Consider the following 70,734-nt stretch of genomic DNA (forward strand, 5'->3'; position numbering starts at 1 on the left):
CCTCTGAGATAAGGTATTGTTCAGTAACTCACAATCCTCTTGCCTTAGTAGCTAAAACATAATAACATATTTCTGGGTTTAGATGTACGTAGTTTGTGTTAAATACAAACTGATCAAGAAATTGGGGCATGCCCAAAATAAGGCTAAGTGACCATTTAAGGGTTAAAGCCTCCTGTAACACTAGAAATCACATAGTTAGCTTTTTTTTTAAGACAGGGTTTCTCTGTGTAGTTTTGGTGCCTGTCCTGGATCTCACTCTGTAGACTAGGCTGGTCTTGAACTCACAGAGATCCTCCTGGCTCTGTTTTCTGAGTGCTGGGATTAAAGGCGTGTGCCACCACCGCCTGGCTATTTATTTTATTTTTATCCACATGAATTATACTGATAAGAACACAGTGACACTATTATGTTTAACATTTCCCTTTGCTGTGATATTTGTGAATGTGTGCTTCTAGACCTAATTCTACTTTTAGTCCAGTCTCACATGACCTTGCTTCTCCTACAGGAGCCCAAGTCCGTTCTTTTGTAACATTAGATGAGAATTCCAAAACTTGATGTGGAGCCAGGGAAAGGAGAATATCTGAATTTAAGAAATAGGCAAATACCCGGGCTGCGGCTGCGGTGGCGCACGCCTTTAATCCCAGCACTCGGGAGGCAGAGCCAGGCAGATCTCTGTGAGTTCGAGGCCAGCCTGGGCTACAGAGCGAGATCCAGGAAAGGCACCAAAACTACACAGAGAAGCCGTGTCTTGAAAAAACAAAACAACAACAACAAAAGGCAAATAAAACAAAACAGCTATTTTGAAGTGTTTGCATTCTATACTTCTCTAGGGCATTGGGTTTTATTTTTTTAGTGTGTGTGTGTGTGTGTGTGTGTGTGAGAGAGAGAGAGAGAGAGAGAGAGAGAGAGAGAGAGAGAGAGAGAGAGAGAGAGAGAGAGAGAGAGAGGCTCATAGGCTCATATCCCTTAGGCTGGTTTGACGCTTGTTATGTAGCCTTGAATTCTGATCCTCCGTCTCTGGAGTGCTGGGATTACAAGAATGGACCACCACACCCAGCTCCCAATTTCTAACACCTTCCCTGCTATCCTATGAACAGCTGCCCGGTGCTATTCATTCAAGCCTTTCAAAGTTGTCTAGGCCAGGCACTGTCAGCAACCAGGGAGGCAAAATAAGTGTCAGTAGTCCTGACCCGAAGGACTACTATCTGGTAGTATCTATCACTATTTGGTACAAACTAATATTTATAAGAGAGCAGCTATCTGTGCTTAGGAAAGTATAGTAAGACATCAAAGAAGGCACTGAGGTGGTGTTAATCCCACCGGTTGAGAATGAAACCATTACCACAATTTTTTCTTTTTTGTTTTTGTTTTTGTTTTTTTTTCCCCCCGAGACAGGGTTTCTCTGTGTAGCTTTGCGCTTTTCCTGGAACTCGCTTTGGAGACCAGGCTGGCCTCAAACTCACAGAGATCTGCCTGCCTCTGCCTCCGAGTGCTGGGATTAAAGGCATGTGCCACCACCACCCGGCCCATTACCACAATTTAAAGCCAAATTTGAAGCAAGCTTTAATTAAATACTGACCAAAAAAATAGGCTCTGGCCAGGTCCATCTCTAGTTCCCCAGAAAAATGACCCCAGTCAGTATGTATCCATTAACATATTTCCCATCAGGTCCCATCAGGGACAAGCATACATCCTGACGAATTTCCTGCCTGTGAACCTCCCACACATGTGATCAAGCACATCCATGCAGATGGGTCAAACTAAATTGTTTAGGGGAATGAAAAACATGTGGCTTTTTAATCTCCCATAATAGCCTCTAGCATTTCAGGAACTATCTATCCTTGGGCAAGAGGCTTGCAGATCCAAGGCATTTTTGTTTCATGGATCTCTCAGGGATAATAATTATAACTTAAAATGTAAACTTTGGCTCTTACAGTGGCATAGATGGAAACTGGGCCAACAGCAACAGAGATGAGAGGAAACTTTCCAACAGAAAAAGGAAACTGCCTCCTCTCATGATTTGCTCATAACGAGGTTACCTATTCTAATACTGTGCATCTTTCCTTTATTCCACTTACACATTTATATTCGCTTTGTGATTATTCAATGAAGTTAAGCTGAAAGTTCTTTGAGAACAGAACAACATCCATTTTTCTTTTTCCTTTCTGTGTGAACCTAGGACCACCAAGATACATCAACTCCTTTTCTTCTCTTGTTTTTATTATTATTATTTTGTTTTTGTTTTTTTTCGAGACAGGGTTTCTCGGTGTAGTTTTGTGCCTTTCCTGGGACTCACTTGGTAGCCCAGGCTGGCCTCGAACTTACAGAGATCCGCCTGCCTCTGCCTCCCAAGTGCTGGGATTAAAGGCGTGCGCCACCACCGCCCGGCTGTTTTTATTATTTTTATAGAAGAATCAGAGTCAGTTTGTTAAATAAAGTATGCTAAGCTGGGTGGTGGTGGCGCACACCTTTAATCCCAGCACTCAGGAGGCATAGGCAGGTGGATATCTATGAGTTCAAGGCCAGCCTGGTCTATAGAGCAAGATCCAGGACAGGCTCCAAAGCTTCACAGAGAAACCCTGTCTCGAAGAAAAAAAAAAAAGAATAGAAAAGATTTGCTGAATGGAGCAGAGAGGAGTTAGTAACCCAGTCCCTCACTCTTTATTTTTAATTTTTTTTTTAAAGAAAGGGTCTATTATTTACATAGACCCTTTTTTCTTTTCTTTCTTTCTTCTTCTTCTTCTTCTTTTTTTTTTTTTTTGGTTTCTTGAGACAGGGTTTCTCTGTGTAGTCCTGGCTGTCCTGGAATTCACTCTGTAAACCAAACTGGTCTACAATTCAGAGATTTATCTGCCTCTGCTCCCAAATGCTGGCATTAAAGGAGGCCTGTGCCACCACCACCCAGCTGTCCTGGCTGCTGGAACCCACTATGTAGGTTCTTCCGGAACTCAGAGATCCACCTGCCTCCTCCTAATGAGTGTTGGGATTAAAGGCGCGCACTTCCATGCTGGCTCTCATCTATAACTATCTAGGTATCCTGAGGCAAATTCTCACTCAATTGTCCACACTGGTCTCAATACATTTTTCATAACTTTACTTCAGTCTCCCAAGTGGCTAGAACTACAAACATGTGCCACAGACCCTAGCATTCCATTTTTCTTTATTGCTGTATACATCACAAAAATCATACAAGAAAATTGAATAAAGTGTAAAGTTTAATTTTTTTCTTTTTCCATTGAAGTTTTGATAATTTTACTGTTAATTGATGGTAGATGGATATGCATAGGATATGGCAGCCACATACAAAAAGATAATTGTGCCTGGAGGTGGTGGCTCATGCTTTTAATTCCAGCACTTGGAGGCAGAGGTAGGCAGATCTCTTTGAATTCTAGGCCATCATGGTCTACACAGTGAGTTCCAGAACAGACAATAGAGACTGTCTCAAAAAAAAAAAAAAAAAAAGAAAAAGAAAAAGAAATGTCGGGCAGGTGGTGTGTGTTGCATACCTTTAACCTTTAATCTCAGCACTTGAGAGACAGGCAGGCCATCTCTGAATTCTAGGCCACCCTGGTGTACAGAGAGAGTTCCAGGACAGCCAGGGATACACAGAGAAGCTGTCTCAAAAAACAAAAAACCAATCAAACAGAAAACAAAAATAAGATGGCCATTGAACCTGTATAAAGTATTTCCTTTACTAGAGGATTCTTTATTATTTGAAATCTACTGACGTTTGCAGTGGCCAGATTTAACCATCACACTCTACTTCAAATGAATAATCCCTCTTACCCTGATTTCAGCCTTTTAAATATTTATTCAGACTGGCATACTACAAATATCTTCTGGTAACTGAAAAGGACAGTTAAAGTGGCTTGCAGAGTTTTTCATTTTATTAATTACACAGCCTCACTCATTACCCTTCTCCCGCTTTCATTTTCTTTTTCTGTTTTTTTTGAGACAGGGTTTCTCTGTGTAGCTCTGGCTGGCCTGGAACTCGCTCATAGACAGGCTGGCCTCGAACTCAGAGTTCCGCCTGCTGACTCCTAAGAGTTGGGATTGAAGGCGTGCGCCACCACCGGCTGGCTAGCCTTGCTCATTTTTGTCTGTGGCAAGCAATGTAGTTTCTGGAAGACAAAGGTTCAGATTTACAAATTAATTACTTTGTTAAAAACTTGTCTCTAAACCAATGAAATCCACTCTACTGTAGGAGACAGGAGACAGAACGCCCGGTGACTAAAGAAAACCTGCGGTTTAAGGACTCCTGGGTGTTTGCTGAGGAAAGTGAAATCCTTTCTTGGTGACATTCCGGGATCTGCCTTCAGAGCTGTTCCTGCTCAGGGTTTACTCAAGCCTCCCTGCCTGAAACCCTGGGGCTCGGGGAGACCAGAGACGCCTAAAGTCACTCGCCGCCCCGCCCACTGCGTCCCAGCGGAGTCAGTAAACGCCGAGATTGCTTCGGGCGGTACTCGGGAGTGAGAGTATAAAAGAGCACAGTTACCATCTTGCTTGCGGATAAACGCTGGTCACTCGTTGGCGTCACTCAACCCTGGCGCGCAAGCGTACTAAGAGCACTCTCCTCCCCCCCCCCACCCTCCCGTGCACGCGCTCGGAGCCTGCAACTCTCGCGAGAGAAGCGAGATTTATTCCTACGTACCGGGCCGTGCTGCTTATGGCGGCGCTGGAGAGGGGGCGCTGAGCTGTTGGGGTGAGTACGACCTCGGTGTCCAGTGGGGGGTAGCAAGAAGCCAGACCGCGGACAGGTGAGGAGACCCTGACTAGCGGGTGAGACTTCTGAGTCAAGGTGGGCACTCTTGGAATTCCGGGTAGGGCAGCTCGCAGTGTGAGCTCCTACTCCAGGCTTCCCCATTCGTCCCCGGCTCAACCGTCTGGGCCCCACGGCAGGCTTCGGGGGCACAGTGAGGAGTGAGGCCCGGAGACGCGCGTGGTGGCGGCGGTGGTGGTGGTGGTGGTTGTGACTGTGACTGGAGTGGGGGGAGGGAGCGAAAAATGGAGGCTCCGGCCGCAGCCAAGATGGAGGCAGAGGGTGCGGGGCTCGGGCGCAGAGGCTGCCGGGAGCTGTAGTCCGCCCTCTCCCCCCTCTGCGGCTTGGCTGGGGGAAAGGGAACTACAAGTCCCGGCGGGAGGGGCGGAGGGGGTGGTGGCGCGGTCCTTTGTGTGCAGCTGGAAGAGGCCTGGGAGAAGGGCCTACTTTTTTCAGGATCTTGTCTTTCTTGGCCGTCACTGGCTTTGGGGATATGACTACGACTACCAGAGCGCAGTGCGGCAGTGGCGCCTTCTTTGTGTGTGGGTCGAGACCCCGCTCCTCATAGAGGAAGTGCTTAGGGACACCTCTTAGGGACATATCTAACCCTAGCGCGGCAGAATTGACATTTTGACTCACAGTCACTTACGGCTGGATCTCCGCTCCTAACTTTGCACCTTGACATTTGAAAAAGGGAGCCGGGTCCCAGCCTGGGCACGTGTCTCCCACCCTTCTGTCTCGGGTAAATGGCATTCGTTAGGAGAGTTCCGTGATGCCCTCCCTACATGGTGCAAGCGCTGGCCTACGTTGTGCAATGAATGCCTTAGCTTTGTTATGTTTATATTTTTAGAGCACTAGTCGGAGACAAAATGGGAGGATTTTACCATCGAATGTTTCAGCAGTATGAAATCTTAGTGCTACGGTCCTTTTGCTTTATAGTTTCCCTTAGAAACACATGTGTGGCTGGACGCTTAACTTGACTCGCAGGTGAATGGGGAGTATTAAAACAGGCTCCACACTGCAGAAAACAATCTGAACATTATTAGGCTACTTAGTTTCCTTATTTTGCAACTACAATGAGCAAAAGGATAGTGGTATTTAAGCAGTAGAGGGGGAAACAGGCAGAAAGGGACTAGGGCTGCTCAATTGTGGTAGTTGAGTTTGGACATTTAAATTTTGTTAGGCTGCTGCTAACTGGTAGTTCAAAGAGCTGCCAAGTTTGTCGTTCTTTCTGGTTATGCACTTCAAGCTGGCCTTGAACTATGTAGCCTGCGCTAGCCTTGAACTGGCTGTCCAGTCTTCACCTCTGGACTGCTTGCTCCAGCCTACTTTTTAAAAAAGTAAGTTCCAAATTATAGGGCATTAATTCAAGCTACCAAAATGCTCGGTGTGTCTTCTTCCTTTTTTTTTTTTTTTTTGAAATAGGGTCTCTGTGTGGCCTTGGCTAGCCTTCGAGTTCAGAGTTTGTAGACCATCACCTTGAAGTTGCAGATCTGCCTGTCTGCCTCCCAGGTGCTAGGAGTAAAGGCACCGTGCCTGGTGCTCTTTTTTTCAATTTGAGGTGCTAGAAGGCAAACTCAGTACTCAATTGAGGGGCGGTGTAGTTATTAATGTGGATAAGAGGATGAAGTACATAAGTAGCCAAACACCCCTGTGTGTATGAGTTGTAAAATTCAGGTGGTGACGCACACCTTTAATCCCAGCACTTGGGAGGCAGAGGCATGGGGATCTCTTGAGTTCAAGGCCAGCCTGGTCTACAGATTGAGTTCTAGGACAGTAAGGGATACACAGACTGTGTCTTGAAAAAATATAAACCTTAGGTATAATATTTATCCTTGTTTCTTTTTAGTCTTAGTACTGAAATAAAAAAAAGATGGTAGCAGTTAGATTTTGCAGCTGCTCTGGATGTTTCCCATCAAGATGAGTATTTATAGCAGCTGAGTTGAAAAGCAAAGTATTTGAAGTACAGAAGATAGGTTTTCTTTTTGTAAATAAGTTCTGACTTAAGTGTAACCTTTAAAGGAGTGATTGAGAATTGTAGTAAATTTCCAGCCAATGAAGATTGTGAAAACTGACTTGTTTTTCTTTAACCCATTTTCCCCTCCCCTACTTTTAGGTAGCCCCTCAGTTAATCCTTTTTATCTAACATAAACCTTAGTTTTGGCCATTTCTTAAATATATAGCACAGTGGCATTAAGTATATTCATATTGCTATGAGGGCTATACTTTTTTCAATAAGGTGGATGAAATATGGAAATTCCTTTGGATGATTTTTTTTTTTTTTTTTTTTGGTTTTTCGAGACAGGGTTTCGCCTTTCCTGGAACTCGCTTTGGAGACCAGGCTGGCCTCGAACTCACAGAGATCCGCCTGCCTCTGCCTCCCGAATGCTGGGATTAAAGGCGTGCGCCACCACCGCCCAACTGGATGATTTTTTTTAAATGGTTTTCAGAGACAGCGTTTCTCTGTGTAGCTTTGCGCCTTTCCTGGATCTTGCTCTGTAGACCAGGCTGGCCTCGAACTCACAGAGATCCGCTTGGCTCTGCCTCCTGAGTGCTGGGATTAAAGGCGTGCACCACCAACGCCCGGCTTGGATGAAATTTTGAGTAGTAAAATAATTAGGACTGTATTGCAAAATCAAGTAGAAATGTTCATATTTTGTAAGACACAAAGAATTGCTGTGCCTTTGAAGCTTTCTTTTCTAAAAACAAAGGGAGAACCATTTTTGAGATCTTTTGCCCAAACTTTGTTCCAGCACCTGGGAGACTTAGGAGGATCTTGAGTTGGAAGCCATCATGGGCTATGAAGGGAGACCTGTTTTCACAAAACAAATTGAGAACTTTCCAGTGGTTACAACTATAAAAACTTAGTGGGAATGATTTATGTGGTGAAACTGCTGTGTTGGGAGGGACCTGTGTTTTTTTTCTTGTTTTTCTTGAATCTCATCATACGGGGTATGTATGTAGACAAGTCTGGCCTCAATTCAGAGAGATCCACCTGGTTGTCTTGAGTGCTGGTTTTAAAGGCATATGGCACTACTTCGAAGGCATTTGTTTTTAAGTCCCTTTTGCCCAAGCAGGATTTAGAAATTCCCTTTGTCTTGGCCTTAGATGTTTTCCACTTGAATGTGGTTAATACGTAATTAAAAAACAAAACAAAACAATACACAACTTTAGATTTATTAATATGTCCTTTTATGATGAGGTACATCATTAATAGAGCATAGAAAATAAATGTATCTGCAGTTTCCCAACATTGCACAGGTAAACTACCCATTGGTTTGAAGCTACAGAAAATATGTTGCATTTCAGTTTCTCCAACTTAGAAACTATAATGAGCAAGTCTTTGCTGGATATTACCTCCTTTTATTAGTTGAAATCTTTGCCCAATAAACTTACTTCTATATAAGGCAGGTTTTTCTTCTCTGGTTGATGGCTTATTCTGCAGCATGGTAGCCACTAAGCTACATGTGGCTATTACACATTTAAAATGTAAGTTTCGAGCTGGGCGTTGTTGTTACATGCCTTTTATCGAAGAAGTTGGGAGGCAGAGGCAGGTGGATCTCTGAGTTTGAGGCCAGCCTGGTCTACAGAAGGAATTCTGAGACTACAAAGAGAAACCTCACCTGGAAAAAAAAAAATTATTAAATTGAAGTACACTATAATTATAAAATAACAATAATTTCAAGAATGTAAGAGTCTTGATTTATTAAGTTGATTACATATGGACATTAACATTTTGAGTATAATTAAATTAGATAAGGTAAGTTTTTGTTTGTTTTGACTTTATTTCTAGAAAAAAATTTAAATTACAAATGTATCAGATGCTGGGGATATAGTTTAGTGTTTGGCTGATATGTTCAAAGTCCTGGGTTCAGTTCCTAGCACAGAGTAAAACTGAGTGTAGACGCATAAACCTATAATCCCAGCACTCACAGGAAAGGCAGGAAAAAGGAGTATTACAAGTTCAAGGTCATCTTGGGCTCTATGAGACACTGTCTCAAAAATAAGATACAGCCTAGAGTAGGTTTTTGTTGGATACTAATTTCTTCAGCTTTTCACCCTGCTGTATTTAATAACAGTTACATGCTGGATACATAATTTTAGATGTCCTAATATCTGGATCATTAACAACTCAGCACAGTTGTTACTACTAAATATATACTAAAGGATAGTTGAATCAATATCAGTTTTTTTAGTTCCCCTTAATAGATGATGACTTAGTTTTGTTTTTGTTTCTACAGTTTTTTTGGGTTTTTTGTTTGTTTGTTTGTTTTTGATTTATCCCTGGCTGTCCTGGAACTCTGTAGACCAGACTTGGTCTCAAACCCACAGAGATCCGCCTGCCTCTGCTTCCCAAGTGCTGGGTTAAAGCCGTGTACCACCACCACCACTTGACTGTTGGGTTTTTCAAAACAGGGTTTCTGTCTTGGAACCCATTCTGTAGACCAGGCTGGCCTTGAACTAAGGTCCACCTGTCTCTGTCCAGCAAGAGTCAGGTTCAAAAGCATGCAACACCACACCTAGCAATTTTGATTATATTGTGTTTATCTAAACTTTATCATTAATCTTAGTTCCAAAAGTTAAGGGAGTAGAGTTATAGTTCAATAGTAGAGCATTTGCCTAGCATGAGTAATATTTCAAGTTCAGTTCTCACCACCACAAAACACACAAAGGAAGAAGAAAACAAAAGAGGTCAAAACAAATCACAGCTTGTTTGCTTCAGTTGTGGTGCATGTGGTATATTTGAATTTAAAACCAGCTAATGCATCACAGATTTGAACTGTGGAGGTAAGAATTTTATTCATAAGCCCCCCCTCTCTGTCTCTGTCTCTGTCTCTGTCTGTCTCTCTCTCACACACACACACACACCCCTATGGAAAATTTTGTAAGTATGGTGTTCAATGAAGTGTCTGGCAGTGGAGATTCTGACCAATTTGGGTCTTTGTTTTTCCTCTTAAAAAAAAAAAAGCCGGGCGTTGGTGGTGCACGCCTTTAATCCCAGCACTCGGGAGGCAGAGCCAGGCGGATCTCTGTGAGTTCAAGGCCAGCCTGGGCTACCAAGTGAGCTCCAGGAAAGGCACAAAGCTACACAGAGAAACCCTGTCTCGAAAAACCAAAAAAAAAAAAAAAAGAGGTACTTCCTGCAGGAAGTGAGTTAGGAAGTTCTCAGCACACTGGTTTAGTCTTTCATTTTCATTCTCCCCAAGTAAATGCTGTCATATACTGAGTAATTTGTCAACATTATAAACTGAGTGAGGACAGTGGCACAGGCTTTTAATCACATCCCATCACTTGGGAGGCAGAGGGAGGCTGATCTCTGAGTTCTAGGCTAGCCTCCTTTACCTAGTGAATTCTAGGCTAGCAAAGGCTACACAGTAAAATTCTTGTTTCAAAAAACCAAATCTTTTGATATATTTTAGATGGATTTATTACCACATAGATAAATTCTTTGGTCCTATATTAACTTCTGCTGAACCTTTGATATAATGCAGCTGTGGGAAATAATAGGACAGGTGTTGATTATTTTAAGGCAGGTACCATTCAGAATAATGATTTAGTTCAAGTAAAAGGATTAGTTTTAACTCCTAAAATAACGTGACATAATATTGGTAAGTAGTGATACTGTTTCCTTGTGGAACAGTGTTGGGAGAGAGTTGAGTATTTAGCAACAAGTAGGCTCTTTGTTTCCTATTCTGAAGTGTCTAGCTTTGGGGAGATAAAGGGAGATGAATTTGTTTTCAGAGAGTTAAAGGAGTCAGCATCACTAATGAATGATAATATTATTTGGGAGAGTAAGCTAGCTAATTTTATATAAATGCTTGACCAATACCTACAAGTTCTTCAGAGTTAATTTGGTTGAAAACCATTCAGTTACCTATAGATCTCATAAATAAGATACTAAATTATCTACTCAGTTCTTGTTTGTTGTAAGTTTGTACTTAACATATACTACTAGGCCTCATTATTCAAGATGAGCTCTGCAGCACTCCCGGGGTGTAGATTTTAGGAATCTTTGGTTATTAGACAGTTATTGACATGATTTATCACCCTAGATTGAGTTAATTTAGTTCAAACTTTCCCCCCTGGAGCTGAGGACCTAACCCATGGCCTTGCACTTTCGAGGCAAGCGCTCTACCACTGAGCTAAATCCCAAACCACAATTTAGTTCAAATTTAAAGATATTTTTTGAGACAGGGTTTCTCTGTGTATCCCTGGCTGTCCTAGAACTCGATTTGTAGACCAGGCTGGCCTTGAACTCAAGAGATTCATCTGCCTCTGTCTCCCAAGTGCTGAGATTAAAGGTGTGTGCCACCACTGCCTGGATGGGATTTTTTTTTTTTCCAGTAACACATGTGATTTTGTTGTGGTTTGTTCTTTTGTTGTAAGGGTTTGGTTGCGGGCAAGCATAACTACTACTGATAGGTATTCCCAGCCCCCGATGTCATTTTTTAATTTTAAAATTATTCTGTGAGATGGGGCAGTCGTGGCATCTGTCCTTAATCTCCAGCACTTGGTAGGCAGAGGCAGGTGGATCTCCTTTGAATTCAAGGCCAGCCTGGTCTACAGAATGAGTTCTAGGACAAAGGAACCCTGTCTCAAAAAACAAAATGAAAAATTATTTTATGTATATTGATATTTTGTTTGCATGTATGTCTCTACACCATATGTGTGTCTCTTGCTCATGGAGGCTAGGAGAGAGTGTAATCCCCTGGAATTGGAGTTACAGGCCATTGTGAGCTGCTCTGTGTGTGCTAAGAATAAATAGAACCTGGGTCCTATGACTGGAAGAGTAGCCAGTGCTCTAAACTACTGGTAGCTGTCTCTCCATCCTCAACAGTAATGGTTTTTGTTTTTGTTTAGTTTTGCTTGTATTTTTTTAAGATTTATTTATTTATTATGTATACAGTGTTCTGTCTACATGTATGCCTGCAGGCCAAAAGAGGACATAAGATTTTATTACAGATGGTTGTGAGATCGTTGCTGGGAATCAAACTTAGGACCTCTGGAAGAGCAGTCAGTGCTCTTAGCCCCTGAGCCATCTCTTCAGCCCAACAGTATTGTTCTTAATCTTGAGGTTTGGGGCTCTATAAATAATCTTAAGGGGTTAAGATAAATCCCTATGCCAGATCTGCTTTTTTTTAATAGATGAGATAATTTTTGTTTGGGTAATTAAGACTTCATACTGTTTTTAGAACTGTTTATACTTGAATTTTGAGGTCATTTTGCCTGTTATGGATTAACTATCTTTTTGCTATATTGCTATTGGGTAGTTAAGCAGTAATGGATTAGGTGCCTCTCAGAAATTTGAACTATAATTAGAAGAACATGATACATAAACACAACATAAGCTTCAGAAATGATTTGGTACCAAAAAGAATGAAGCTGGCACTTGATTCTATTGTCTATCTTAGTGGGGATTAAGGCAATGAATGGAGCTGGGATATAGCTCAGTGGTAGAATGACTAGTGTCAGAGGTCCTGGATTCAATCGGTCCCCAGTACCACTGGCAGAAAAAAAGAGGAATGAAAGGCATAGGGTTGACAGGGACTGAAAAACCTAGCATGTGGGAATGAAAGCAGGAAAACCAGGGCCATCTAGTGCTGCATGGTGGCCAGCTTTCAGCCCTTCTCAGAGCAAAAAGGTGAGACTCATAAGATCATGTTTGAGTGGGTAAGGAGCACCAGCTGCTAAACCTAACCTTAGTTGATCACAGAACCCACACATCGGGAGGAGAGAATTGGCTTCTACGGGTTGTCTGTAACTTTTGTTTGTTTTTTGTGTGTGTTTGTATGAGACAGGGTCTCTATAGTCCTGACTGTCCTGGAATTGTGGGCATGCCCTACCACATCTAGGTCACCTTATAGTCATTCTTTTTTTCTTTATTTTTTTATTTTTGTTTTTTCCGGAGCTGAGGACCGAATCCAGGGCCTTGCACTTGATAGGCAAGCGCTCTACCACTGAGCTAAATCCCCAACACCTCTTTTTTTTCTTAATTAGTGTGTTTGATTATGAGTGTGCCAAATACAGGTGTGGAGATCAAAAGACAAACTTCATGGATTTTTTTTTTTCTTCATCCACTTTTTTCACTTGCCTCTGCCTTCCAGGTGCTGGGATTAAAGGCATAGGCCACCACTGCCACCACCTCCGGTTCCGTTGACCTTCATATGGGTCCCAGCGATTGAACTCAGATTATCAGATTTGTGCACCAAATAAAACACCTTGACTCAGCAAGCCATCTTACCAGTCTGGCAGGCACCATTCTTACTTGTGATGTTTTTCAAATGAAAATGTTCATATCTCAGCTTGTCTGTCTTTTTTCATATAAAACAGTTGATGTGCACCTATGTTATCAGCTACTTGGGAGGTTGAGATGGGAGAATTCCCTGGCCAAGAGTTCAAAAACCAGCCTAGGCAACATAGGAAAAAATCTCATCTAAAATAACCTGTTGTTTTTACATTTGTTTTCTTTGTATTTGATTTTTATCTGTGTGGATATCAGAGGACAGTTTGCCCAGTCACCTCTCTTCCATCACATGGGTCCTGGGGATCTTGGTGGAAAAGGGTCTTTACATGCTGAACCATTTCAATAGCATTTTATCTGTGGCACACAAATGTGCCACAATGCTTGCGTCATGGTGGTCTCTGTCAGAGGACAGATTACAGGAGCTCCTTCTCTATTTCATAATCTAGTTTCATTGCAGCTGTCACACAGTGTATCTTTCTTCTTGCTGTCACCAACCTTCTCTTCTATCCAGGCTGACCTGTTCAGTTCCTCTGAAAAATGCTACACTTGTTATTGTCCATCCATGCCAGAGAACTTGACTTGAAGCAAGATTTTTAAAAATCCCGTGTGGTGGTGGCCTACACCTTTAATCCCAGCACTCTGGAGGCCGAGGCAGGTGGATCTCCGTGAGTTTGAGGCCAGCCTGGTCTACAGATCAGAGTTCCAGAACAGCCAGGGCTCCACAGAGAAATCTTGTCTCTAAAAATAAAATAAAATGAAATAAAAAAGATAAAAATAAAAAATCCCATGATGTCCAGCAAGATGGCACAGTTTGTAAAGGTACTGAGTTAAGTCACAACTGACCACCACCACCCCCCAATTAAAAAAAAACATTCGAGGGCTGGAGAGATGGCTCAGTGGTTAAGAGCACCAACTGCTCTTCCAGAGGTCCTGAGTTCAATTCCCAACAACCACATGGTGGCTCACAACCACTTGTAATGAGATCTGGTGCCCTCTTCTGGCCTGCAGGGACGCATGCAGGCAGAATACTGTATACATAATAAATAAATAAATAAATAAATAAATAAATAAATAAATAAATAAATAAATAAATAAATAGCATTCGCTATCTGCGCGTGCATGATTGCATATTCATTCACACATTTTACATACACAATAATAAGGTTAAGAGAAATCACATAATACTACAATGTTCTATTTTCAAAGAACATAGAATCCCATAGTTATTTGGATTTGTCTTAGGTGATATTTATGCATAGGGTACTTAGTTGTTTTATTTCCTTAGTTTTTCAGGTCCTAATCAGATTCCCTATCTTAGTTGCCTCTGTTCACCATGTTGCTTTGCCACTGGTACAGTGGTGAAAGGAGTGTGATTTGTAGGATAGTATGTGACATGCAGCACCCAGCCTAGCAGCTGAATTTTGTGTACTGTATTCTAGTTTTCTCTAGTGTAAACTCCATTGGGGAGTTATTTTATGTTTCCATAAAACATAACACACTATTGGTTTCTTGACGATGCTTGTTCCAGCTGAATACTATATTGTATAACTTGCAGATGATGGGGGGGCGGGGTTGGGAGTTAGCAGGACTTTGGAATAATTTGGGGTCTTGGCAGAGGATGTAGGCAGTCCTCACTTGAACTTCCAAGTTACCTGCATCACACACAGGACAGTGATTCTAAGCCTCCAACCCTTTGTCCCTGTTCTTTACTAGCTGTAGTTTGTCTTTGTTTCTGCTTCCAGTATGAAGTGTAACGGAACAGACTTTACCACCTGAAACTGCTGCTTCAAGTTCAGATCAGGCAAGGAACAGACCCGGAACAACCAGCAACACCAAAGAAGAGTACACAAGTTGAAGACACAACACTTGATCTGAAACAAGAAGTTTGTGCCTACTCAACAGCTTTGAAAGAGCACTTCCCAACGCTGCTAGTAGTCTTTGTTTTCTTCAGTGCTGTACTGTGAGATTGCCCGGTGCAGCAGCAGTTGTATTCTTTATTAGCTTGATAGATCATTTCCTCTCGCTCCCTTTATTTTTTTTTTTTTTTAATACTAGCAACTTTCATCCTTTGGAACTTGTGCTGCAAAAGAAAAGTCAGCAAATACTACTGAAAGTGCAATATTTGATTATCACTGCGAGGTAGGTTTTGTATTTTTATTGGTTAAGAATATATAAGCTGGGCATGGTATATGGATGTATGGTTTACGTGCTTACTGTATTGTTAATGTGTTGCTAGTACTGGAGTCTGGTAGTGAATTAAGTTTTCATGAACTTAAATTTAAAGCATTTTATTACAAAATATACTGTTAAATGTAGACTAAAAGAAAAGGTACTAAGTGCTGAGAATATAAGAGACAGTTCTCAGGGGAGGTGTGTAGACAAAGCAGCACTTTGTCAAAAGGAAAAAGTTCTCTGCTAGAGTACAGAAATCACAGTTCTCAAGTTGGGAGCCTGGCTGTACTGAGCAGTCCAGTTACAAACGGACTGAGAGTACAGTTTTAAGGGGATCTGGAGTAACTGGACAGAGGAGGTTTTTGGAGCCAGGTTGTGAACAGAGTATATTGGCTCTGTTCTTATATGTATGAGAGCCATGGGATGGTTATTAGCAATTTTAATGGATTTTGTTTTTCAAAGGTAAGATGGCTTGATTGCTTTAGATTCATTTGAGAGATAATTTGAAGATGAGAAGATCTGCTGAGATCAAAGAACAGACAGTTGAGACAAAGGCTTATCTGTATAGATAGAGAAACAGGCAGACCATGGGGTTCTAATAGAGTCTTGTAACAGTTTCAATGTGAAGATAAGCCTAATGAGAACCAACTTAGTCCATCCAGTTGTCCAAACTAGAAAGAAAATTTGTCATTCACTGAAATACGGAGTTTGTGTCAGAGCTTGTTGAAATTGGGACCTACAGTTTGCTTGTAATCAGAAGTCAATGCTAAAGGCTAGGCAGTGGTGGTGCACCTTTGATCCCAGCACTTGAGAGGCAGAGGCAGGTGGATATCTGTGAGTGCAAGGCCAGCCTGGTCTACAGACCAAGTTCTAGGACAGCCAGTACTACACAGAAGAAACACTGTCTTGAAAAATCAAAACAAACAAACAAAAACAACAGAAGGCAAGGCTACTAGTATGGGATGTTAAAGAGTTACTGAGAGAATTAGGGTTATAAAGAGCTATTTGTCTTTTTAGTTTCTAGATTTTCTAAAATGTAAAGTCTTGGAATTGAAAAGGGAATCATTAGGTTTTAAGTGGTAAAGGGGAAATACTATGAAGAGAATAGCAACACAACCACCTAGGAAGGAACAAGAGGAAAATGATTTCAAAAAGTTGACAACTGTATTTTTAAATGTTGCAAATGAAATTGAATGGAAATAGTTTATCTTATTTCAAGAAGCACACAGGCCTATTGTGGATGAGCATTTGTTTCTTTTTATTTAGTGCTTGTGTGTCTGGGTGTCTAGGTGTGTCTCTGAGTGTGTTTTTGTGCTGTGTGCTTGCAAGATCCTTCAGAGGCCAGAAGAGACATTGGATCCCCTGGAACTTAAGTTCCTAGGTGCTTAGCAAGAGTAGTAAGTAAGTTCTCTTAGCCACCACCGCCAACTCCAACCCCCATGTCCCCCCCTCTCTCTCCCTAGGGTTTCTCTGTGTTGTTTTAGTGACTGTCATGATCTCACTTTGTAGACCAGGCTGGCTTCTAACTCAGAGATCTGCCTGGCTCTGCCTCCCAAGTTTGGAATTAAAGGCGTGTGCTGCCACCACCCAGCATTGTTTCTTTTCTTTACTCTCCTTCCTTCCTTCCTTCCTTCCTTCCTTCCTTCCTTCCTTCCTTCCTTCCTTCCTTCCTTCCTTCCTTCCTTCCTTCCTTCCTTCCTTCCTTCTTTTCTTCACAGGGTTTCTCTGTGTAGCCCTGGCTATCCTTTAACTTGCTCTGTAGACCAGGCTGGCCTCAAACTCAGAGATCTGCCTACCTCTGCCTCCTGAGTGCTGGGATCAAAGGTGTGTCCCAACACCCCAGCTCCTCCTGTATTGTTTAATTGATAACTATTCTAGTGATAAATTTATCTCCATAACCAATTTGAAGATATTTGTTCCAGCATGTCTTCTGTCTTTTTCTTCCTCATCTGATTTTAAGAGTAAGTATAGGCTGTTTGTTCTATTGGGCTAAATGGAGATGTGTACCACAAACTGAAGCTTCTTATAAGCTAAAGGAAGAGGTTGGGAAGTACATGTGCTTCTTTCTAGTCTCGGTTTCTTGGCAGACTGAGGCAGGACCTGATCCCACAAATGGAAGACAGCATGGGGTAACATCAAGACTGTTTCTTAAGGATGCAGGGCAGTTGTGTGAAATACTTAAGTTTTCCATTTTCCCCATTTATTTCACTGATGTGAATTACAGAGATGGATGTAAATTAAATATTTCATTTGCTACAGCTTGATCTAATCTTTATATTCTGATCTCATCTTTGTATTCTGAATATTGCTACATGAACATTATCAGTACATAGATGAATATACCCTATGTACTCCCCACTATCTGAAAATAGAGCTATATGCATACTTTAGCAAGCAAGATAAAACTGGCTGTAAAGCATTTTCTGATTGTACACTTGTAAAATGCTTAGCCAAAAAAAAGTGTGATTAAGGAAACATTTGGTATTGTGATAGAACCCTTGGGTGTTGTTAGTTTTAATTTTTAGGTTAGCATACAATGAAGCAATGGGTTTAACTATTCATTTCCAGACATATATGTGATTATACTTTGGAACCCCTAGTGAATTCTTGTGGTGTGATGTGATTTGGTTTTTCTAGACAGGCTGTCCTGGGACTCAATTTATTAATTTATAGGAATGAGTATAGATAGATAGCAAGAAACAAAGGGCTTGGGAAGAGATTTGAGGGCAAGTGAAAGTACACAAGAATTAATTTGAATTAATTTAATCGTTTGATTAAAACCCTCTAAAGATGACAAAAGAAAAATACAGGACATCCTGTTGTTTTTTTCTGAAGATAATTTTCATATTCAAGATGATAGCAATATCAAGAGAAAATTAATGCTTTTAATGGCTGAGATGATGACAGAGTAACTTGCTAACTGCTAGGGGCATAACAATAAAATAAATGGAGACTGTTACCTGAAACTAAAGGCCGTGTTTTCAAAGTCAGCACAACAGTGCCTTTTTCTCCCTTACTAGTGAAAACCTAGGAACATCAGCAAGGACATTGGAAAACTGATGCTACGCTAGTTATATGGAGAAATGTAATTCTGATAACAGTTTACCAAGAAATTTAAGGGTCTGTTTTTTTTGTTTTTTGTTTTTTTTTAAAGGGAGGTAGCTAGCCATATGTTCCAAATTCTCTTGTGCCTGTTTTTCTTAAACACCTAATAACGAGCAGTTGTGCTAACTAGACACCTAATCTAAGCTTTTTATGTGAAGCAGCGCCATGAACTATCCCAGCATCCTGAGATGGTTATGAATTTAGAACAATAAAAGAGTACAGACTTTAACAATTTAAGCTTGATCTCTGGAAATTGAAACGGGTTAACCAACCAAAGGTACTTAAGGCTTAGAGGTTAAGGCTGTTTGCAGCTACTTCTAGAGGACCCTTTGAGTCCTAGTATCCACTAGGTGCTAGGCTCATAGTGATCCAGTGCTCTCTCCTTGACTCCTCGGGTACCCAAACACACGTGTCATACCCACACATAGACACAAATAGAATTTTTACTTTTAGTGACTTAAAAAATAGGTTACAATTTATTTGGTTGTTGTTGTTTTATGACAGGGTTTCATGTAGCCTAGGCTGTTCTCCAACTAGTGATGATGACCACCTGCCTCCACCTCCCAAGTCCTTGATCTACAGGCATGCACTGGTTACAGGGTTTTTGCTGTGTATTTTGTTGTTTGTTTTGTTTTGGACTAAATCCATTCTAGAGGTACTAAAGGGAAAAAAATCTGATTTCCCTTGATGTGGTTTGAGAGATTGTATGAAGGACATGTGTTTTAAGTGACAACAGTTGCTAAAAGTTTAATGCACCTAACAGAGGCGTTCTGTATAAATTAAATTAATTGTTCTGTATTAATTAAAGTACTATAAAAATAGTGAAATATATTTTTAGTAATAGTTAATTCAAATCTATAGAGAAAACAGTAGTTAGTATGAAGAACTTGAGTTTAGGAAGTTGAAAGGAGAGCCAATATGGTGGTGCACATCTGTACTCCTAGCACTTAGGAGGCTGAGGCAGAAAGATTGAGGAGTTAGAGATCATCCTCAGTGACTTATTTCAGTCTGCCTGCGGCTGGGCTACATGAAACCCTGCCTTCAAAAAAACCAGCTGAAAGGAACAGTGGAAGTTAAACGAAGAGATGTTTACTGTAGGCATGCAGAGCTACCTTTTTCTAGAACTGGCTTTGAGGGAAATAACTTACAGAATGGAATTGTTAGTAGAGAAACAAGCAGACTAGATCACAAACATTTTCTCACAGGAGTTAATGGCATAAAATTATAATGACTAGAACTTATATTTTTATTTTTTATTTTATATACATTGGTGATTTCCATGCATGTTTATCTGTGTGAGGGTGTCAGGTCCCCTGGAACTGGAGTTGACAGAACTGTCCTGTGGATGCCAGGAATTGAACCTGGGTTCTCTGGAAGAACTGTCAGTGCTCTTACCCACTAAACACTCTCTCCAGCTCTTATTTTATTTAAGAGAATTTTGAAATCACTTAAGCTCTGACTTTACATTTGAGAAAATCTCTGGAAAATTAAATGTAACTGAGATCCTAATCTATATGAATAGAACCTAAGTCAGTGCTGATAGTGTAAGCACTTAAGTCCTGGTTAAATGAATAAGCCAGTGTGGGTTAAGAGTGTGATGCGCCATGGCATCACACAGTTAAGAGCACTTGCTGCTCTAGCGGAGGACCCAGATTCAATCCCAAACATCCATACTGTGGTTTACAACAATCACCCATAACTCCAGTTTCAGGACATCCTAAAGCTTCTTATGGCTTCCTTCGGTACTAGGCACTCAAATGGTACACATATAGATGCAGTCAAATACTCATGCAAAAAATAAAAATGTTTACAAAGTATGAGCCATTGAGTAAGAATTGGATTTTCTTTTCACTTTTGCTACTTTTTAGCTCTTTTCATTTGTGGGATCTTTTGTTTATTTTATGTGCAAGAGGTTTGTCTGCATGTATATGTGTCTGTGCACCACATGTGTGCCTGGTGTCTGAGAAGGTAAGACGAGGATTTCAGATCCCCTGGAACTAGAGATACAGATGGTTTTGAGCTGACATGTGGGGCCAGAAATTGAACATGTGTCTTCTGCAAGAGCAACAAGTGCTCTTAACCACTGGGACAACTTTCTAGTCCCCGTATAATTTTTTTTTTATTACAGCATAAACATTTTTGTACAAAGCCTCATGTAGCTCAGACTAATTACAAAGTGAATATGTAGCTCAGGATGGCCTTAAATTCCTGATCCTACTGCATGCATCTCCCAAGTGCTGAGATTGCAGTCATGTATCATCACACCTAGCTATGCTATTCCTGCCTGACCTGGAAACCTGCTGTGTAGGCCCAGCTGACCTCCAACTCATAGATCATCTGCCTTTGCCCCTTAGTGCTGAGATTAAAGGTGTTCGCCACAGTATCTGACTTATATATTCTTCCTGATTCCTGCATAACATAATTAAACTTGTGTCAGAGCTCAGCTTGGGACCTCTGTATGATAGTGTGAGAGGCTGTAACTCAACCCTGTCTCCCCGTTTTGATATATGCTACCAAAGTGGGTATCAGAGAGCTTACACTAGTGTATTACTATGAAAGTATATGAACGTGTTAGCTCTATCTGAGGGTTTTATTTTGTTTGTTGTTTTGTTTTGTTTTTGAGACAGGGTTTCTCTCTCTAATCTTGACTGTCCTGAAACTTGTGGACGAGGCTGGTCTCAAACTCAGAGATATGCCTGCCTCTGCTTCCCAGGTGCTGGGATTAAAGTCATGCGCCACCACAGCCTGCCTGTTAGAGGATTTTTAAATCATTGACAAAGCTCAAATTTTCCCAAGTCTTCAAAATTAATTCATTGATTTGTTCATTTGTTGTAGAACCTTTTAATAGTTCAAACAAGTGAGTATCTACACTCATGCTATCCACTGATTAGACTCCAGGTATTTAGCTGAGCAAAAAGTCATAGTTCTCAAAGAAAGTCATGTTCTGGTAATTCTACAGATTTACTTGAATTCTTTAATACCACTATGAAATTAACTGCATGTTTTCCTGAGTAGGAAACTTTACAGATATAAAAAAAACCAAAGGTCTTTTGGGTTTTTTAAAATTGATTTCAAATCCAGAAATTGTGATGCCCCCCCCCCCCAGGTATTTTTTTCACTTTTTCTGAGCATTTTGCATTACATAAGTAGTGACTTTTGAGGGTTTTATTGAATATTTCATTTTGTTTATTAGTGTGTCCATCATGTCTGTCTGTCGTCATCCCCCCCTCCTTTTGCAAAGTTAGCAATGTAGACCAGGTTGGCTTTGAAATTAGATCCTCCTGTCTCTTCTTTCCAGGAGCTGGGAAAAGGTTTTTGGCAATGTTGGTGAACAAATGAGTTGTAATTACATAAAAAAATATATCGTTTTTTCCAAATTACTAGGAGTTCTTTGAAAACATTAAAACATTCCCAAAGTTGAAGTCTCAGCAGTCAAAAGGTTAAGGTGGGAAGATTGCTATTTCAAGTCTAGCTTGGCCTACATAGTACAAGGCCAACAACAACTATATTATGAGACTCTGGTTTAAAACATCAAAAAAAAAAAAAAATAGGAAAGTTGAGTAGTATCTGTCTTTTTTATGAGGGATAAAACAGTACCTAAAGTGGTTAAAGGCTACAGAAAAGAGCATAGGTCATTGGAGATTTAGAGAGAAGACCAAAGAGCAGTATAGTCTGGATCCCAATATCTTGTTCCTGAGTTAAGTTTTAGAAGGAAATGCTGGTGTCTGTCTTTTCAGGTTCTGGTTTATTTTTCTTTGGTGAGAAAGTAGTGATTCTTCCTACCTACAGAGTGTTGTGTAGCAGGAATGGAAACTTGAAAATGAATGGTGGTGATGGATTAGGCTTACAGTTTTCTGGGTTTTGTGTTTCTTATCACATGGGTTTGTCTGTCTTTTCATTTAAAAATCCATGTAGTAAGACTAAGGTCTAAACATAAGGAATTAGGACTTTAAAATACATGATCGCCGGACGGTGGTGGCGCACGCCTTTAATCCCAGCACTCAGGAGGCAGAGGCAGGTGGATCTCTATGAATTTGAGGCCAGCCTGGTCTACAGAGTGAGATGCAGGACAGGCACCAAAGCTACATAGAGACACCCTGTCTCAACCCCCCCCCCAAAAAAACCAACCCACCCCAAAAAATTCATGATCTAAGTCAGCCTAGAATAATGGTCCTCAAATTTATTTGATTATATTACCTGTCAGTAAGAAGCCTGTGAAACTATTTATGGATTGCATTATACTGTAGTTGTTTTGGAAGAGTGTATATAATAAAAATGAGCAGTATTATGGAATTAGGTTACCTGTTTATACAGAAGCATGTCATCTTCATTAGATAAGGATGGTCTGTATACTTTTTGTAGGGAAGTTTTTATTTGATTCTGTTTGTTTTGTTTCTAATTTTTTTGGTCTTTGCTTCCTAGGTGCTAGATTAAAAGCATGTGCTACCATGCTTGGTTTAAGTATTTGTTTTGTGTTGGAGCAGTGGTTCTCAACCTTCCTAATGCTTCAACCATTTAATATAGTTCATGTTGTGGTGACCCCCACTATAAAATTATTTTCATTACTACTTCATAACTGCAATTTTGCTACTGTTATGAATTGTAAATATCTGTTTTCCAGTGGTCTTAGGTGACCCATGTGAAAGGATTGTTGACCCCCCACTCCTAAGGAGTTGTGACCCACAGGTTGAGAATCACTGTTTTGGAGGATTGTTTCTGTTTGTGCTATTTTACCTTCTTTTGTAAGACAGGATTTCACTGTAGTCCATACAGGCCTTGAACTCAGTAATCTTCCTGCTTTGGGCTCTCAGATGTTAGGATTGTACACATGAATCACCATGCTTGGCTCTCTCCCCCCCCCCCTTTGTTTTGTTTTAAACTTCATCCTATTATGAATTGATACCTCAGGGACATTATATATTCAGTATGTTTTATTGTGGCTAATATAAGCCTGACATACTCATTAGATCTCATTAAGTAGTGGTTTCTTTCATAATGAGGTTGAATAGCTAGTACTGGGAATAGAAGTGTCAACTCCCATGTGCTTTGCTTGTACTTAACCTCACCTTCCATATAAACGTCTGCAGAAAGTGCCTCTGCTGTGGAGTTGGCTAGATGACTAAATGTGTAGGGCCATTCAATTGGGTATGTTTAAACCCAAATGTGCTGAGAGCAAATGAGTAAGGAAATAAGGACTTGACTGTCAACCTAGTGAGTTGTAGTTTAACTCTCAGAATATTGGCATTATCTGAGAAATTTAACTATCTGATATGATAACATCAGTTTAGTGAAAGCTGAGCTGTAAATACACAGTAATACTTATACGAACTAATTTTTTTTATTTCAGCAAAAATGTAATTGTAGAGTTTTTATTCTGTTTCCCATTGGATTAGAATTGAGAAGAAAATTGGCTTAGTCTCTTTACTAGCCACTAGAGTTCTTGTTTTTGTTTTTCAACACAGCATTTTTCTATGTAGCCCTGGCTGTCCTGGAACTCACTCTGTAGCCCAGGCTGGCCTCAAACTCACAGAGATTCGCCTGGCTCTGCCTCCCGAGTGCTGGGATTAAAGGCATGCGCCACCACCGCCCGGCTGCCTCTAGAGTGTTCTTACGACATTTTAAAAAATTATAACACAGGATAATGATTGTTTAATGTATCTGAGAATACTTTTCAGTTTGACCCTCATTTACTGATTATACTCGTAAACATTATGCTATGTTGCCACAGCTATTTGATATGGAGAACGTATTTACCTTGTCATCAGATCATCAACCCACTCCTGCAGCCCCTCCTTCACTCTCTTTACCCTTGTCTTCATCTTCTACCTCATCTGGGACAAAAAAACAAAAGCGGACCCCCACATATCAGAGATCTGTAAGTCAGGAAAGGAGTGATCCAGTTTGTCTTGCATTGTGTTCAGCATGGCTTATGAGGGGTTGAAGTGCCTGAAGACTCACTTTATAACTTCCTAATCAATTCTATCACTTTGGATTTTGAAAGATAACTCCCAACTTTAGGAGTTTAGGACCTTGCTGCTCAAAGAAAGTCTAAGGACTGAAGCATCGACATTGCTTGCTTAGATCTTGTTCGAAAGGAGGGTTTCAGATCCTTATCTCCACTCAATCTGATTCTTGTGTTTTAATTAAATTGCCAAGTGGATTTAGTTGGAGAGAGCTTAAAGCCCATGGTTTGAGTCATCTAACAGTGGATTTTGGCAAGTGATTGTTTCCTCCTTGGTAAAATGTGCATAGTATATTACTTTTATGGACTTTTGTGGAAAATTAAGTTAATACAGTTCAGAACAATGGGAACAGCTTAATTACTAACAACTGTGCTTTGATTTGCATATTTTGAGCATCCCATGTATTTTAACTGTTTCTTTTTGTATTTTTGAGACAAGGTTTCTTTGTGTAGCCCTGACTGTCCTGGAACTGAAGAGATCCACCTGCTCTTGCCTCCTGAGTGCTGGGACTAAAGCTGTACACCAGCAAGACCCAGCTTAACTGTTTATCTTTCAAGAATTTTGGTCCTTGGGGCTGGAAAGATGGTTCAGTGGTAAAGAGAGCTGGCTGCTCTGCCAGAGGACCCAGGTTTGATTCCTAGTACCTCCACTGTCTGTGACTGGTTCCTGGGGATCCAGTGCTTGCTTCTGGCCTTCATGGACAGTAGGCAGTATATGGTACACAGACATACATGCAGGAAAAATGCTCATCATTCACAAAGGATTTTGCTCCTTGAAGATATATATCCTTGTAGTAATTGCCCAATGTTTCAAGTAAATGAAAATGCTTATGTCATAATTTCAGTGAAAGGGACTTTTTAAAAGATTGGAAGATGGTGCTTCTGTGGTAAATTACTTAGTCTTTACTAGATGCTTTTTCCATTTTACGATTCTTTTACATTTACAAAATAATTCACTTTTTATGATTTATGAAATACCCAAGGTATAGTATTTGATCTAAACAGGTTCCATTGCATTGTATTGTATTAGCTTCATTTTTTACTGCAGAATGTTTCTTTGCTTTATCAGATCTTAGAATTGATCATAGAAACAGATGACATTATTTAGAGATGTCATGATTGTCTGGGTACTGCTTGGTTTCTTAGCAGGGAAAAGGTCTTGAATGTTCTTAGGAATTAACTAAACATTGTTAGACAACTCGCTCCCCCCCCCCCCCCCCCCCACACACACAGGGTTTTTCTTTGTAGTTTTGGTACCTGTCCTAGATCTCACTGTGTAGACCAGGCTGGCCTGAACTCACAGAGATCAGCCTGGCTCTGCCTCCCGAATGCTGAGATTAACGGCGTGCGCCACCACCGCCGGGCTAGACAACTCTTTTTGGCTGGGAGTTTTGTGTTAAGAGTTTTTGACTCAAAATTTTTCAATTATTTTTTTCAAGGACTTGAGCATTCATTGTGTCACAGGTTTTTTTTAGTTTGAATTAAGTATTGAAAGTTTGTTGTGTTAATCTCTACTAACTATGAATTCAGCCTGCATGGCTTTCTAAAATAGTGTGAATATAAATACAAACATAGGTGTTAACAAAACTGGTAGTTCTAGGTAACCAGTTTTTTATATTGATTATTTTTGTTCTGTAATTGTTTCAGTAATGTTAAGTTAAAGTTAATATCATTGCTCTACCTTAGTATTAAGCTGCAGGAATTACTTGGTTTTGAGAATGAAAATTCTTTAAGTGACAGCAATTACTTAAAATAATAGTTTCTTCTGAGATGTTAACTAAGTATTTCAGTAGTAAATGTCTATAAATCAACTTTTTTAAAAAAAGTCTAACTTCATTTTCTTTGCCTTTCTATAACAAAGATAAAACGATCTGTTAATCAGATTTAGTATGCTCTGGAAATTATGAACAGATCTATGTATATTGAGTGGTTTTTTTTGTTTTGTTTGTTTTCTTTTTAAAACAGATGAGCTTTGATCCAAACCTTCTCCACAACAATGGACACAATGGGTACCCCAATGGTACTTCAGCAGCACTGCGTGAAACTGGGGTTATTGAAAAACTGTTGACCTCTTATGGATTTATTCAGTGTTCAGAACGGCAAGCTAGACTTTTCTTCCACTGTTCACAATATAATGGCAACCTCCAGGACTTAAAAGTAGGAGGTAATCTGTCAGCTCACCTTTTAACTCCCTATTGCATGTCTACTAGTTCCTGAGAGTGCTTGTTGGTGTGTTATAAGCCAGAGGAGATGAACATTTTAGTTATGCGAACTACTGAAATGTATTTTCTAATTTTTATTGTGGTGTGGTGTCTTTTTGAGATTTGAAAGACTCAACTGGTAAAAAGATATATTTGAGTTTTTTTACTTTAGATACTTAGAAGTTTTAAAGGAATGAAGTTATGTGGTTTCTATTTCAAAACAAACAAACAAACAAACAACAAAAAAAAAAAACAGGAGGCTGGAATGGTGCCACAGCAGTTATGAAATCTTGCTGCTCTTACATAGGACCTGCATTCATTTTCTAGCACCCACACCTCAGCTCATATTCCAGTTCCAGGAGAAGATCCGATTGTCTCTTCTGGCCTCTGTGGGTACCAGACACAAAATGTTGTCTACATGAGTACATGCAGGCAGAACTCTTATACACATAAAAAAATCTTTGAGGATGAACTAAGAACAGTGGCTAACATGAATATTTGGTGTACCAAATGTTGGAGGTTCATGCTATTTAGCATTACTTTGTTTAATCCTCTCATTAATCTTGTGTGTTTGAAATTATTCTTACCTTATAGATAAGAAAACCAAGGTATAGAGAAGTTAAAATAAGTTTCTAAATATTGTAGTCTTGTGTTATCTCATTTGTAATGTGTGTAAATGCCATGGAAACTAGGATTGGATATCTGGCTATCTCAGTCTAAGGCAGTGGCTCTGAAATGCTCCTGTGTATCAGAGTCATTCAAAAGGCTGGCTAAAATACGTATTGCTGTACTTGATCCCCAGAGTTTGTCTTTGCCTAGGTCTGAAGTAAGGCTCAAGAATTTGCATGTCTCCTAAGCTCCCAGGTAATGTTGATGCTTCTGGCCTAGGAACCCACTTTGAGAACCAATGGTCTAAGGCAACTCAAATATTACTTTAAAGTAGAATTCAGAAGCAAGATGCCATTTTTCAAGCATTAGTCCAACAAACATAACACATTCTTTATTTTAGATGATGTTGAATTTGAAGTATCATCTGACCGACGGACTGGGAAACCTATTGCTATTAAATTGGTGAAGATAAAACCTGAAATACATCCTGAGGAACGAATTAATGGACAAGTTAGTGACTTTGATATTTTGTGTTTCCTTAGGGCCCCATATTTGCATATCTTTCACATTAGAAAAGGAAGATTGTCCCCTGCCTCCTCAGTTTGCACGAAGAGAGCTCTAGTGTATAAAGATAACTTTTAAAATTAGATCAGAAGCACTGGCATTTCTTGACCTAAAATAAAAAACATGGTCAAGACTCAATTTGGGTTTTATACATAACCCTAAGTCTTTACTTACAGTCAGTTTGTATACTGTAAGTTTGAAACTTGGCAGCATGACATCCTCTTGTGGATCATATTAAAATGCATCCCTGTGTATAGTATAGAGGATATTAGAACTCAGTTTATATTGCACAGTGCTGCTCCTGAAATGATTAGCAATGGAAATTTTTTTTTTTTTGACTGGTAGGTTGTGTGCGCTGTTCCTCACAACTTAGAGAGTAAATCTCCAGCTGCCCCGGGTCAGAGTCCAACAGGGAGTGTATGCTACGAACGTAATGGGGTAAACTTGTGTATTTTTCTTAAACCTTTGCCTGATCCATCATGTGATCTATAAGCGTACTTTAAAATTCAAAGTAGAAAACGTAAGCTAGTTGCTAAAATCATTTTTAAATTTGGTTTTAAGAGGCTTCAAGTGCAGCATAATAAAATTATTTTTAAAGAAAAAATCCATAGGACTTCCAAGTGTGTTAGCTTGCCCAAGTGTGACCTTAGTTAGAACATTAAGGTAAAATGCTCCTTTAAATCACTTTTTGGTGGGTTGTGGGGAGGGGAAATTTATTTCTGGTTCCTTTTAAGCACTAACTCCAGTTTTTTATTTGGAATGCCTTATGTAAAAATTGTCTTTTTGAAATGTAACTACAGTCTCTGGGCAAATGCTTCCACGTGTGTAAGCTTTTTGAACTTGGATTGCTGCTCAGCTGTGGACTCAGAGAAGTCATCAGCACCATGGAGGGGGAAGTGTGTTTATGAATAAGACAACTTACTTGTCATACTGCCTATAACATTAAGAACTTTGGCTTTAAACTGCCAGTAGAAAAAGTATTTAAGTAAATCACATTGTACAGTGAGCATGCATCCTGCCGAGGTAATAATAATAGCTTGTTAATTCACAGGAAGTGTTTTATCTGACTTACACATCTGAAGACGTGGAAGGGAACGTTCAGCTGGAAACTGGAGATAAAATTAACTTTGTAATTGATAACAATAAACAGTAAGTTCTCCAATGTTTTCCTAACCTAAATGATTCTTGTTTAGTTACATTAAAAAATTTGAAGTGAGAGCCCGGTGTGATGGTGTGCCTGCCCTCCTGGTAGTCCTAACACTTAGGAGGTAGAGGCAGGCAGGATCAGGAGTTGTAGACCAGGCTGAGCTATCTTAGATCCTGTTTCAAATAACTAAAGGGGAGGTCAGGAGGGCAAATTAAAATACTAAAATTTAAATATATAACTGGCAAATCTGGGTACTTTTCATGACCTTTGAAGATTTTTATTCAGCAGCTGAGGTCTTAAAGGTCTAATTATTTTATAACCAGTATCAGAATATAAAGGTAATTAAAACATTGTCCTTTGGTTGGTTAGTTGGTTTTGGTTTTTAAAGACAGACTTTTTCTGTGTAGCCCTGACTGTCCTGGATCTTGCTCTGTAGGCCAGGCTGGCCTCAAACTCAAGATATTTACCTGTCTGCCTCCCGAGTGCTGAGGTTAAAGGTGTGCGCTACCACCTCCCAGTTCAAAATATTGTCATTTTCAGGGAACTACCTATTCAGTGAAGATTTTTTTGAAGAAGCACCAATACTTTAGATTAGTTTTGAGAGAATAATGAAAAGTCAATTAAGAAATGAGGAAAACTGTGGTCAGAGATGTATCATGACATTTTGGGGGAAATGGCTAGAAGTTTGATTTAGCTGTGTTGATTGGGTGTAGGAGCATGAGATGATCCTTGAAATAATTGGAGTGAGTAAGATTTAAGTTGTGTATGTGCTAGAGATACTAGGCTCTTGAACAGTGGAGATGCTCTAGACTAGTAGTGATTTAAGTTAGTATGGAAGATAAAGATCAGCCAGGGATTTGGACATGAAGTCCAATTACATTGAGGCGGATCAGATTCTAGATATTTTTTCTGGACTGACTTAAGAGGTAGATGATAGACTAAAAAGGATAATCGAACAGTATGGATCGTAAGTTGTTGGAATGGTAGAGAAAAATGAAAACTGGGTTGTGGGTTTCTATATTACTAATTTCTTAGACCAAGCATCTTAATTGAATATGAAATACAAAACCAGGGGATAGGCAAGTTTCATATGGGAGCCACTGAAAACTTTATTTTATATTTAATTTAATAATTCTTATCCATGCCAAAGACTTGTACAAAATAATTTTTACCTAGTACTTTCTTATTTAATTTTTTTGAGACTGGGTCTCTATGTATCCCTGTCTGTCCTGGAACTCATTATGTAAACTAGGCTGGCCTCAAACTCCTGGCTCTGCTTCCTGAGTGCTGGGTTTCAAGGTGTATACCACCATGTCTGATAGTTATTTAATGTGTATGTGCTGCATGCATACAGTGCCTCAGGGAGCCAGAAGAGGACATCATATCCCCTAGACCTGGAGTTGACAGGTGTTGTGAGCCACACCTATGCCCCCACTTGGGTGCTAGGTACTAATCCCATGTCCAGCATCTATCTCCTCTTATAGTCCTCAAAAGACCATTACTTCAGTTATTTGTACAGCTGAATTTATACAGCTGCTCTTCTCTTACATTGACTCCCAGCAATACAATTGTCTTATACAGTTTACACTGTCTTCGAAATAGACTTGAGTTTATATTACTATTGTTTTGTTCAAAGATTGGGGCAGTGTAGTAACATGAAGTGTTTTAAGTGTTTTCAGTTCTCTAATAGAGTGAATGCCATTTTCAAAATAGGTAGTCTCCTGTCTCCTGGAGGGCAGGAATAAGATGGTAGTATGCGCCTTTTATCCCAGCACTCAGGAGGCAGAAGCAGAATGATCTCTTTGAGACAGCTTGATCTACAGAGTCAGTTCCAGGACGGGCAAGGCCACACAGAGAAACCCTGTCTCAAAAAAAAAAAAAAAAAAAAAAAAAAATTAAGATAAAAGAATGGCTATTAAATTTAGCACTTACTGATAACATACCATTTATTCTTACCACCAATATCTTAGTTTATAACATGGAATGCTTACCTAACTGTAAAACTAAAGGTTTTCCACCTTTGGTATTCTAGTATGTCTTTATTTCAGTTCTTCTGTTAGAATTGTCAAGTAGAATAGCACATCATATACCCAAGTCAAAGTTTGTTTTGTTTTTAATTTTAAAAAGTAGTTCACAAATTCATGGGGGGAAAAATCCCATGAACTTTAAGTTAGAAAAGACCGGGAATTTGAGCAATTCTCTTTTATACAGAAGGGTCAGATATTATATTTATTCTTAATAATGACAGAATTTTTAAGACCTAGAAAAATAGTTTGGTTTTTTTTTTATTATTATTAAGACTCAGTAGTTTGTAGCCAGCTCAAATAATTTAACCCTCTTGATTTCTTTTCTTCTCCAGCACTGGTGCTGTAAGTGCTCGTAACATTATGCTTTTGAAAAAGAAACAAGCTCGCTGTCAAGGAGTAGTTTGTGCCATGAAGGTAATTGATAATAAACTTGAAAGTTTTAGGTTTGTTGTTGTTTTTGAACTTTTAAGCTTTGTCCTACAAACCAGAACCACTTGATTTTCCTGCCTTCTGCTTTAAGACTATTTCCTCATTAACTTAAACTGAGTTTCATTAATCCCTTGATTGCTAATTCTGTAAGTCTTGGTAAAGGTAGGCTTTACCAAGTTGTACTGTTTGGACTATAGTATAATTTTAAGATAAAGCTTACTGATTTTTTAAGTTGTATATTGATTGGTAATTAATGTTCTTGTGTTTGGGGGTACTTTTTTTTGCTTTAGGAGGCGTTTGGCTTTATTGAAAGAGGTGATGTTGTAAAAGAGATATTCTTTCACTATAGTGAATTTAAGGGTGACCTAGAAACCTTACAGCCTGGAGATGATGTGGAATTCACAATCAAGGACAGAAATGTAAGATGGTTTATTCACTAACTTGATCATTGGCCTTTTAATGTTAATAGTGGATTGTATAATTAGGAACACTTAAAATTATGTGACCCCCTGCCCATTCCAACCTCTTGATTTAGGGTAAAGAAGTTGCAACAGATGTCAGACTATTGCCTCAAGGAACAGTCATTTTTGAAGATATTAGCATTGAACATTTTGAAGGAACTGTAACCAAAGTTATCCCAAAAGTACCTAGTAAAAACCAGGTGAGTTGCCTTTATTGGAAGATTCTTCTTTTGACTAGTGAGTAGTACAGTATTATTGGGGGGGGGTAGCGGGGGTACACTAAAATTGTAGTCTGCTTGATAAATTGTGTATAGTGGAAGTATTAAAAAAACAAAAAACTAAATTCTAAGGGTATGTCTCTGGCAGAGGGCTGTCTTAGCCTGCACAGGGTCCCTGTACTGCAGAAAGAAACGGCAAACTAATGATTGGCATGTTGATGGGTTTGTTTTTACTTACTGAGTGATTGAGAAAAGACCAAAAGAGATGTTACCTACATTGGGAACTTTCCTTACTATATTGGACTGCATTTGCTTCTTTTGTTTTCCATTTGTTAATTTGTAGGGAGGTAGAGTGAAAGGTGTCATTGATGGGTAAAATGTGGGATATAAAAGGCTAAAGATGCTTTTCCTTAACATTTCTTGGTATCATAATGCAGTCTTAACTGCAGTGCTTGATTTTTATGGTTGTCATGGGACCTTAGATCATGAAGCTTTCATATTGGGCTTTATATTGTCAGCACTTATTTTTTCCTTTCAGGGTACTATAATATAAGCTATTTACCATGTGTTCTTCTTGTTTGACTTAGAGCTAAAAAGGATGAGAAATCTCCAGCTAAAATCGTTTTTCCTTCTCATCAGAATGACCCATTGCCAGGACGAATCAAAGTTGACTTTGTGATTCCTAAAGAACTTCCCTTTGGAGACAAAGACACAAAATCCAAAGTGACCCTGCTGGAAGGTGACCATGTTAGGTTTAATATTTCAACAGACCGACGTGACAAATTAGAACGAGCAACCAACATAGAGGTTCTATCAAATACATTTCAGTTCACTAATGAAGCCAGAGAAATGGTAAGTGTTTAGTATTATTGGATTTTTATCTAACATGTAGGGTTCAGTGATGGATTTTGATTTGTACTATTAAGTGACAACTTCTTAGACTGATGATCTAGTAAATAAAGGTGCTTGCTTCCACGTGTGTCAGCCTGAGTTCAAGATCCAGTATGTACATGATGAAAGGAGAGAGCCAACTCCTACAAGTTGTTAGAGGAACTAGTGTGAGCTAATGTGACTCTCTTTACACTGTTAAATAGCTAGGAACCATGCATATTGAATTAGTCTGGGCATCTTTCTTATTCTCTCAGTTATCTTAGAAATTATATATATATATATATTAGTTTAGATTGGAAATCTGGATGATTGCTAATGTAATGTTAATAAGACTTCAAGAAGTATATTTTCTTAAGATTTACTCTGTGATGTTTAGTACACACTAGGTTAAACAATGCTAAATAGGCCTCACTTCTCTTATAATGCTTTGCATATTATTTTTAATGAGTATGTCTAGGTATGGTGTGTGCCTGACATGTTACCCAAATATGTCTTTAATCCCGGCATGTGGGAGTGAAGTGGATCTCTTGAGTTCGAGTCCAGCCTGGTCTACAGAGCGAGATCCAGGACAGGCACCAAAAACTACACAGAGAAACCCTGTCTCAAAAAAAACTGAACAAGGGCCTGGCAGTGGCGCAGCCGCGGGGTCTTGGCTCAGTCCGCGACACAGCGGGGCCAGCAGGGCTGCTTCTACTGCCTCCAGGATTGATAGTCCGCCTGGTTCTGCCCGTACCCCACTCCGAGGCCTCGGCCATGCTGTTCAGGGGCCAGGTGAGGCGAGCTCTGCAGCAGGTGCCCGGGAAGCAGCGATTTCGGCATCTACAGGTTCCTGCCCTTCTTTTTTGTCCTGGGAGGAACAATAGAGTGGATCATGATTAAAGTGCACGTGGGCCAGAAGACCTTCTCTGATACTTCAGAAAGACAGTATCAGAGAAGGCTGGAAGATACATCAGAGACCGAGCTTCACAAGTTAATAAAGTAAACATGAATTTTCAAAAAAACAAACAAACAAACAAACAAAAACAAAAAGAACATTCTGTGGACTGACTTTTCTCAGATACAGTTTGTATTTAGTGTTTGGGGTCATACCATCAGTAGCATGTCTCAGTGTTGTCAGCAAAACATTTTTCTAAGTTCCTTGATGTTTTTTGAGACAGGATTTCTCTATAGTCTTGAACTCTGTAGATCAGGTGGGTCTTAAACTCACGTAGATCCAATGTCTTTCCAGTGCTGGGATTAAACGTCTATCACCACAGTGCTGGCCCTTGACTCTCATTTATGTATGCCTGCAGGCCAGAAGAAGACACCAGATCTCATTACAGATGGTTGTGAGCCACCATGTGGTTGCTAGGAATTTTACTCAGGACCTTTCCAGAGCAGCCTGTGCTTTTAACCTCTGAGCCATTTCTGCAGCCCTCCTCCTCCTTTTTTTTTTATTTATTTAATGTGTATGAGAATTTTCCTTGCATGTATGTGTGTATTGTGTGTGTTTGGTGCCCACAGAGGCCAGAAAAGGGCATCAGATTTTCTGGAGTTAGAGTTTAAGGTGGTTGCAAGCCGCCTTGCGGTGCCTGAGACCAAACCTGAGTCCTACAAGATCGATAAACCATCTTTCCAAATTCAAGTTTCTCAGGCAGAGTCTCTTTTTTTATACTCTATGGTATAAAGTATATATATCCTGGTTATCATCAGGAGTTTGACAAGGATTAAATGTCAAAATATTCAGATCATTTTCAAAACTAATAGTTATCTATCTCTGCAGTAAATACTCAATGTACAATTAATTGACAAATGGATAGAAATTGGTGTTATTTTAGTAAAACATTAGTGCTTTGCATGTTCCAAGTTTTGTGGATATAGTGATCCCCAAAGCCTGCATTTTCATATAGGGTGAAAGAAAATATAAGGAAGAAACAAAATACTACATTTTATTCTTTACATCTTAAGTAAGTTCTTTCTGTGCCCAAATTCATAAAAGATTAGTAGTGAATGAAGTATTGCTTTTGTCATTTATTCATGAGGTATATCAGTAAATATTTGAAATTCTTATGTTACATTTTCATTTGGCTTTTTATGAGATATGGTAGGTATATGTATATATGGTTATATTCATAAGACTTTTATAATGTACATTTGCCACAGAGTGGCACTTGGAAATTCTCACAATTACTGGGGTTTAAATACTTTTTTGAAAGTTGGTTGGGCTCCACTGTGTAGATGGGCAGCCCATATTTGACATGGAGTATATAAGAAGATAGTATTTTTAAGAAAAAATATGTTGAAATTAGTTTGTACATAAATGAAAAAAATCCTAAACTGTTATAATATTCAGATTGGTGTTTTAAAGGAATAACTTGATAGTGATTCTGAACTTCTGTTTTTGACAAACTGTTCAACCAGTACTTTACTTGGATTTCAGGGTGTGATTGCTGCCATGAGAGATGGTTTTGGTTTCATCAAGTGTGTGGATCGTGATGCTCGTATGTTCTTCCACTTCAGTGAAATTCTGGATGGGAACCAGCTTCACATTGCAGATGAAGTAGAGTTTACCGTGGTTCCTGTGAGTAGTTGTTGGGAAAAGTGTTGAGGGGTGGTTTTCTTCTGTTTTCTTTGTAATTTTAAATTAAAGTTGTTTTTTTTTAATTTTTTTATTTGTAGGATATGCTCTCTGCCCAAAGAAATCATGCTATTAGGATTAAAAAACTTCCCAAGGGCACGGTTTCATTCCATTCCCATTCAGATCATCGTTTTCTGGGCACTGTAGAAAAAGAAGCCACTTTTTCCAATCCTAAAACCACAAGCCCAAATAAAGGCAAAGACAAGGCAAGTGTTATGTGATCCAATTGGTTTATATGTCTTTTATTTTTGCTTACAAAACAGATTCAATGCAGTCCACATAATAAACCATTGTCTCCTTTTTTAAATTCTCTATACACCAGCCTTGATGGTACTGGCCTGTGAGTCTAACACAGTAAGGTGGAAGCTAGAATATCAGTTCAGTCAATCTCAGCTATGTAGAGCAAGCATTCAGACAAGCTTGGTTTTTACAGTATTTGTAATATTAATATTTCTTAGCTTCGGCATCTTGGGCATTTTGCAAGTGGGATGTTTTAGCAGTGTTCTTGCTTCTTCCCAATATGCCAGACAAAAATGTCCATAGGAATTGCAAAGAAACTGTGGGAGGCAAAACCACCTCATTTAAGAACCACTCATCAAGCCGGGGCGGTGGTGGTGCACACCTTTAATTGCAGCACTTTTGGAGGCAGAGGCAGGTGGATCTCTGAATTCGAGGCCAGCCTGGTCTACAAAGCAAGTAAACCCTGTCTCAAAATCAAAATGAAAACAAAGAGCCACCCCTTAAAAGCCCTTACTTCTAAAGTGATTAAAGTTTTCCAAATTGGATATATGTCATTCATGTATTTCCAATCAATTTATTAACAAGTTCATTGACTAGTTCTGCTCTCACAAATATATTAAGTTGTGGGAAATGATTCTTACAGGATATGAAGTTTTCTCTAGTCTCACAGGTGTTGGGGTTGCTAATAAGCAGTATAATGTTTGCCATAAGGACCGAATTAAATTCCCAGCAACCTCCCTCCTCCCATACACACAAAAGCAAGTTTGTGAGAGTACTCTGGCAAGTAAATAACTGGGAAGGTCTGGAATGGTTCTGTTAATATGTTGGCATTTAATACGTAGAGATGGAAAAGGGCATTTCTGACAGAAAAGAGGTATAGAAAAGGGAAAGGGGACAGGGAGGATATCTTTAGAAAGCAGCAAGTAACTCATTTGAAGAAGGTGGATTTTGGTTTTGGTTGAGGGAGAAGAGCATTGATGATTGCTGAGTTCAGTGATGAACTTGGACTTTGTTGTATACTTAAAGATTGTCAGTTGGTGAATGGCATCAGGCATGTACTTAAGGAACATAATGCTATTGGTGTAACACTAAATGGGGTAGTCAGTTATAAGGTACATGAGAGTTACTAGAAAACAAATCATTTTAAAATAACTACCATTTGGGGCCATTGTACTGGTTTGGTACTGCGGTTTATTTAACCTTAAGACTTTGAGGTAACTGGGGAGATAATTTGGCTAATATAAATTGCCTGTCTGGTAAATTGCTCATGTTTAATAAATTAATGTATAAATAATCATAATGTGAATTGCAGAAGAACACAAGTGAACTGGCTTTGATTATGTAATAGCAGTGATGTGTGGAGTGTAGGGAAGAAGACATTAGTGATATGGACATTATTTCTATAGAAATGATGTTAAACTACAAAAATTGTGTACAGGTTGTATATAAAATACGTGTGTGTGTGTGAAAATTATTGTTATGGAAATACTAGTATGTCATCTATAAAGTGCTTTGATTTATGCTAGATTTTTAAACCAAGTTTTAATTCCTTTCACAATGATACTAATGGCCAAACACTGAATTGCTGTGAGACAATAAAGAGGATACATCAGCTGCTACTTAGAAATATTAGTGTCTTCTTTATGAGAAGGCTAAGCTTCTTGCTGCAAAAATTTTTTCTTGGCTGGAAATGGACATACCTGGCTTAATTTCTGATAAAACTGAAAAGGCTCAGTGATAGTAGATTGAGGCAGTTCTGAGTGAAGGCAGGCATATCTTTTATTCATGTGTTTTATCTTATATTAGAGAGTCCTGGAATAAATTGCTGTGGCTCTGCCTCTTTTTGTTATGGATTTCTTCTAAGTTCTGTAGTTAATTCTTTTTTATAATTTGTTAGTGTTCTTGATATATATTTGTATTTTATATTTTTTTAGGAGGCAGAAGATGGCATTATTGCCTATGATGACTGTGGGGTGAAACTGACTATTGCTTTTCAAGCCAAGGATGTGGAAGGATCTACTTCTCCTCAAATAGGAGATAAGGCAAGATAATTCTTATTTGAAGAAAAGTTCATGGTTATCTCAGTCATAAACCCTGATGGATGCTTTAAATTTTGTTAAGTTTGGTTGAAGTTTTTTTTTGCACGTGAAAGGTTAACTATGTAATTAAAATGGGGTCTTGTGAGCTTCTAAAACATACTGAATACTAGGTTTTTTAAGCATGAGCTGTTTTAGAGAGAGATGGATTACACCTGTAACTCTAGCACTCAGTTGGCAAGGTGCACAACCATTAGATACAATTAAACTTATCTACAAGAAAGCTTAAACTACTTACCGAAATAGAGCCCAGTATGAAAGTATGCCAAAGATTTATGTTACCTTTTTCAGGCAGCCTTCTTTAGAGAGATTAAGACTACAAAGAATACACATTGAGGGGTAAAACGTAATCCTTTTTGAACAATGAGTTGAGACATCAAGTGTTTTTCTGGAAATTATTCTAGTAAAGTAATTGCAAAAGAGATCTGGAGTAAAAAGTGTGGTGTGGGTGTGTTTCAGGTATGGTTTTTAGTTATAGAACTTGACGTGGAAGTGACAATGATACTAATGATCATCCTTATTTTTTTGTAGGTTGAATTTAGTATTAGTGACAAACAGAGGCCTGGACAGCAGATTGCAACTTGTGTGAGACTTTTAGGTCGTAATTCTAACTCTAAAAGGCTCTTGGGTTATGTGGCAACTCTGAAAGATAATTTTGGATTTATTGAAACAGCTAATCATGATAAGGAAATATTTTTCCATTATAGGTAAGGAATGCCATTTGGGCAGCACACTATTTATATTCTTTTGCATCGGAGTTTCAGAAAATTTAATCAGTTGATACTTTTTGATAATTATAGTTTTTGAGACCCAGTTTTGCTATTTGTAATTATGGCAATATGTATACAGAAGTTAGACATCTGCCAAAAACATGGGATGCACTTACCTGCCTTTTCATGTTTCTTCCTCAATAAAAGAATGCTGTTTTGTTGTAAATATTGGCACCATAGTGATGTTGATTTGGTATACACAGTTATAGCATATAGTGTAAAGTGTTTTGATTCAGGTTCTGTCATTTAAATAAGTTACTTCCATTAATTGAATTAACTTCTTTCTTTTCATCTTGGAGCTAGAGATACAAGGTACCTCATTTATAGGTTTTAAAAAATCTGTTTAAGGATTTAATGAGTCATTACCTTAAAACAGTGTCCAGTGTACACAGAGTTGTCATGAATGTTAGGAAGAGTTAAAGGCTACTTATTCCTATTACTGTTAGTAGTAATGGCTTCCTTTAATGTCACTTTATTTTCCTTTCCCTTCAGTGAGTTCTCTGGTGATGTTGATAGCCTGGAACTGGGAGATATGGTTGAATACAGCTTGTCCAAAGGCAAAGGCAATAAAGTCAGTGCTGAGAAAGTAAACAAAACTCACTCAGGTAATGAATTGTGACTCCTAGTCATCTTGTGCTTTGATTGGAAGATAGTAGATAGGGTGGAAGAGGAGGATAAGGTTCTATAACATTCACTCTCAGGTGCCCCGATCAGCAGTACACCTTGGCTGTTTGTCAGAGATCCATTTCTTACTCCTACCTTGGGTTTCTGAAATTCTGGATATGACAATTTGTTTTAGCAAGTCTTCCTGATTTGGGTAACAATTAAGAGGTAGCATTTTGAATTTGGGCGCTGTGAGAGTTTAAAACAGGGTCTCACTCTGTAACCTTGGCTGCACTGGAACTGCCTGTGTTGATCAGGCTGGCTCAAACTCAGAGAACCTCTGGCTTTACCTCCTTAGTGTATGTGCCACCATGCCTGCCTCACATCTGATTTTGGAGTGGGATGGGGAATTACGCATTTCTAATAATTTTTAGGAATTGTATTCAGTGTTTGTTTTTTTTAAAGCACCCTTGTGCTTTTTTTTTTTTTTTTTAATCCCAGAAATAGATTATATAAATATATCTATATAGATACATTTTAATGCTGTTAGGGAAGTAGGCATACTCCTGATAGACTACTTTGGAGAACCATAGGTCTAAATGTAAACAATGAAGGCAATCTTAGTTGTTTAGAGTCTCTGGTTTTGGGTGAGTGGGCTTCTGTTTTGGAGGTGGAGCCCAGGATCTAGCACTTAATAAGTGCATCTCTGGCATCTGTTTTTATACAGCCTGCAACTCTGTTTTGGCTTCTTCGTCTAAATTCCCCAAATAGTACTCTACCTTGAAACTTAGAGATAGGGTAGCTAAGACCACCAATTTTGATTCCACAGGTACCTAAGTACACAATGTGTTTGATGCACTAGAGATACAGTTGTGAGGAAACCAGACGGGTCCTAGTCTTTTATGTTTATTTTTTGTGGGGTAGAAAAAAATAGAAATGATAAGAACAAAAATATTTGTTGGCTATTTATGGTTAAGTAATTATTAAAGAAACAGAACTGGCTTCAGATTCCCTGTCTTAATTTTAGAATATCAGGCAGCCAGCTAGTTGAGGGTGGCTCACATCTATAATCTCAACAACCGGGTGAGTTCTAAGTCAGCCTGAACTACATAGTAAGATCATTGTGTGCGCGCGCTCTGTCAGGGGAAGGAGGAAAATGGGATGGAGAGATGATTCACTGGTTGAAAACTGTATGCATAATAATGTATGTTCCTTCAGAGGACCTAAATTCTAGGCCCTACCTCAGGTAGCTCACAGTTCTCTATAAACCAGCTCCAGAAGATCTGATACCCTTATTGCATCAGGTACTACAGTCATTGCAGAGTAATAAAAATTAAAATCCCTAACAAAAAGCATTCACCTTGTATGTACATTGGGCTTATATTTTTCACTATCCATCAGAGTTTAAAATTGCTGAGTGAAAATTATATGTGCATTTGTTTTGTAGTGAATGGCATTACTGAGGAAGCTAATCCTACCATCTACTCTGGTAAAGTCATTCGTCCTCTGAGAGGTGTTGATCCAACACAGATTGAGTACCAAGGAATGATTGAGATTGTGGAGGAGGGTAAGCACATCCCTGACACACAGTGAAATCTGCCATACCTTCTGATGAGCACTTAACAAGGTTTTAATATATGATGGGGTTCATTGCATTTGTTTTCAGATTTTTTTTGGAAGCTGAGTTTAAAAGAACTCCTTTCTTCCCGTGCTGAATTTTATTTTTATACTCCTTGAAAATAAGGTCAACCTGGACCTTATTGTGAACAAATGACTGCTGGACCTTATTGTGAACAAATGACTGCTACGCTGAATGTTTAATGGTGAATGATGATAATCAGTTGTTTTTAATTTATTAGTCATTATGTTAGTAACTAGTTTATGAGCTTCCTGAAGTACTGTTCCTTAACAACCAGGGATCCTCCAGGTGTTGGCTCTCTCTCCATTTTTTCCTTTTTTTTTTTTTTTTTCTTTCTTTTTTTGGTTTTTGAGGCAGTGTTTCTCTGTGTAGCTTTGCACCTTTCCTGGATCTCTCGCTGTAGACCAGGCTGGCCTCGAACTCAGAGATCTGTCTGCCTCTGCCTCCCGAATGCTGGGATTAAAGGCGGCGGCCGCCGCCGCCGCCGCCGCCGCCGCCGCCGCCACCACCCCCTGGCCATTTTTTACTTCTATAATATTCTCTCCCACTTCAAGCATTCAGTTTTGGTACTTATTTTTTTTCCCCAATAGCCACCACACAGAAAGTCTGACTTTATTTGAAAAGTGTGCATCAAATAATTGTAATAGGTAAGGAATGCTGAATAATTAGGATAACAGGGTTAAGTTGAAACATTTCACTCAAATGATGATGTCTCAAATAGAAGAAATCTTTGTATCATCTGTAAGTCAGAAAGAATATAAAATAGAGAATAGTTCATTTGTAGAAAAAAAAAGGACCTTGATAGCCAGTGCTTTATCACATGAGGTTCTTAGAATTTTTGTTTTACATGAAATACCACTGTTGCATTTCCCCTCCCTCATCATAACCCTCCAAATAGGAATTGACTTTGTGATCCAAGTAATGCTCTGCCTGACAGATCGATATGTGGACTACTAACTTTATCAGTTGTCTTGGGGTAGAGGGGGCATTTGAGACAGGTTTCTCTGCCTGACAGTCCTAGCTGTCCTGGAACTCCCTTTGTAGACCAGGCTGGCCTTGAACTCTCAGAGATCTGCATGCCTCTGCCTCCCAGGTGCCAGGATTAAAGGCATGTGCCACCACCACCCAGCTTTTTTAATGTGGTACTTTGAAATTAAATATTCAGTTTCTTCAACTTTAAAAAGACATCTTTAGCCTTGGGAGAGTCTATGAAAATTGTGAATCATAGAAATGCTGAGTCAATAAGCAGGTCTGTTATTTTCTATCTCTTGCATTGGTCTCTAGGTCACTTTTTATTGTTACAGTGCAGGACGGGGTAGAGGGGTTGGAGCAGATGAGAAGAGAACCTCTAAGAGAACAGAGCATGGATCATAGTAATTCTGAATGTCAGATTTTTGCATTGGTTCACCTGTCTTGTTACTTTGCTACGTGGTCTGTATTTTTGCTCTGGCTCATAATGCATTTTACAAGTTAGTCACTTGAGCTATTAAGGTTTGTTTTTGTTTTGTCATCTGCTTCCATGTTAATCTTTAACATTTAAGATTCCTGTTAAGTTTTAACTCAAAACGTTTTATGTTTAAAATAATTATAAGGTAACAATGCATTTTTAGTGTGTATATTTAGACTTTGTGCCACTTTGTTTACAGGGGATATGAAAGGTGAAGTGTATCCATTTGGCATAGTTGGGATGGCCAACAAAGGGGATTGCCTACAGAAAGGGGAGAGTGTCAAGTTCCAGTTGTGTGTCCTTGGCCAAAATGCACAAACTATGGCCTACAACATCACACCCCTTCGTAGGGCCACTGTGGAATGTGTGAAAGATCAGGTAATTAAGTACTATGTCTCTGGATCTGCATCTGTCCTATGATATGTTGATAAGGAAGTGTCATCAGCCAATATCTATGTAATTTCGGCCCACTATGTAGCTTTGGCTGGCCTGGAACTCAGATCTACCTACCTCACCCTCTTCGGTATTGAGATTTGAAACTGCCATGCCTGACTCATGAAGTTTCTATTTAGACTTTATTGCTTTGGAGGACAACAAGGGGCTGGGGGAGTGACAACATTAGCAAGGAGAAAATAAGAGTTATTATTAGTAATTACTGTCACTCAGTGGAGACTTAGTCATGCTTATAAGAAGATGAATGGCAGTCATTTCCAGGTGTTCCTTTCCTCATGAATTCTATCATACACCCAGCTGAATTTGGTCCATCAGTATTAATGGCATGTTCTATAAGTCCTTTCTACTTCAAGTTAACATTCTCCTTCAAAATGAAGTGTGCTTTTCCTTTCTGTAGTGTGTCTTCTCCATGTCAATTTTGTGTTTGTTTTCTTTTTCTAGTTTGGCTTTATTAACTATGAAGTAGGAGATAGCAAGAAACTCTTTTTCCATGTGAAAGAAGTTCAGGATGGCATTGAGCTGCAGGCAGGAGATGAGGTGGAGTTCTCAGTGATTCTCAATCAGCGCACTGGGAAATGCAGTGCCTGTAACGTTTGGCGAGTCTGGTGAGTTTCTGTGGATTGATTGTGGTTGGGTTAGTGACTGTCCTGAGCTCATTCCCGTAGTTTGTGTGAGCTGTGCTTTGCCAGCCTTCTTTCCTTTCTACTCTGTTTGGGTTTATTAGGTACCACTTTCCACTTCTACCTCCATCTAGTTTTGTCTTTTACTCTTGGTTTGAGAAAGATCTCAACTTTATACTCATGACTGGCCTTGAGCTTGCTGACGTGTGGCATCTGCCATATCTTTTTCTATCTCTATAGTATTCATTGTCTGACCATGAATCTCATAAACCTGACCTGAGACACACTTGGGTACTGTGATGTGTTAGCACTGAATGTGCTGGTCTTCCATATTAAAAGGTTATATAATTCTTGTTCTTAAGAAATTCAGCTTATTAGCTTTTTTTTTTTTCTGTCAAGTCATTTCTAGGCCTTGTGCTGCTTAAATGTCTAATTTTTATACCTTAGTCATCATGACTCATGCTAATAGGATTTTTAGTCTCATCATTGTTCCCTTTAAAGTTAGGAGCCTAGAACTGTGTCTTCATATTAGACTTAAGGTTTTCTAAATGTTACTGTGTTTTATGTTATCTGTGGAATTAGTCTGTCTGTAGATGTGTCTAGGGTCTCACTGAAACGATTCTTCATAGCACCTACCGATAGGTTGCAACTGAGCTGGGAAAAGTATATATAACCAAACTTGTTTGTCTTGTCTTACTAGCTGTCTAAGTTGAGCCAAGAGTCCCCCTTATTAAAAGCGAGTCATTTGGGTAGGAAACTTACCCACTGATGCCTTATTCCAGCAGTCGTTAGTTTTTTCTCACTTTCACATTTACAGTGAAGGCCCCAAAGCTGTTGCAGCTCCTCGACCTGATCGATTGGTCAATCGCTTGAAGAATATCACCCTGGATGATGCCAGTGCTCCTCGTCTAATGGTTCTTCGTCAGCCAAGGGGACCAGATAACTCAATGGTATGATTCCATTGGGAATTTGAGGACGGTCACCTGATAATCTTACTTCAACTTAAAGAACTTAGTGAAGCAAGGATTGCTTATCATTAGTTAGGGTTCCCTAACACATTGAAACACATTGATTCACTCCCTAATTGATGCTTTTCTGTAAGAAGCTCTTTTTCTTTCCTTTTTGAGACAGGGTTATGCAGATCAGAGTGGCCTTGAACTCCCCACTCTGCCTCTGCTTTACCTGTGGTAGGACTACAGGTGTGTGTCACCACACCAAGAAGCATGTTCTTGCTTTCAGGCCTACTCCATAATAAGTTTCTTACTCTTAGGAGAGAATTTGTAGTGGATATGATAATTTAAAGTAATATTTTCATAGTTTGTTAGAATTACGTATTGTGATTGTTATACACTCAAATCATTAACTCTTTATTTCTTCACAGGGATTTGGTGCAGAAAGAAAGATCCGTCAAGCTGGTGTCATTGACTAACCACACCCACAAAGCACATCATTAATCCACTATGGTCAAGTTGGGGGGATTCTGGTGAAGGGTTCTGAATATCTTTCTCTTCATCCCTCCTAAAATCTGGAATACTTATTCTATTGAGCTATTACACCAGTTTTAACACCTTCCTCGTGTTATGTTTAAAAAAAATAAATAAATTTAAGAAACCATTTTAAAATTATGCACAGTTGCAGCCTGGGAAACTTAAGGTGGCGCCTTATAGTATCAATTTAGGAGCTTTATTTGGTGCATTTAACGCAACTGGTAATTGCAAATTCCACTTCGCCTGTGTAAATGAACAATACAGACTGTTACCTTGTTGGCCCTATGAAATTCTGCACTCTATTGGAGTATATACTCTACCTTCATTACTTAGCACTCAGCCGCATTCTTTTCCTTTTTTTTTCCTGTTCATTATGCTTTAATTCTGAGGACCATATGAAGGTAGAATATATTACCTTTAAAAACTTGCAAAATTTATATAGCAAACGATTTTAAGTTGACGGCCAAATGTTAAAATGTTATTTTCATATCATTTATAATCTTGTCACAATCCACTTAACGAGTTTGATTACATTTCAGTGAAAATTATCTTCCAGAGTAGGTTTTTTTTTTTTTCTTCCTGGGATGGGGGGTAAATAACTTTACTACAGTTAGTATGTATGGTGCAGAATTTCATGCAAATGAAGTGTGCCAGCAGTGTGATAATTTAAACTATTTAAACAAAAGACGAATGCACAAAATTGCTGCTGCTTAGATCACTGCAGCTTCTAGGACCCAGTTTCTTTTACTGATTTAAAAACAAAACAAAACAAAAAAAAAAAATAAAAAAGTTGTGCCTGAAATGAATCCTGTTTTTTTTATAAGTAGCCCCCTGGATCCAGTGTCCTGTTGAATACGGGCACTTGATCCTTGGTGTAGCTTCTGTTCCACTTTGTATCACGGGAATGGATTGGCCTGATTTCTCGGCCCTCATCTTGAATTGGCCCCAAACAGGGTCTCTGGCAAGTGGAGTGAAGGCTTTTGTCTAAAGATGACGAGAGTCAGCTCAGGGGTTGTGGGGGAGGGCGCTTTCATCTTCCCCGTTGTCATTTGAGTATTTGATCTCTGGGTAAAGAGGCCATTTATCTTTGTAAACACAAACATTTTTGCTTTCTCCGTTTTTCTGTTAATGGCGAAAGAATGGAAGCGAATAAAGTTTTACTGATTTTTGAGACACTAGCACCCAGCGCTTTCATTATTGAACCCGGGGTGGGAGGGGCGGGCCTGGGTGCGGCCAGCCGCAAGACTCTAGGTCGGAGGCCCACGTGGCCGGGGCGGGACTCTGGCGCCCTGGGCGCCTACTGATTACGTAGCGGGTGGGGCCGGAAGTGCCGCTCCCGGAGTGGGGGCTGTTCATGGCGGTTTCGGGGTCTCCGACAGTTTCGCAGGTTGAGGTTCAAGAACCTCCCGAAGCGGAGTCGGCGGAGCTTGAGGTAAGGCCTAAATAGCATCGGACTCCACAGCATGCGGACCCCTGGCGGGACAGGAAGACGCAGAGACTCGAGGAGCTGGAGACAAAGGCCTGGGTGTGGGGGACCTTCGCTGGCTGCGGCGGTCGGTGGGGTGATCTTCGGAGCCGGAAAGGGGAGTTTCGGGAAGTGGTCGTGCCTGGCGGACCCCAGAGCTTGGATTTGCAAGAGGAATAGGAAGGGGGCTCCCTTTCCCGTAGGTCGAGGGCGGGACTGAGTGTAATTGAAAAGTAGAAGCGGGTCTTAAATCCAAGAAGCTGACCTGCAAGTCGTTTTTGTTTGAATCACTTTGAGACCTTAGTGGAAGGCCACATGTATCAAATAGATACCTTTGAAACCGATTTTAGTAACTCATAAAAGTCCTTGAAGTACTTTCTTTAGGTTTGGCTTGCCAGTTTAATCGTGATTGCTGCTTTCCTACAGGTTCTTGCTGGTGTGAAATGACTGAGTACAAACTGGTGGTGGTTGGAGCAGGTGGTGTTGGGAAAAGTGCTTTGACAATCCAGTTAATCCAGAACCATTTTGTGGATGAATATGATCCCACCATAGAGGTGAGGCCCAATCCACCGCCTGGCCCTGGCTCTCACTTTTGGCTTTCTCTTACCTATATCCTCTCTCTGTTCTTTGAAAGAAAGGAGAGAAAGGAGGGTATTAGAGATACTGTATTCCAAAAACAATTAATTTTTACAGAGTTTGTAGAAAGAAGTTCATGCTTACTAAAATCTTCCTTTTCAGAGTCGATAGTTTTCATCAGTTTGTAAACTGTTGCGAATACAGTGCTGCGTTCATTCCATTTCTTCATATATTGCAGCTGTTAAATAGACAAGTAGGTCACGAGGAAAAAGACTGTAGAAGAAATAGAGAACTCAGAACTCTGCATAGTCTCCAGTTTTCATTATTGAGCTAGTCCAGACTGAGTTAGGCTAAAAACAGATTGAGATTTTGAGTCATTGTGCCTCCGAATTCCATTTATCTCTGCAATTTAGTTATGGAATATTGAGAAAAATCACCTAACTCTCCATGAGTCTCATTTTTCTTCATGGTGTTAAATTTTCATAACCTTACTAGACTTGGTCTAGGTGTGTGTAAAACCCAGGATTCAAGAGGCTGAGGAAGGAGATTCTAAATTCAAGGCTTGCATGAACTGCATATTTGAGACTATTTACAAAATACCAAAGAATTTTTTCATATGTAAACTTGTTCTTCTACCATAGGGGTGCTATGACAAATTTGCATATCTATAGAGGCTACTTTTTTTTGTTTTTGTTTTTTCAAGACAAGGTTTCTCTGTGTAGCTTTGCGCCTTTCCTGGAACTCACTATATAGCCCAGGCTGGCCTTGAACTCACAGAGATCTGCCTGCCTCTACCTCCTGAGTGCTGGGATTAAAGGCATGCACCACCACCGCCCGACCCTGAGGGTACATTTTAATGTATTCACAGAACCATATATAAACACAGAACAATACAAGCGCATTTCCAGTACCACAGATAAGGCCGTCGAAATGTGGGAATATTATATAATAAAAGTGAGATTATTGCCATAAAGCCATATCAGTTGTTTCTGGAGTTTGTTGTTTTTGCTAATGATTTGGGGTTTTTTTTGTTTGTTTGTTTGTTTTGTTCTTAACCTCATAGCCCAGGCTGGCTTTGGGTTTTGTTTTTGTTTTTGTTTTGTCTTGTTTTTGAGAATGGGTATCACTGTGCTACCCTGGTTGGCCTGACACTCACTTGCAGTGTAGACCAGGCTGGCCTTGAACTCACTGATATACTGATATCCATCCACGCTGCTATCCCCAGCATGCGCACGCACGTCTGTGTGTGTGTGTGTGTGTGTGTGTATGTGTGTGTGTGTGTGTGTGTGTGTGAGAGAGAGAGAGAGAGAGAGAGAGAGAGAGAGAGAGAGAATTGTTTATGCTACCTGTTAGTAGTTTGAGGGCAAGTCACATAGTCGAGCTTATTTATTCTTGGTAAATTACATTCCTCTGATTTTAAATAAAGATAGAGCCTATCCATGCCCCACCACCACCACCACCTCCTCACCCTTTCACATTCCCAGGATTCTTACCGAAAACAAGTGGTAATTGATGGTGAGACTTGTCTGTTGGACATACTGGACACAGCTGGACAAGAGGAGTACAGTGCCATGAGAGACCAATACATGAGGACAGGCGAAGGATTCCTCTGCGTATTTGCCATCAACAATAGCAAATCATTTGCAGATATTAACCTCTACAGGTACTGGGAATATTATTTTCTGAAACAAAAATTTTACATGTGTTCTGAATTGGGGAACATACAACTTTAAAATTTGTGATTATTTGTGGAGGTGGGGACAAGTGTACATGTGTGCCATGGGAGTCAGAGGACAGCTAATAAAAGTTCTCTCCTTAGGTCCTGGGGATCTGGACTCTGCAGTAGGTACCTTTGCTCACTGACTGAGCCGTCTCACTGGCACTTACATACTTTTTTCTTACAGGAAAAGTTACTGTTAGCTTGTGTGATAATGAGAATTTGGGGTTAAGGTCTGGAGCTGGAGCTCAGTGGTACAGCACTTGCTTAGCATGTGTGAGGCCCTAGTTTCAATCTCCAGTATTAAAAGGAAAGAAAAGGAGAATCTGGTTATCACTGAAAGTAAATGTTCCTATGTATAGTAAGTATACTGTTACTACACAACTCTTATATAAAAAAAAAAAAAAATGAAGCATGCATAACAGAAAAGATAATAGATAGCAACAAAACCATAGCACACAGAAGTGGCCTTTTCATACAGAGCTGTAAAGTTTCAAAGCTAGATGGGCCCTAAGAAATATTACGGCATTCATATTTATTCATTTTATATTTTTGAGACAGGATGTTATGTGTTTCCCAGGCTAGCCTCGAATTTACAATCTTCATGCCTCAGTCTCCAAAGTGCTAGCTTACAGGTGGTATGCCATCATGCTAAGCCAATATTTTTTACTTTATAGATTCACAGAGTTCAGAAGTGGTTTGTTGGATTTTCAGATTGTGATTTCTTTTTCTTTAGTAGCAGAGCTAGACCCCTAAAACACCAGGCTTCTCTCTTAGAGCAATATTCTATCTTCAGGTACTGTCAAGGTTGAAACTTGATTCTGTTACTAATTAGCTGAGTAAGTTTTAAGTAGAGATTTAAGTAAAAATTTAACTTTAGGACAAAAATCTTAGATAAAGTTTAACTTATTTAAACTTTATCTAAAAAAAATCTTTTAAATAAAGATTTAACTTTAGGACAAAACACTAAATCTGTGTGTCTCAGTTTCTGAATTTATTATGAGATAAGAATACCTCCTTTAGGACCTAAGAAAGGGCTCACGGGTTAAGAGCACTGACTACTCTTTCAGAGGACCCAGGTTCAATTACCAGTACCCACATGGGGCCCAAAACCATCTAACTCCAGTTCCAGGGCATCTGATACCCTGCCCTGGTCTCCCTGAGGACCAGATACACATGTGGTGCACTGACAGACATGTAGGAAAAACACTCATACACAGAAAATAATAATAAAAGAATACCTCCTTCATAAAGTTGCCAAGAGTAAACAGTAAACACTCAGGACAGTGCTTGGCCTGTAGTACATACTTTGCAAGTCTGCCTACACCCTTGAGTCCTGGCTTATTTCCATATTTCCTCAGTTTGGTGTTCTTTGGGGGGGGGGTAACAGTATCTTAAAACTAATACCTTTGGATCCCACAGGATGACTGTCGCTGACCGATCACTTATTTAAAGCATCTTTTAAGCATATATAGTAGGGTCAGCAAGATGGGTCAGTTGGTAAGGGCACTTGCCACCAAGCCTGATTGCTGAGTCCAATCCCAGGACCCCACATGATCAAAGGAAAGACCCATCTTCTGACCTCCATATTTGCACTGTAGCATGTGTGTAGTATAGCAAATAATGTTAATTTCAGAAATAGGCTTAAGAATAGGTGAAGAGGAAACTCAGTAAGCTTATTCTGTAATGGCATGATACCCCAGTGATCTTCATTGGGCACACTACAGACATGATAGCTGTCTAGTCAGTTTGTGTATGCTGAGAATAAATTACTTGCTTAGAAGAAGTACACTGACACTGAGAAGAAATTGTGTCTGATCCTCATAATGTGGGAACAGCAATGACAGACAGCGACATGCTCCAGGTGTTTAGGCTGGTTTACAAGTTAGCCTTAACGTAGGCAACTACCACTGGGCATGGTGGTACTTTGGAAGCCAAGGCAAGAGGATTGAGAGTTCAGGGGTACCCTGGTCTAGATGGGGAGTTCACTGCCAACCTGAGCTACAATAGTAAGATCCTGGTGAGTTTTGGGGGGGCAGGGGGGTATCTTTTTGTTTGAGGTTTTTTGTTTTGGGTTTTTGTTTGTTTTTTGAGACAGGGTTTCTCTGTGTAACAGACCTAGCTGTCCTGGAACTTTCTCATAGACCAGGCTGGCTCAGAGATCCACCTGCCTCTGCCTCCTCCTGCATGCTGGGATTGAAGGCGTGCACTGTCACTGCCCAGCTTGGTTTTGGTGTTTTGTTTTGTTTTGGGTTTGGAGGTGGGGTGGGGGTGGCAAATGGTTCTGACATTACACCAAAGCAGTTCTGTGAATAGCCAGTAGGATGCAGTTGGGGTATGTGACTGAAATGGAAGGGTAGAGTCTAGAACAGTGCTGTGCAGTGTGGTAGCCATGACCAGATAGGGTTATCTCACGTTCCCACAAAACTGAAGAATTAGTTCCTTGGCCACAGAGGCAACTGGTGAAGTGCTCAGTGGTGGCTACCGTGTTGACTGCCAGTTTTCTGTTAGCACAGAAGCTCTTTGTCAAGAGAATCCAAAACCATAACTTCCAGAACGTACCAGGTGCTCTGTCGTATGTGACATTGAAGAGAAAGCTAGCTTTGCCAGGGCTGGTGACACACACCTTTAATCCCAGCACTCGGGAGGCAGAGGTAGGTGGATCCCTGAGTCTGAGGCCAGCCTGGGCTACATAGAGAAACCCTATCCTTAAGGAAAAGAAAAACTTATCTTTGGTAGTTCTGGATCTGTGCACATGCCTGCATGCATACACATATACTAAGAGCAAATCTAGAATTTCCTTGATGTTACATATCTTGGGCTTCTAGCTATAATTTTGTTTGAGCAAAGTATTAGGGCCCCACCCAACTTAAAGAGTGACTCGATTATCTTCCATTACATAGTGTTGTAAAGGGATCTTCAAAAAGTTATTTAGGGGCCAGCATGATGGCTCAGTGGACAAAGGTCCCTGTTGCCAAGCCTGACAACCTGAGTTTGATTCCCCCTGACCCATATGATAGAAGAAGAAAACCAACTTCCCAGGGTTTTCCTCTGATCTCCACATGTATGCAATGGCATATGCATATACACAAATTAAGATATGTTAAAAATTTTTAAGTCATTTAGAATCTGTAAGTTCTACTTTTTATACTTCTAAACTTAATCTAAAGTACTATTTGTAGTTTCCAGTGAAATCCAGAGCCAAGCTTTTTGGAAAATCTAGGAGCCTAATGAGGGCATGTGTCAGGATAGAGCCAGCTGTATCCTAGGCGGTGGTGGCGCACGCCTTTAATCCCAGCACTCGGGAGGCAGAGGCAGACAGATCTCTGTGAGTTCGAGGCCAGCCTGGGCTACAGAGTGAGTTCCAGGAAAGACACAAAGCTACACAGAGAAACCCTGTCTCAAAAAACCAAAAAAATAAAAATTAAAAAAAAAAAGAAAACTCTTTGTAGGAAGTGAATTGGTCGACACAGCCTCATCGTGGCTACGACACCAAGTCTAAACCAACATCCTTAGCTTACGGGGCTGGAGTTGTATTATAAGTGTTCAGAATTTGTAAGCCAAATAATAAAAGCTAAAAGGACTTACCACCCTCTCTTCCCCTACCAGTTTATTCCTCCCAGAAAGCTTAGTATTCTTATGATCTACTACTATATTCTCTGTTTTAGGGAGCAGATTAAGCGAGTGAAAGACTCTGATGATGTGCCTATGGTGCTGGTAGGGAACAAATGTGACTTGCCCACAAGGACAGTTGACACAAAGCAAGCCCATGAGCTGGCCAAGAGTTACGGAATTCCATTCATTGAAACCTCAGCTAAGACCCGACAGGTATGCTAAGAGATTTGAGTAGTATGGGGGTTTGTTTAAGTCAGGGAGGTTTGGTTGGTCAAGTGTGGTAGAGGTGTAGGCCATGCTCTTTGTAATGCTTTTCTTTCTGATGGTTTTTGTTTGTTTTTTTTGTCAATCTTCTGTGTGTCTGCTACCTCCTCTCCCCCATAAACACTATTCTGTGGCATTTTTATTCCTGTGGTAACAGGCTCAACTCTTTCTAGTGAAGAACTTAAACATACTTGTAAGCATAAGTCCTTTTTCTATCCCTACTGAAGGGAGTCCTCACATTTGGTCGAGTCTGTTCTGTGCCCCACATTGCTCTTTTCTCCGTGCTGTTTTCTCTTTGTGTTGTTTGTTACAAACATGCCATTTCTTTATCAGCCTATCAGTGTGATCCCCTAGGAATGCTGGACTTAGTGTCTTCTTCCTAGTTGTCTTACTTTGGGTTTCTGTTGCTGTGAAGAGACACCATGACATGACAACTCTTACAAAGAAAAACATTTAATTGGGGCTTGCTTAAGTTTCAGAGGTTCAGTCCATTATATCATGATGGGACATGGCGACCTTGCAGGTAGATGTAGTGCTGGAGAAGGAGTTGAGAGTTCTACATCTTGATCCTCAGGCAACAGAAGGAGACTGCGTGCCACATTGGGCGTAGCTTGAGCATATGAGACCTCAAAGCCCATCTCCACAGTGACACACTTCCTCCAACAAAGCCACATCTCCTAATAGCGCCACTCCCTATGGGCCAAAGCATTCAAACAAATGAGTCTCTGGGGGCCATTCCTATTCAAACCACCACACTAAGGCACCCTAATTTACTGACTGTTGATTTAGTATTTGAACCCACACAAAGAAGTGTGAGAGCTTAAAATTTGACCTGTGGCAGTTGTTTGTTTTCTTTTATCCTTCTTCTTTTAATAGGGCGTGGAAGATGCCTTTTACACACTGGTAAGGGAGATACGCCAGTACCGAATGAAAAAGCTCCACAGCAATGATGATGGCACCCAAGGCTGTATGGGGCTGCCCTGTGTGGTGATGTAGTAAGGTGAGTGTGTGTTTTCTCATCGTAACTCTATCTCCTGTTTAGTATTGGGCTGTTCCCAATAGTGTGAGCACTACTGTCTTTTGCAATTTAAATGAGAGTTTCCATGTATTTGTAACTAGAAAATAACTTTCCTGGGTGCTGGAGACATGGCTCAGTGGCGAGGTATATTACTCGTCCAGGGGACCTGATTCATTTTCCAGCATCTATGTTAGGTCACTCACAGCCACAGTGCCCTTCCTCTGGTCTCCACAGGCACCAACATACATCACACACACACATACATACACACACATAAATATTTTAAAAAATAATTTTTTTTAATGGTCCCTTTTCAGCATTATTATTATTATTATTATTCTTTCAGCATTTATTCTACAGGCAGCTTCCTTTTTGTGGGGGAGGGGATTACTTTGGGGGAAGTTGGGGGGTTGTTGACAAGGTTTCTCTGTAGCTTTGGAGTCTGTCCTGGAACTTGCTCTGTAGACCAGGCTAGCCTCGAACTCAGAGATCCGCCTGTCTTTGCCTCCTGAGTGCTGGGATTACAGGTGTGCACCACCACTGCCCGGCTCAGTTTCCTATTTTTAGTATTAGGAATTTGATACCTATATGTACCATGTTTGTGGAAAGAACAAGAGTTTGAAGATTCACAATATAGAAAATCAATGGCACTGTATTCTTCTCTAGACTCTTTGAATGTTCTGTCACCAGAAAAGAGCCACTTTCAAGGTAGGACAAGTTTGAATGTCTTAATTCACACTTCGTTTCTTGCCTTTGTTTCTCATACATCCCATCTCTTTCAGCTGCACTGATGCCCTGGTTCTGACATCCCTGGAGGAGGTGTGTCCCTGCTGCTCTCTGCATCTCATCGGAGCTCCTGCTTCCTGCTTCCCTGACTCAGTGGATGAGCACAGCCATCTAACCTGAGACCTCTGAACAACTACCTCCTCACTGGGCTGTCTGACCAGAGAAACGCACCTGTTGCTCCCCAGTAGTTTCCTGACCTGGGCTCTCCTTAGAAACAAACACACCTCTGCCAACCGGCTCTGTCCTGAAAGCAATTTACACTCTGATAAAGAGAACCAGACATGCGCTTCTCTTGACAACAGTTTCTTAAGCTCTAAGGTAGCAACTGCTGGTGATTTTCCCCCTCCCCTAACTGTTGAACTTGGCCTTGTTAGTTTGGGGGGAAATATCAGATTACTGTTTTCCCACGGATATAACTAATGTTGCTGATAGGTTGATTTGTCTGTGATCAGCTGTATTCCATAAACTGGCATCTGCTCTGTGTTCATAAACGGAAACATGGACACTGACTTGAGTCCATCTAGTCTTCTCGGCTGCACGAAATTAAACCCAACTCTCACAACCAAGTGCCTTTTTCCTAAAAGTGGGCTGTAGGCTTCCTTGACAGTTTGTAAGTGGGAGAGATGTTTCAAGAACCATTATATAGGAAAGTGACTATGAGCCAATGAGCCATCTACCTTTGAGGGAAAGGTGTATGCACCTGATGGCAGATGCCATGTCTGTATGCATGAAGAGTTTCCCTGTTTGGGTTCTCCCAAGAGAAAGGTGATACTGAAACAATTATGAGTAATTTCACTTAATTGTTAATCTAATCTTTTTTTTTTTGTAGGTTACTACCTATAAATATTTGTAATTTCTCCTAGTTTACTGATACTTTAGTATTCAATGAACTTCCATTATAATCAAATTTGGGTATACCAGGAAACTCTCCATCTATAGTTAGTCAGATACCATAAAAATTAGTATGTTATTATTACTTTATAGCTATGATCAGTGATTCTTCCAACCTGAAATATAGTTTATTAGCAGAAAGATTATATCTTGGCTGCATCGTTATTCATGGCATATATATATAGAGAAAGAGAAAGAGAGAAAGTTGCCCTTGGCCCCCTTCTCACTGCCCCCTTCCCTCATCCTATAGCAGTTCAAGCAGCCCACAAGGGCTTGAATAATTATTTCAGTTGAATAAACCATGGTGCTAATGGACCAGGGTCATGGTTTCAAAACTTGAACAAGCCAGTTAGCATCACAGAGGAAAAAAATTCACCCATATTTGCTCCCTGCCCGTTACTTCTGCCTATAGATTTTTGCCTGATGCCTGCTGTTAGCGCTACAAGAATAAAAGTGTGGTCCTGTACCAGGACTGGATACACTTGGTGTGCAGTGGGGTAAACTTAGAAGTCTACATTTTCAGACCCTTATTTTTAGCACATGGAAACTAAAGCCAGAGTTCATACCTTCATCTCTCTCCCTGTCAGATAACTGTTCTTTATATAGCTTTTTTAAAGTATTTATTTAAAACATGTCAATAAGTTAATTTGCCAAATAACAAAAGCTGATGTGTTCGTTAAAGTCAAGAGTTATCTTTTGCTGTTTGAGATAAGAATGTAAATGCCATTAATGGTTGGTGTATAGGGGCTTGGTATTTCCATTTGCAGGTAATGCCCTGGTAATTCATTAGTGGGTTTTGTTTTTTGTGATAATGCTTAAACTCAGCCCAGTAATGCTAATGAAAAAGTAAAATTGGGTACCTTGTTGAAAAAAACAAAACTAATTCCCAAATGGCCACTTTCTCTTCTGTTCTACTAAGATCCTCTGGTTCTTTTGTTAGTGACAGGCCTGGCTGTACAGATCTGGCTGGCCTCAAACTCACAGCAGTCCTCTTGCATCAACCTCCCAAGTGCTGGGGTTACAGGCCTGTTCCACCACACCTGGCTGACCCTTTACTTTCTAGTAGGAATTTTCATGGTTTAGCAAATTCCCCATCACCTTGGAATTAATTCAGAAGAGGGAGAAACACACACTGTGCTCCTCAGTGCTAATGCTAGAACCATTCGTGTGCGGGTCTGCTTTCCTAAGTGCCCCCTTTTAGAGCATTGCTCAGTCGTCTTCCGGAAGCTGCTGAGGCCGTCACCTTGGCTTGTTCTGTTTTAATGTGTGTGTGACTGGTGATGTTTACCTAAAAAGTCTTAAACTTAGTGTCCAGTTAAGGAGAAAGTTACTCCTCTTGGCTTCTTTTGATCATATCCCTTGTATGTATATGTCTATAGTTGGTCTCCAATATGTTCTGAGCACAGAAGTATACAAATTGAGCCAATTCAGGCTTCAGATGCTCTTGGTAGCTTATGTCCCACAGGGTATGGATTTTTGCACAACAGTGACAGACTGAAAAGCTGAGTAAGTTGAGTTGGTGTGGTATCAAAAAGTGGGTTTAGAATGTGATTGCTAAAGATAGTTCTGGTTTACCTCAACTGCAAAGCCTCTCCCTGAGTTTAAGTGCCTGCCCGGCTGTCACAAATGACCGTATTCTTTTAAGGCAGTTAGTAATTTGAAGCTTTGTTCACACACTGGCGAGTGTGAAAATGAAGTATTCTAAGAGCTATGATACCTAGTCTGTGTAAACCGTTGACTGCTGTTCACTGCAGTGCTTAGAGTATGTGAGTTGGCAACGCAGTACTGTTGACTAGTGTCCCGGAAGAGTGCTGTGTGTGAAGTGGATGTTGGTTGGGTTTAGCCAACCATCTGTAGAATCAGCCTTTTAACTGCTGTGAACTTTTCCATGACTTGAATATGAAGACAGACAAAAACATTATAAGGAGAAACATTTGTTTTTCCCATTCCAGAGTGTGTGAGCTTAGTCTTCTTATCTTCGTGTTTAGTCATAAACTCTCAAGCTGGCAGCTACAACCAAGGGTCAGAAATGGTGCATTCTGCCTCATGTAATTATCTCTGCTAACTAGGAGAAGCAGAGTTAATGACGGAAAACATCTTGCCTGGGTGGTTTCTAAAAAAAAAAAAGAGCAAGAGATGATAATTCTTAAACATTAGTTTTATTTTTGCTATTTCTTTAAGCTGTCTGATGTGCCACAAATTTATTTTAAGGTGTTTGTTTTTTATAATTGTCTTAAGAGTGTTCTCATGAGATTAGTTGTCTGATTTTTCAAAATACAGCTGGGTTTTAAAAGTCTGAGTACTGCTCTAGGCAGGTATGTGAGCTCTGGAGAGAAGGGAGGTTGTGGAAGTTGTTGACTTTTGTAGATCCGTGCTGTCAAATAAAGGTCAGAACGTAACTGTGCACACCTGCTGTTCCAGCAAGAACTGTGGCCTCTGTGACCCTACGTAAAGGGCTGATGTTATAAGTTGACTGTTATATTGTAAATTAATCCATTCTAATTTTTAAAATCTTGATTATTTTCCTTGTTAAATAATTTTAAAAAATAAAAAACTGGAAGTTCTTTGCTTACCTGTATTTTCCCCACCAAGGTCCTTTATAGAAAATGTTTATTAATTTCAGATGTTGATGTGCGGTTTGGACAGTGTTGGGGGACTCAGGTTCATTTCATCTCAATACAGTAAGGGACCTCCTGAGTCCTCACTGAGGCTTCTCTTTCTGTGATTTTGTTACTCCAGGGCCCCATGTGTTAAAGGAAACATTCTTTCCTGAGTAGCATGATGGAAGTTTGACAGGGTCCCGCTCCACCCTGCTGGAACATGAATCTTCCCTTCACACCACACAGCCACACTGCATTACCTGCTCTGGAGCCCTTGTCTCTTGGTCTGGATCAGTAGCACTGTTTACCTCCAGGTTCAACATGAGAGAGCAGTGTAGCAGCACATTACTGTTTATTGTGTGAGCTGCCAAGCTCTTACTGTAGCCACTTTATAAAGGGAACCTTAACATGCCTGCATATGTGTATCTGTCCAGTACACATACAGAGTCAAGTTTTGTGTTGCTCCCTGCAATTGTATGCCGCATCCATGGGGAGACTTAGGTTCTAGCCTTCGTGGACAAATGGAGACCACTATATAAAATAAGTCAAGGTTTGCTTTGTCTGGGGGAGGGGCGTTACTCGAAACTATTTGGCGTACTCTCGTTCATGAATAAGAAGCAGACTACTGTTGGGCCAGGGTGAGGTGGCACACATTTCTAATCCTAGCCCTGGGGAGGTAGAGGCAGGAGACAACGAATGTGAGTGACCAACACTGCTAAGTAGGACCACTCAGGATAAGGATGTTTGAGACTGACTGAACCTCCACCTAAAGAAGCTAGGTTGCCAGCGTTCAGCTCTGCAGCTCTGGCCTGTGGGCTTCCCCTCTCAGAACAAGCAATACTCAAGGTCATCGAAAGGCCAATGTGGTTGCATGAGTTACTTGATACCCATAAATATATGAAAAGAGGCCAAGAGGCCCTGCATGATCATTTTGCAAAACTGCCTAAGAAGGCTTTGTAACGCTTTTAAAATAACCAGGCAGTAGCATGTGGTCCTTTACCTTACTAAATGAAAACCAAGTTGAAGAATATACCAAAATAGATAACAAGTGGGCTTTTCAGTGTCAAAATGAAATGGTTGGCGCCAGAGAGCTGAAGCTGGCCTACAGTACTGATGATTCTTGGAGACTTATTTCTATCACATGGATTACCTCACACAGCATCACTTTAACTCATTTGGGAATGGAACTGGTTACTTCTCAACCCCAGAGGCAGAATCCAGTCTTTGCTTAGCAAGTATAAATTCCAGTCGCCACCACTGTGTAGGAGCCTTTGGGGGTGAAATTGTTCCTGGCGGCTTCTAAAGATAGAGGCAGCTACATTCCTGACGGGGGCAGATGTGGTTGGAAGCTGGCAGCTGTCTGTTAGAGCTTTTAAAGATAGCCTGGGGTCTTGCCCAATTTAGAAAAAGCGTTCTTCCAGAATGGTTGCTGTAGATGTGACAAAATTAACAGTATTAGCATTTTCTGTAGGTGTTTGAGAGTATGGATTATGTATGATATTTAAGTCTGAAAGAAAAGCCTTACACATCATCCTAAACAGTTTGATATATATAAAATCAGTTCTCCACATTTACAGCACAGACCAAACATGCCTGAGCTGGATGTTTTTTAAGTCTATAGCCGATAGAATTTAAAGATATTTGAAAGATAGGTCAAGAGACCTTGTAAATGTATGCTTGTTTTGCCTGTAAAATTTGAGGACTTTGACATTTAACATTGAAGTTCAAAAATGAAACCCTAGCATGGCATATGAACCAAGTTAGCAAAGCCTGTGTTCCTCCCTGAGAAGAGCATCTGGGGCCTGCTGGGAAGCATGGCCCAGTCCTAACCGAGTGTTCCGCTTCCAGGAGAGCCCGGTGGGCTTTGCTTTAGCAGGGTTCTTTCAGTGCTTGTTTTGTGCCAAGGCTCTCCTGCTCGGGACATGTGGGAGTGAACCAGGTAATGCCCATATTCCACTGGGAACAAAGAGCCAAAACAAGTTTCTTCGTTTCAATTTGGAAACCACTTCCAAAGGGCCCAGCTTCCTTAGCCTCTGGTTGGAGCTCCTGTCTTCATGCAGTGCCCACAGTCCCCTCTGGGTTTTCTGACCATGATGCCCCAAATGTGGTCTAACCTCACTGCCATTGTTTTCCTTTTGGGCTTTTTGAGACAGCTGCTCTTCACCACACATCCTTTAGTCCACACAGTGATGAAGGTCTCAGACCATACATATCGGATGCTTCAGTGAGGCCCAGGTATTGGTGTGGTTTGTAGCCCCAAGGCTTGGTCCTCAGGGTAACTCATATTGAGAGATGGTGGAATTTCTAAGAGGTAAAACCTGAGAGGAGCTAACTGGGTTAGAAGGGCACCACCTCCAGCAGCAATTAATACCCAGCTCAAGGGAGTGAGTGAGGTGTTGAGAAACTGGACTTGCCACTGACAGAACGGGTTAGAAAGTGAGGTAGCCCTACCAGTTGGACCTCTTCCTTATGCAACCCTGCCATCATATGATGCAGCATAAGGCCCTTAGCAAACCGTCTGATCATGAACTTGTCAGACTCCCAAACAGAATATATGTTCATACCTGCAGAGGGTCAGCTGCTCCACCAGAGCCTCAGCTCACAAACGAGCCGTCGAACAATACAGTATCATTTTATTGTATGTATCTGTCCGAGGGCGTGTGAGTGTGTGTGTGTGATGGTCAGAGGACAATTAGGAGGAGGCTGTCTGCTCCTACCACGTCAGTGCCAGTGTCAGAACTCAGCTCGAACAGCTGGGCCATCCAGTTGGCTAAAAACTCTCTAAACAACACATTTGTGTGGGATGTGGTGGCAATCACCTTTAATCCCAGCGCTTTAGAGGCAAGAGGATCCAAAGTTCAAGGAGATAGAGAGGGGAGGGGGAGAAAAGAGAAAAGGGAAGAAAAAAGATGGTGATTTTATTATTTGGACTTCAGAGCAATGTTCTAAACAATCTGTAGTCCATAATATAGCTGACATATTTCATATCAACATTTTTACTGTGTCTGTAGGGTGTTTATATGTGTAGGGGTGCTGTGGTGTATGTATGTATATGTGTTTATGTGTGAGGCTTGCCCATAAGTGCCTTTACTCACCAAATCATCTTGTCAGCACCTCAAAAAAATAATAATAATACTGTTATTCTAAAAACTAATCAGAAATAGAATTAAATGACGATTTTACATTCCTTCCATACTTAAAGAAAAGCAGGATTAATTAGAAAGGATGAGAAGACAAAGACATCCTTTTGCTAAGGATTTCTGGGCAATTTCCCCAAAGTTGACAGATGATAGGCCTAGGGTCTTGTGTTTTGCTTTAAATTTAGGGCTCCCAGCACCTCAACCCCACCTTGAAGACAGAGGCTCAGACCTGACCTTGATTTCAAGTGTAACTAAGGCTGACCTTGAATTCTGTTCTGCTCCTTCCTCTGCCAATTGCTGGGACTACAGATGTGTGCACCACATTCAGGCAGGGCATTTGTTTCTTATAATAGAAATAATTGTGCTGGCTGATGGTGGCACACGCCTTTATTCCCAGCCTTTGGGAGGCAGAGGCAGGTGGATCTCTATGAGTTTTGAAGCCAGCCTGGTCTACAGAGCAAGTTCCAAGACAGTCAGGGCTACATAGAGAAACCTTGTCTCAAAAAGCCAATAATAATGATAATGATAATATTTGTTCATGATAGAAAAAAAAAAGGTGAGACTATCAACTCACTACTCAGAAAGGGCATGCTGTAAGTTGCCTAAAGCAGTTTTCAATGCCTTTACCATACGTAAATTAGTAACCTTTTACAAAAACAAACTTATACTACATATACATCTTTGTTATGATTTTCACTAATAAAATTCCTTGAATATTTCCATGTTAATAATACTCATCCACACCAGCACTTTAATAGTTACTGGTATTTATTTTATAGTGTACTGTACTTCAGTCAATCAATTCCTTATAGAGATTATGGAGTATTCCTACTTGTTGGCTATAGTTTAACATTGTTGAAGTTGGGTGTGGTCATCACACCCAGTCCTAGCACTTGAGAGGCTTAGGACCGAGTTTGACACCAGCCTGGGCTGTATAGGGAGATCTTGTTTCAAGAAAGCAGATTCCACCAGGCGGCGGTGGCACACGCCTTTAATCCCAGCACTCGGAAGGCAGAGCCAGGCAGATCTCTGTGAGTTTGAGGCCAGCCTGGTCTACAGAGCGAGATCCAAGGACAGGCACCAAAACTACACAGAGAAACCCTGTCTCAAAAAAACAAACAAAGAAAAAAAAAAAAAAAAGCAAGCAGATTCCTGAAATATGCCTTTGAATACTTTGTGTAAAAAAAAAAAAAAAACCCAAGCTGTTACAGAGTGAGACCCTGTCTCCCCCCCCCCCCCCCCCCCCCCCCCCCCCCCCCCCCCCGAGACAGGGTTTCTCTGTGTAGCTTTGCACCTTTCCTGGAACTCACTTGGTAGCCCAGGCTGGCCTCGAACTCACAGAGATCCGCCTGCCTCTGCCTCCCGAGTGCTGGGATTAAAGGCATGTGCCACCACCGCCCGGCGAGACCCTGTCTTAAATATAAAAATAAATAAACAAACTGTTACAGTTTGTTAAGGAGCTCTTTATAGCACAGTTGGTCATAGATTTCTTTATTTTTTGAGATAGTTTTTCTACACAGTTCTGGGTGTCTTAGAACTCACAGTGTAGACAAAGGTGGCTTTGAACTCACAGGAGTTCAAAGTGCCTCTGCTTCCCAAATGCTGGGATTAAAGAATCAAAACAACAACAAAAACAAAACAAAACAAAGGAACCATAGATTTCTAACCTAGCTGGGTGCATGTGGTGACAACACACCTGTGAACCCCATTACCTGGGAGGCAGAGGCAAAAGGATTGGGAGTTCTTTGGCTACATAGTGAGTTCAAGACCAACCTGGGCTACGTGAAACTCTGCTTTGGTTTTTGTTTTGATTTTTGTTTTGTTTTTGGTTTTTTGAGATAGGGTTTCTCTGTGTAACAGCCAGCTGTCCTGGAACTCACTCTGTAGCCCAGGCCGGCTTCAAACTCACAGAGCTCCACCTGCCTCTGCCTCCTGAGTGCTGGGATCAAAGGCATTCACTACCATTGCCTGGCTGTTTTTGGAAGGCAGATCTGTGACTATGAGGCCAGCCTGGTTTACAGACCAAGTTCCAGGCCAGGCCGAGGTACATTGTGAGACCCTGGCTTTAAAAAACAAAAACAGTAATAACAACAAAGACAGCCCAGGCATTAAAAGCACTTATTGCTTTGCAGAGGACCCAGATTTGATTCACAGCAACCACATGGCAGTTCACAATTTCCTATGACTCCAGTTACAGGGGATCCGACAGTAACACCATTTTCTGGGGTACAGAGAAAGGCACCATACACCACACATGAGCTAAAAATAAATCTTAAAAAAAGAGAGATGTATTTCTGACCTGCATCAGGTTGAATTTGCAAAAGGAGACATCCTCTTGAAATGTACCCATTTATAGTTTGCTTTGATTTTAAATTTTAGTTACTAATTTTTTTTTAAAATGCTTTCGTGTATGAGTGTTTTACCTGTTTGTATGTCTGTACACCATACGCACGCCTGGTGCCCTCAGAAGCCAGAAGAGACAGATCATCTGGGACTGAAATTACAAACCACTGTGAGCCTTCATGTGGTGCTAGGAATTGGACCCAAGTCTTCTGAAAGAGCAACCAGTGTTTTTAACCACTGAGCCGTCTCTCTAGCCCCAAGATTTGTGTGTGTGTGTGTGTGTGTGTGTGTGTGTGTGTGTGTGTGTGTGTGTGTGTATTCATAATACCATGCGTGTCAGTGCCCACAGAAGCCAGAAAAAGGAAAAGGTAATGGGTTTCTTGGAGTTATTGCAGGTGTTGTGAATCACGCTATATAGGCGCTGGGAACCAAACTCTGGTCATCTGGAAGAGCAGCAAGTGCCCTTCAGTACCTAGCCACCTCCCCAGCCTGTTCCAAAGCTGGTTTGGAGGAGCATGGCTGGCTGACAGCTTCCAGCTACTTCATCTTTTTATCTGCAGCTCTGAGACTGTGTCTGTCTCTGCCCTCTGTACCCCGCAATCAGTGAACAGAATGGGTGCCAGAGGTGGGCCAAGTCTGCTCTCCGTAGAACTCCTCTAACAGGAACTCTTTCTGGAGAATTCCTCACTAGCCTGGTTGGACACACTTGTCAGGGGCTCTTCCTACCTACTCAGCCCTCCAACATTTTCTCCTATGTCAGACCTGTGCTGGGTGATCTGAAGGTCCTCCCATCTATCTGGCTCTCTCCCTTTTTATCTGTCACAGGCACTGCCCCTCCCCCAGTCTCTTGGGTGTCTAATCTATGTAAGCATCACACTAAGTTACCCAGGCTTCTCTGGTTCTGTAGTCCAGGTGGGCCTTGAGTTTATAATCCTCCTGCCTCAGTTCTTGAGTAGTTTGAAATACAGACTCGAACCCCTAGAACACTTTCTTTGTTTGTTTCTTCCTTTGAGATAGGCTCTTACCATGTAGCCCTGGCTGGTCTGGCACTCTCTATAGCCCAGGTTAGCCTTAAATTTGTGGCAATCTTCCTGCTTTATCCTCTCAAGTGTTGGCATAACAAGTGCACCAACAAACTTGACCTCCACACACGGTGTCTTAAAAACTGTGTTCAGCTCTTTAGCCCATTTTTTTAATTGGATTGTTCAGTATTTTGATGTCTAGTTTCTTGAGTTCTTTATATACTTTGGAGATCAGCCCTCTGTCAGATGTGGGGTTGGTGAAGGTCTTTTCCCATTCTGTTGGCTGTCTTTTTGTCTTATTGACTGTGTCTTTTGCTCTACAAAAGCTTCTCAGTTTCAAGAGGTTCCATTTATTAATTGTTGGGCTCAGTGTCTGTGCTACTGGTGTCATATATTTAGGAAGTGATCTCCTGTGCCAATGCGTTCAAGAGTGCTTCCTACTTTCTCTTCTATCAAGTTCAGTGTAACTGGATTTATGTTGAGGTCTTTGATCCACTTGGACTTGAGTTTTGTGCATGGTGACAGATATGGATCTATTTGTAATCTTTTACATATTGACATCCAGTTATGCCAGCACCATTTATTGAAGATACTTTCTTTTTTCCATGGTACAGTTTTGGCTTCTTTGTCAAAAATCAGGTGTTCATATGTGCGTGGATTAATGTCAGTGTCTTCAATTCTATTCCATTGGTCTGTATGTCAAGCTGTTTTTATTACTATAGCTCTATAGTAGAGCTTGAGGTCAGGGATTGTGATGCCTCCAGAGGTTGCTTTATTATATAGAATTCTTTTAGCTATACTGGGTCTTTTGTTTTTCCATATGAAGTTGAATATTGTTCTTTCCAAGTCTGTGAAGAATTATATTGGGATTTTGATCAGGATTGCATTGAATCTGTAGATTGCTTTTGGTAAGATTGCCATTTTTAGGGGCTGGAGAGATGGCTCAGAGGTTAAGAGCACTGTCTGTTCTTCCAGAGGTCATGAGTTCAGTTCCCAGCAACCACATGGTGGCTCAAAACCACCTGTAATGAGACCTGGTGCCCTCTTCTGGCCTGCAGTCACATATGCTGTATACATAATAAATAAATAAATCTTTAAAAAAAAAAAAAAGATTGCCATTTTTACTATGTTAATCCTACCTATCCATGAGCATGAGAGATCCTTCCATTTTCTGATATCTTCTTCAATTTCTTTCTTTAGAGATTTAAAGTTCTTATCATACAGGTCCTTTACTTGTTTAGTTAGTGTTACCCCAAGGTATCATTTGTATATAGGAGGGCTACTGATTTTTTGAGTTGATCTTGTATCCTGTCACTTTAGTGGAGGAGTTTATCAGCTGTAGGAGAACTAAACAGAGAATTCTCAAAAGAAGAATCTCAAATGGCTGAAAGACATTTAAAGAAAGGCTCAACATCTTTAGTCATCAGAGAAATGCAAATCAAAACGACTCTGAGATACCACCTTACACCTGTCAGAATGGCTAAGATCAAAAACACTAATGACAGTCAATGTTGGAGAGGATGTGGAGCAAAGGGAACACTCCTCCACTGTTGGTGGGAATGTAAACTTGTACAACCACTGTGGAAATCGGTATGGCGGTTTCTCAGAAAATTGGGAATTGATCTAACTCAAGACCCAGCCATCCCACTCTTGGGCGTATACCCAAGGAATGCTCAATCATACCACAAAGATACATGCTCAACTATGTTCATAGCAGCACTATTCGTAATAGCCAGAACCTGGAAACAACCTAGATGCCTGTTATCTGAAGAATGGATTAAGAAAAATGTGGTACATATACACAATGGAGTACTACTCAGCAGAGAAAAGTAATGACAGCATGAAATTTGCAGGCAAATGGATGGAACTAGAAAATATCATCCTGAGTGAGGTAACCCAGACTCAGAAGGACAAACATGGTATGTACTCACTCATAAGTGGATACTAGATATAAAACAAAGAACAATCAGACTGCAACCCACAGATCCAGGGAGGCTATATATCAGGAGGGACCCTAGGATGACTGTGGCTTATAATAAGTTTTGGTTTTTACTCAATCACTGGGCAAGCCTCAATGAAACATTTCATTATTAGGATAAGAATTTGTACTGTATCAAGCTGATAATAGAAAAAAAATTAATTAAAAACCAATTAAAAAACAACAACAACAAAAAAGACAGGTCTTACTATGTAGCACCTGCCTGCCTGTCCTGGAACTTGACATGTAGACCAGGCTGGCCTTGATCTGACAAAGATCAGATAGCCTCTGCCTCCCGAGTGCTGGGATTACAGGTGTGGGAGAGCTGGCCCTGATGGCATGGTCAGTGGCCCAGACTGGCCAGCTCAGCTACCACTCAGACCCACATCCTGGGCCTTGGGTTGGCCACTCTAACAGCTGCCCCATCATCTATCTATATGACCTGCTTGAGCTTGAGAAGGGACTGATCCTGCAGAACGATAACTGCAGGGTCTCCATGTCTCAAGGCAACAACATCAGGATATCTGTGAGGCATTTTGATGAGGGCCCAGTGATGATGGTGTGTCAGAAATCAGAGGCCTTGTACCAGATCCATGACTCACCGCAATGACCATTTGTGGGTGGGGCTGATGGACAAAAGAGTATGCTGCATTAGAGTATACTGCGTCGTTACAAACCGCAGCTCCAGATGCCACTAGGACGAATGAAGAGGGCTTGGAAAGGAGAAGCAACATGTGTTTTTTGTTTGTTTGCTTGCTTGCTTTGTTTTGTTCTTAATTAACTGGGGTGGGGACATACTGCAGGGGTGAGAGGGAAGGGTTCAGGGACCCTGAGAGGAGGCACCCCCAAAGGGCACCAGGAAGGAGAAGTTTTTGCTGCCTGTACCCCACTGGCCCACCCACCCAATAACCACAGAGCCTATGCAGGAGGCATGGTCTGCGTAGGACTCCACAGCCTTGCCTAGGATCTCAGGTGGGGGCCGAAGGACTAGGAGGTGAATGGGATAGGTGCACGATGAGAGATTCCAAAGAATCAATAATGAATTATGTTTTTTTAAGGCAAAACAAAACAAAACAAAAAACTGTTTTCAGTCCATAGGAGCAGAATCCATAAGCATGGAGAGCAAGCTACTGTTCTTCTCATTCCATTCTCAGAGAAAGTGGAGCCAAACTGCCGGCACATAGCTCAGGAGGCAGAGGAAGGAGGATGAAGAGTTGGAGGCTATACTGGATTATATATTATATATTATATATTATATAGTAAGGATTTATTATTTTATTTATTTATTTATTTATTATTTTATTATATATTATATAGTGAGGATTTGTCTCAAGAAAAATCAAAGTCAGTGCGGGGGCTACAGGTGTAGTTCAGTGGTAGACTTGTCTGTAGGCACTGAGACTCGACAGAGAGATATACATACGTGAGTGTGCACCCTCGGAGGCCAGAGAGGGTGGCGGAGCGGGAGCTAGAGTTGCGGGGGGTTGTGAGTCATCTGCCGTGGGGCCTGGGAATCCACCTTAGGTCCTCTGCAAGCCCTCTCAACCAATGGACCATCCCTCCAGCCCAACTGTTTTTGAGAGAGGAGTAGGTGATCTGAGAGTGCACTATGCCCTTCATGGATGGAGTCACTGAAATGTGTGCGGTATCTAAACTCCATACTAGTAACGATTCTGGGGGCCGGGAAATGGCTCAGTGGGTAAGGAACGCACTGCCGAGCCTGACAACCTGAGTCCCGTCCCTGGAACTCACATCTCCGCAGAAGGAGAGAACTGACTCTCAAAAGTTGTCCTCTGTTTTCCATACAGCACAAATACATTTTAAAAAATGTAATTTCGCTGGGCGGTGGTGGCGCATGCCTTTAATCCCAGCACTTGGAAGGCAGAGTCAGGCGGATCTCTGTGAGTTCAAGGCCCTCTTAGTCTACAGAGTGAGTTCCAGGACAGACACCAAAACTACACAGAGAAACCCTGTCTCGGAAAAAAAAATGTAATTTCAAGATTTTTAAAGATTTGAAACAAGGTTTAATGTATTTGTGTTATGCCTGTGTGTATGTATGTGCTCTCTGTGTGTAGACTGGGTGCCCTAAGAGGCCAGAAGAGAACATTTAATCCCCTGGGGTTGAAGTTCCAGAAGGTTCTGAGCTGTCATATGCATGCCAGAAATCAAACCCAGGACCTTGTGCTCTGAAGCTCGGAGCCAGCTCCAGCCCCCATTTTTCCTTAAGCACTAAAGAGTGGGCTCCTCCTGTCCTAAGTCACAGCATTAGGGGACAGTCGTCTTTCACCAGTAGAAACCAGTGTGTTTTGTTTTCTTCACAGCACACCTATGTTAACACCTGATAACTATCTTAGAAATTTTGTTTCTGAGATGGTGTTTCATGTACCTCGACTTAACATAGTCTTAACTTGCTATGTAGCTAAGGATGACCGTGAACTTCTGATCCTGTCTCTACTTCCTGAGTGCACGTGTATTCCATCATGCCTGGTTTGAAAAAGTGTTTTATTGGATATTGTTTGTTAGAATTTCAGTAGGAGCTTTATCTTTCTTGCTCACTATCTGCCACTGCCCAGGTCAGTCACAGTTAGCCTTTCAAATAATGAGGCCACACAGATAGTAACAGTGTGTGGGGGTGATGTGTAAGTGTGTGTATGTGTGTGAGAGTGTGTGCTAAGGACCTGATGAATGTACCAGGGCATTCACCAAACATAGAAAGCTCTCCTGGTGTTAGGACACCTGTTTTCAGAGCCCAGGAGACTCTGATGTAAGTGGGATTAAAAACAAAAAACAAAAAACAGATGCAGGTCATATCGTCCGAGAAAGCCATTCTGGATGAACCAGCATGATGTATGGTGGGTGTGGAATTTGATTTCCGGCCACTACAGCTACCTTCTCTAAAATCCCAAGATAAAGACAGGCTTCCCCTGTTTGTCACTGTCATTGCCTAAAGCTATAAATAGGTCTGAAGCTCATCTCTCCTTTTAGCAGGGAAGGGTCAGATTACAGGGGGCAAAACAAAATAATAAAATGAGTGTCCCAGTATTTCAAAGTGTCGGTCGGTCGGCCACCCCCACACTCCCTCTCTCCTTCCTCTGCTGTGTTCTCCTAGAATCAAGGACCCCAGCCACAATGCCTCTGTTCAAACTTACAGGTAGGTGTGCAGAAAGTATTTGGAGAACTCAGGGATTTCTTTTCCGTATGCAACCATTTTTTTTAACTGCCATGCCGGCTTCAGGAACCCTTTATTTGGGGTCCATGAGAGCTTCAGATGTACGCATCAGAGAGAGGCAAAGCATCTTCAAGTTGGCTTTCTTTCTGGTTGTAGGAAGAGGGTTATTTTCTCAAACTATGCCTTTGCATCCCTTAGAAAGCTGAGCTGTCTATTTGACTACTCTGAGCAAAAGCTAAGCTTTCACAGACCGGAGAAGGGCTGTTTGTCTACAGTGGTGTATGAAAGATCATGAGCATGGCAGGAACTTTAACCCAGAATGTTCCAGGGCTTTACAGGCCACACTTGCACTCAGATTAAAAAAAAAAAAAAAAAAAAAAAAAGAAAGAAAGAAAGAAATCAATTGTGTGTATGTTTCACTATAAAAAGCTAGGCATGTGAAATAAAAAGAATAATTACACCAAAAGTTAAAGTAATAATCACTCAGAGAAATTAGAAAGCCGTAGCTTTAAAAGTCATATTGTCTTACCAATGGTTCAAGGATCCACTCAACATTTTGGAATTCAGCTTCTCCATCTGTGTCCTATGTAAAAGTAAAGATGCTTTTAAGAACACAGTTGTATTTGTGTTGTCCCAGTGATTGTATAGCCTTTGGGCAGGAGTATGCTTTAGCTTACTCTTATGTGACTTATTATGTATTTATTCCAAACACTTCCTAAAACCATTTGAAATGGCTGTATGGTATTCCCAGTTTTCTTAATTTTTTTTATCATATTTTATATGCATAAATGTCCTCTTGACCTTGTGCATCTAAAACTTGCTCTGTATTTCCATGGAACTGGGTCTCTGAAGTGGTAGTTCAGTGGTTTACTAAATAAGCTTGTTTGGTGTACCTATTCCAGCACCGTTGAAGAGGTCCTGGCCCTCCTCTTCAGGTTCCTCTGTTTTGTCTTCTTTTCAATTTCCACCCTACAAAAAATACCGTTAGGGGAATGTGGCTCAGTAGTGGGGTGTGAGCTTGATATTGGCATGTGCAAGGCCCCAGGTTCAACCCCCAGCACCACAGCCCCCGCAAGAAGCACTTTTTAAAAGAGTAGTAATATGTACTTAAAGACACACGTTAGTAAGGAAGGGGATGAACGTATGTAACGCCCTTATTTATCCCTGTGATGTCCTTGGGCAGCGCAGGGCGAGCCCAGAAGATGGGCTGAAACAGCACTGTGTCCCAGCCTTTCTGTGGCGCCTTCACGCTGTTTCCCAAAGCCCGAGTTCATGATCACAGCGAGTGCTCAGAGTTGTTCACATGTTCTGTCTTGTTTGTTCTACTTCACACAGGTCAAGGAAAACGTGAGTATCTCGGACTGTTTTTCCTGCCACTTGCAAGTATC

General features: G+C 40.6%; 3 protein-coding genes and 1 pseudogene across 8 annotated transcripts in view; all 4 read left to right on the forward strand.

The window, feature by feature from the left end:
* The first annotated feature begins 4,228 nt into the window (after window positions 1-4,228).
* Csde1 (cold shock domain containing E1) lies at window positions 4,229-45,935 on the forward strand. 4 transcript variants are annotated; one of them, XM_076574736.1, is made up of 20 exons: window positions 4,564-4,702; window positions 14,747-15,143; window positions 24,010-24,156; window positions 26,209-26,407; window positions 27,454-27,563; window positions 28,669-28,766; window positions 31,124-31,205; window positions 31,511-31,639; window positions 31,756-31,881; window positions 32,539-32,751; window positions 35,210-35,350; window positions 35,449-35,613; window positions 37,582-37,689; window positions 38,275-38,450; window positions 39,006-39,118; window positions 40,564-40,683; window positions 42,402-42,580; window positions 43,097-43,260; window positions 44,093-44,225; window positions 44,657-45,935. In XM_076574736.1, the coding sequence occupies exons 3-20, from the start codon at window positions 24,019-24,021 to the stop codon at window positions 44,702-44,704; spliced, it is 2,442 nt and encodes an 813-aa protein (XP_076430851.1). In that variant the 5' UTR covers window positions 4,564-4,702; window positions 14,747-15,143; window positions 24,010-24,018; the 3' UTR covers window positions 44,705-45,935. The 4 variants fall into 4 exon arrangements, with proteins under 4 accessions (XP_076430854.1, XP_076430851.1, XP_076430852.1 ...); XM_076574737.1 differs by lacking the exon at window positions 24,010-24,156 and adding an exon at window positions 27,963-28,055; XM_076574735.1 differs by lacking the exon at window positions 4,564-4,702 and adding an exon at window positions 27,963-28,055 and having other exon boundaries at window positions 15,005-15,143.
* Window positions 33,405-33,907, forward strand: LOC143273942 (ubiquinol-cytochrome c reductase complex assembly factor 5 pseudogene; annotated as a pseudogene).
* A 118-nt stretch (window positions 45,936-46,053) lies between the features above and the next one.
* Window positions 46,054-57,658, forward strand: Nras (NRAS proto-oncogene, GTPase). Of its 2 annotated transcripts, XM_006980787.4 has the most exons (7): window positions 46,068-46,194; window positions 46,654-46,781; window positions 48,288-48,466; window positions 52,189-52,348; window positions 53,276-53,399; window positions 54,084-54,125; window positions 54,200-57,658. In XM_006980787.4, exons 2-5 carry the CDS (start codon window positions 46,671-46,673, stop codon window positions 53,393-53,395), a joined length of 570 nt encoding a protein of 189 aa, XP_006980849.1. In that variant the 5' UTR covers window positions 46,068-46,194; window positions 46,654-46,670; the 3' UTR covers window positions 53,396-53,399; window positions 54,084-54,125; window positions 54,200-57,658. The 2 variants fall into 2 exon arrangements, with proteins under 2 accessions (XP_006980850.1, XP_006980849.1); XM_006980788.4 differs by lacking the exon at window positions 54,084-54,125 and having other exon boundaries at window positions 46,054-46,194.
* An 11,536-nt stretch (window positions 57,659-69,194) lies between these two features.
* Window positions 69,195-70,734, forward strand: part of Ampd1 (adenosine monophosphate deaminase 1) — a 25,961-nt gene continuing 24,421 nt past the window's right edge. The window contains exons 1-2 of one of the 2 annotated variants that reach the window (XM_042279626.2): window positions 69,195-69,328; window positions 70,682-70,693. In XM_042279626.2, coding sequence (XP_042135560.2) covers window positions 69,205-69,328; window positions 70,682-70,693 — 136 coding nt within the window. In that variant the 5' untranslated portion in view covers window positions 69,195-69,204. The remainder of the gene's footprint in view (window positions 69,329-70,681; window positions 70,694-70,734) is intronic. The other variant, XM_042279627.2, reaches the window with a different exon arrangement.

This window comes from Peromyscus maniculatus, chromosome 6 (assembly GCF_049852395.1).
Source record: "Peromyscus maniculatus bairdii isolate BWxNUB_F1_BW_parent chromosome 6, HU_Pman_BW_mat_3.1, whole genome shotgun sequence".
Lineage (NCBI taxonomy): Eukaryota > Metazoa > Chordata > Mammalia > Rodentia > Cricetidae > Peromyscus > Peromyscus maniculatus.

Coding starts and splice junctions, on each gene's coding strand:
- Nras (XM_006980788.4), top strand. CDS start 46,671: ATGACTGAGTACAAACTGGTGGTGGTTGGAGCAGGTGGTGTTGGGAAA. Junction 48,467..52,188: donor GCAGATATTAACCTCTACAG/GTACTGGGAATA, acceptor TCTCTGTTTTAG/GGAGCAGATTAAGCGAGTGA. Junction 52,349..53,275: donor CCTCAGCTAAGACCCGACAG/GTATGCTAAGAG, acceptor TTCTTTTAATAG/GGCGTGGAAGATGCCTTTTA.
- Csde1 (XM_076574735.1), top strand. CDS start 24,019: ATGGAGAACGTATTTACCTTGTCATCAGATCATCAACCCACTCCTGCA. Junction 31,206..31,510: donor GAGTAGTTTGTGCCATGAAG/GTAATTGATAAT, acceptor TTTTTGCTTTAG/GAGGCGTTTGGCTTTATTGA. Junction 40,684..42,401: donor GATTGAGATTGTGGAGGAGG/GTAAGCACATCC, acceptor CTTTGTTTACAG/GGGATATGAAAGGTGAAGTG.